We start from the raw sequence: 72,089 nt of genomic DNA, 5'->3' as shown, positions 1-72,089 counted from the left end.
TATAATTTTATAAATGAGTCTCCCTCAACATTTAAACAGTTGTTTCGAAGTTTTTAAAGGAATGGCTTGTTCAACTCGAGGCAGCTCAGCACGAATTAGTAAACATAAAAAATAAACAACCTGTTCTGTTTTTCATCCACATGCTCCAATAATTGGTGTATTTTTGCTGCACTTTAGTTCAGCTAGCATTCATGTACCACACGTATACATCCGGGTACGAGCTGCCTCACAAACATGGGCACTACCTTCGAGAGACACCTACCAGCCTCTTGAGAGCGCTGAATTTAATTTCCTATCATCACCCAAGTAAAGCACAATTTTGTTGTTGGCTCGCCAGGATAAAGTCAAGTGAATACTAAGGGGGGGGGGAGGGGGCAGACTGTAGCAGTAGCACGCACCCCAGGCATTTTGGTCGAGGCAGCCTCAGTCTCTTTGAAGCACACACTTAGAGGCTCTTTATGATGGCGGCAGGATCGCCACCGATCCTTCCGCCATCAAATGTTGATTTACCCACCGCCAAATAAAGATGGCGTTGAGTACCGCGGTGGACGGAAAGTCCGTCCGCCGCATTTCTACCAGTGGCAATCATCTTAATTGTCTGGCAGACGGAGCAGGGGCACTAATATGGTGGCAGTGCCTACCAGGCACCATCCGCCATATTAGGATGTGGGAAATTAAAGGCCTTCACATGGCGGCATTGGGGATAGGGTCTAGGGGCCCGTTGAGGGCCCCCCGTGTATCTGGGGGAGGTGGGGTGCACTTGGGGGTATCTATGGTACCCCCTTACAATTCGCTGCACCTGGTGCCAGGCACCGTGTGGTGCCTGCCATGTGGAGCAGGGAAATGTTAGACATGCGGAATGCGACCGCCATGGTGGCGGTCACATCCTAATTTGCAGTGCGGGACCGCCGCAGGTCTGGCGGCTGGTCCAAAACCGCGGGGATGGTGGGCAGACTCAGGTCAGAACACCATCATAACGACCCCCTTAGTCACAGCCTCGTGGAGCCAGTGGGCAATTATGTGGAAGATGATAGGTCAGGTGTAGTGGCATTAGTAAACAGTGTCAAGTGAGCGTACAGGCCAGAGAAATCATGTTAAATCAGCCGGCCTGAGAAAGGTGTTGTGCCGTGCATGTTGTGCGTGAGTGTCACTGACTGACTGCTATGTGCAAGTTTGTTTTTGACTGCAAGTGTGGGGGTGACTCGTGTGTGTGTAGGCCATGGAGGTCAGAAGGCAAGTCAAGCACAGATTTGCAAATTGGTTACTGGCAGCAATTGTTATTTTATGGCCCTCACTGACTCCTAGCAGGGTTAAGCAAACAAGTACTTGAAATTAATTCAGTGGTGGCCAGCTCAAGAGCAGCTGCATTTCACGTGATGCCTGCCGCCTGGCTTCCCTCTCTCAGGCAGTGGACGCAACTTCACAGTCATGGGTCCCAGTGATCTGAGACCTCGAACTAACCACTCCATCAACTGCAGTCAGTCCGAATGTTCTAAGTGACTCCGCCGCCGCCCGGGGATGTGGTGAGACGGCTGAGAGTTGGTCAGAGTTGGTCAATCGCAACGCAGCGAGCCGCCGAGTTTCATTACCAGACCAGCAGCAGAGAGCACGTGTCACAGGAGGCAGCCCATGACAAGTGAAAGTAAGCTGTGTTACTGCGCAGTGATTCAAACCTGTCTGTACATTGTAGCAAGCAGGCAGCTCAGAGCCCAGCTCCCAAGCAGTCTTCTGAATAGTGCGGGCTGCCTGCTTGGCCCACTAACACTAGTATTATTATAAGACCAGCCTCCACTCGGTCCACGGCGCTTGACTGGCACAGGCGCTTTATGCGTGACTTCACATTTCAGTGCGGTGGTGCGGACCACCACACTGAAATGCGTTAGTCTAGCGCCTGATGCATGGTACTTTGCAGGACTGAAAGGAACAGCTTATTTCTAATTTTCTGTGAATGTGGCTTATTTCTTATATTTGACACGGTTTTATATCCTTGCACAAGACTGAAATTTAGGCACTAATTAGGTTTTGAGTTTCTGATTTAAGAGCACAACTGTCTCCTAAATTATCAAGATAGCGGCCTCTTCCAGGCTTTGTTTACAGTAACCACCTCCCTCTCTCAACAAAGATTCACTGACAAACAATAAAGTAATTTATCTTTGAAACAATAAATTCCTAAGATAGAGATATCAAATATGAACCAGAAATTTCTCACACACTTTGCATTGTATCATAAAAATGAGTGGGTGTTACTGGTCTGAAGAACAGGGGAGTGGCATTTCACTACTCAAAAATATTGTGCTCCTTCACATAGACCCCTATATCACAGTACGCTCGTCATCAGTATACCGTTGATTAGTGAGTGCGTCAACTCTTTGTAGCATTGTCATGCAAGCAGCCTTAAGTGCCTCGAAAGCGACATTAGTTTGGACCTGCATACATCAGAGCCCTCAAGAATCACACATCACGAGTGACATTAACACATTTGGGGGTCGGTCTGAAGTCTCACTCAAACCTAGCCCATTCTTCAAAACTATGGGGATTAACTAGAACTTCACACGTAACTACGCAGCACAAAGCAGACCCTCTGTCCCACATTTTGTTGGTAAAACTTTTCTCATATTTCACCATGAGTAATGCACACAGTTCCCTGAATGTTACATTGAATGTCTATTTTAGTGATACTTGGTTGTCAATCTTATCACTTTGCATGTGTTCTGATCATGTCTATAAATTCAGTAATGTCTCTTCCTTTGGTATTGTCAAAGTCAAATGTAAAGGGACAGCACTCCCTGTGTATATTTTATATACCTCATTTCATTATTGATTTAAAATATACAATGAGCATATTACAGGGATGGAAGTTTATCGACTCAGCAGAGTCCAAGATACTGTGTAAACTAGAACTTGTGATACAACATTGATAACAGGAAAAACAATAAATGAAATAACTCCTCTCGATACAGTTGATGTGGCTCTGAAGATCCCACAGATGATCAGGGAAGGAGGATGAGGGGGAACACAAGGGAATGTACATGGGAACAGGAACATTTAATGTCAGGGTGCAGGGCCCCATGGTCGCCCCCAAAAACGACAACTCCCACTATGAAGGCCATAGCCAGCTAACTCTAACAAAGGTGGGTTAAATACTGGAATATTTACATTTTGGGAAGCAAGGTCAGTTGGGCCATGAATTGCGGTGCGACCCCTAGGTTGGTGATTAAGCTATCCAAAATGGTGCCCCAGTAGCACAAAGTACCGTACAGTCCGGAGGAAATGCAAAATGTCATTAGCCGTGCACCACACCTTCAGCACCTCCAGGATTGGAATCGTCTGCCGTATGTGCTTTATAGATCTACTCCGGCGTCCAGTGCCAGTGGTGTAGGGACTTGACATAACTGAATTTCAACCTGACCTCCTGGGGGAAACTGCCATGATCTTGCCAAATGTCATGCCAGTCCTGCTCAGAGAGGAGAGGCCCAGCCTCTGCTCCAACAAACAGCATAGATTGTTGGCAGTGGTGCTCAAAAAAAGGCTGTCCGCAGCTGTAACATACAATCCTACCTTAGGGCCTCATTCTGATGTGGTTAGGAAGGCCTCTTAACAGTATTTACTGCGTCCAAATCAGATCGGGAATGTGTCTTTCCAACTGGGCGCCCGATTTTGATGTGGTTAGGAAAGCATTCTCACTTGGGTCCCGATTTTGATGCGGTTAGGAACATAGGCTCCCATTGAAGTCAATGGGAGTCCAACCAAATAATATCTGGAAGCGTCCAGGTGTATCATTCTCACTCCGTTCGACTCTCCTGATCCGATTTGGTTGGAAACCATTCCCAAACCCATTTGGTGGGAAAGCTTTCCACACCGCATCAGACTTGGGTCTATAGTATACTTGAATCCTTTCCACATCAGAGTGTAACGCAACATTGGGACAGTTTCAAGATCATAAGAGGGAGCACCCAGCATGTGTCGCAGGCTCTGCATGAGCTGTCGGTACTGTCAGTGATGTGATTGTGGCATCCCATAATCATGCATGAGATTAGCAAAGGGGGCCAACTCACTGTCCCGTATTATATCGTCAACAGATTGTATCCTTCTGGTCCTCCACTGTGCAATGGGAGTTCAGATCATACTTGGCCCCAAGCAGCTCCTTGAGAAGAGCAAGGGTCAGCAGTGCATTATATGTCTGAGCCAGGTGAAGCGTGAGGTCAGTCAACCAACGCTGTTATGCCTCACAGTGGCACTTATAGGCCGCCAAATCTTTCATCGGCCTTCCTGCCCTCTCATAGCACCTGTGCAGAGGAGATGGACCCAGTGTTCTCCTCCAAGTACTGGCTCAGATATTGGCACCGTCTGTGCTTGTCTTCAGGAGCCTTATACCATGCTGTATACATACACCAACGGGCCTGAGGGGTTTTCAACAATCAAAGTTTATGGTCGAGTAGCAGAAGATCATGATCAGAGGTACTGTTTGGGAGGATCAAGGCGTAAACGTTTACAATGGACGCAGGAGGTGAAAGTGTAGTCCACGTCCCTCAGGTGCGTCCATCGCCATGGATCCATCAAGGCACGATCATCAATAATGTCAGAGAGGATGAAACGGTCTCGGGGCTGCCTGGTCGTATGGTTTCTTTACTTGTCAAGGTGCCATATTCCAGCACCTCCCGTCATGAATACCCCGGCTGTCCCAAAAAAGAGAAGGAGTTTGGTCAGCCGCCGGGGCATAGATAGAGCCCACACACAAAGACTCATTGAACATCTGAACCTTGGCAAAAATATATCTGCCCGGGGGGTCCCGCCATGTCTGCAGTGTGCAAACCCCCAGGGATTTGTGAAAACAGATGTCCAACCCCCTCTCCCTGTGTTCCAAAGGAGTAGATGGGTGTGTAAGGGTAGTCTGGATCCTGCTGGCATGTGGTACCGTACTCATCCAATCCCTTCTGAGTTTAACATGTTCAATAGGGGACAGGTGTGTTTCCAGGAGCAATGCTACATCAAGGAGGTGTATCTTCTGAAATGATAAAATAGGTCAGGCTGGCGACATTAAGGGACATATTTACAAGCAAGTGGAGGAGTACGGCATTATCCTCCTTGGCTTAAGACCGTACTCTCCACTTCTGAAATGCAGGCTGCACCGTATTTACAAGTATACAGTGCAGCCCTACATTTCTTCCTGTGCTGGTGCTAGATTTAGCTGCCTAGTGCCAATGCAGGCAGCCTTGCACCATAGTGCAAGGGTGCCTGCGTTGAGGGGAACAGGCCTGCCAAGTACCACGCATTACAGGTTAGACTAACGCATTTAAAATATACAATGAGCATATAACAGGTATGAAAGTTTATCGATTCAGCAGTATTCGAAACATCCAAAGCCTGTGTGCCTGTAGTAGAGCCGGTATCCAATCCAACTGGAGCGGAAGCTTTCTGTGGTTGCTCTAAGAATGCCGACATCAACATGGGGATATGCTGAGGACAATGCACTATGTAGGCCTTTAACGGGTCCAGCAATACATCCACGTCCCGACGGCCACGTCAGAAACGCTTATTATACGCTATCTATAATGAAATTTGGAAAATCTCTCAACAAGAAGCTGCAGAGCGATTGCGTGAAATTGACAGAGTTAACTTAGGAAAGGCTTTGGCTGTGGTTGACAATGGAATGACCACACTGACATCCAGGATTTATTCCCTGGGCAGCATTGTATCTTCTGCTATTGATATAATGGAACAGGATTTGTCCATCTTACAACACGGACAGTTACGATCCATTCTATTTTTAAGCTGGCGCTACAATCTTTGCGCTCTGGTCATGTGCCCTGGCAATATATTAACAGTACGTCTCTATTCTCTGCATATAATCTATCAGAGAGACAAATGAGAATGGCACAAAGAGATGCAAAATATACAATGCTGTACATTGAGAAATTAGACCAATTACCTTTCACTGTGGCAGAGTCACCGTCCATAGAATGGTTAACTCATGGTCATATAACATTGCCAGTAACAAATGTATGTAAAATCTTAGGAGCAGGATGTTTGGTTAATGGGGGATAAGGGTGGGGAGTAATCTAAAAATATTTATTCCATTTTTTTAATATTTTTTTAATTTTATGTAAAAAGTTAGGAGCAGGATGTTGGGTTTATAGAGGGTAAGGGTGGGGAGTAATTTAAGAATGTGGGTTAAAAATGAACTTTAATAAAACAAGTATAAAAAGACAAATATTATTTCCAAAAATAAATTTGAATTCTCACATGTTCTAAACTTTTGAAGTTTTTTTTTTGGGGTGCTAATATTTTGATGTAAATTGTATAAAGTATTTTATAAATATTTTTTTTAATTGAAAAAATATTTAAATAAAAACACAGGGGCATATTAACAAGCACTAGCGATAATTATCGCTATTGCTTGGTTAGAGACAAAAAATTACCGCTGAGCTGCGGCGATTTTTATCGCAAATAAACCTTGGTATTACCAAGGTTTATCGCAAATGCAAAAAAAATCGGCCGCAATGCATGAATATCGCTGAAAAGTCAGCGATATTCATGCATTAGCAAGCTAATGCTCTTAGCCATGTTATCCATCTCCCATTGGATAACATGGCTAAGAACTGCTCAGGGCAGGTGTTAGATTTTTGAGATATTCACGCTTAGCGCGAATATCTCCAAAAGTTGGTAATAGGAGATAGCGATGTTAGCGACTGTTTCCAGTCGCTAACATCTTGGCACGCCCACTTTGCATGTCATTAGTGATAAATATCACTGACATGCAAAGTGGGGCCCAAGATGGTCGCTATCTCCTACTAGCTGTCGCTAACTGGTGTTAGCGACAGCTAGGTAATAGGGAGATCATTCTATCTCCGCTTTCTTGGCTTTTAAAGCCAAAAAAGCGGAGATAAACCCCCTTGATAATATGCCCCAAAATGTACAAAATATGGCGGTGCCATACCAAAACAACCAGCGGAAACCAAGTTACTTGAAGGTTGGTTGGTTTCCTAGCGTCAGCTCTAACAGCAGTGGTTTAGGGAACTTGACTCTTCCCCCTTCAAGAGTTTGACACCAGCCGCTCTACTAGTGCTACGTGTACTGTCAATAAATTACTGTAAGAGGGCCAAGGGTCATAAGCACTCAACACACATGCTCTTCCAGAACAAGGGAATGCCTGTCTCCTATGCACACTAAGCATTTCTGGACAAGAACCGGTGAAGTTTCTGCCCACACATGGGATCGAACTAGCCTTTGTGAATCTGTCACTCTGGGCCTGCGATCGGGGTCAATCAGCAGCCCTAGTTTTGTTTCATTTGCCTGAAGTGTTCACCCACCCGTCTTCTCCAGGTGTTGATGAAAAGGGTTGGAATAAGTTGGAGTTGACAGAGGGAGTGTCTGTTGTTCGCTTACAAGTCTTCTACAGGTATTGCTGTAGAGAATAGAATAGGTTGGGTTTGTGAGAGAGTGCTTAGTGTTCACTCGCCAGCCGTCTGCAGATCCTGCTGGAGAGAGTTAAGAATAGATTGGGTTTGTGAGAGAGTGCTTAGTGTTCACTCGCCAGCCGTCTGCAGGTCCTGATGGAGAGAGTCTAGAATAGGTTGGGTTTGTGAAAGAGTGCTTAGTGTTCACTCGCCAGCCGTCTGCAGGTCCTGCTGGAGAGTCTAGAATAGGTTGGGTTTGTGAGAGAGTGCTTAGTGTTCACTCGCCAGCCGTCTGCAGGTCCTGCTGGAGAGAGTCTAGAATAGGTTGGGTTTGTGAGAGAGTGCTTAGTGTTCACTCGCCAGCCATCTGCAGGTCCTGCTGGAGAGAGTCTAGAATAGGTTGGGTTTGTGAGAGAGTGCTTAGTGTTCACTCGCCAGCCGTCTGCAGGTCCTGCTAGCGAGAGTCTAGAATAGGTTGGGTTTGTGAGAGAGTGCTTAGTGTTCACTCGCCAGCAGTCTGCAGGTCCTGCTGGAGAGAGCTTAGAATGGGTTGGGTTTGACAGGGAAAGAGTCAATGTATGGCTGACCTTTTCCATGGTGGGGCACTGTTAGCAGATAAATGTACACACTCTTGCCAGTAGTACTAACAGTGTTGATCACCATCACCGTTCCCTTGTAAAGTTTACATGTTTCTATTACTTTCATGTTTTACATCACAAACCTTGATTTACAAACCTGTGCTGAATATACCTAGCTGGCAGTGCATCAGGACATAGTGGGAGGGGCCTGATCCAGTCACTTATTGCGATCAGTGAGGATGATTAAGTGGTGATAAACAGATCCGACATTGAAATCCAACGGCTTTAAGTCTCTGTGCTCTCCCCTTTAAGATTTGGCTAACCAACAGTGTTACATCAGGCCCCTCACACCTCTCCGATGAGGAACACCCTAGACCAGTGGTCTTAAAACCTTTTAATACCACACCCCCCTTCCTCCCAGCAATCATAGGGCACCCCTTAGAATTTTTCACAATTATTCTATTAAATTGTCAATGTTTAACTATGTCTAGACTTATTTAAGCAATGCAGTTAAGTTCTGTTTTAAACATGCAATCAAATGCATGATTGCCCAACATACTGTTCTAGTCAGACAGGCCTTACTATAGCTTAATAGCCCGCTGCCGAGGGCCTGCGGCTCGGGCCAAAAACTCAGGTTCAGGATCTTTAACAACCGGTATACCCTGAGGCAGAAAGACTATAAGGCTATTAGAATATTCCATCCACTGAGGGTAGAATGTTCTAAATTAAAAAGGAAGAAACATGAAGACAAACATTGGAACATTGGAGGTCAGAACAGATATTGGTCTCAGGCTCACTGTGCCATGGTATTCAAGCTAGCCTGGCTGAGGAGGAGCGATACCTCAAAACTGATCCTAGGATGCTTGTTTCTAGTCCAGGGAGGACCTGCCTTGGCAGCTAGGGCTGGATTGTTTCCATGAGGAGCAGGTTCAAGACTGATTTGCATATGGCTGGCTCTAAATTGGTGTGGCATGGTGTGCAAAAGTACAATGGATTGAACCCAGATTTCTTGACTGGGAGTCAATTTTTGATTTGTTCCTCGTTCCGTCCATCATTTGTGTGTCTTTTGCTTTCTCACCCTAAGTGTGCCGGGTATACCCAGACTTGGGTCCTGGGCTAACTGTGCCACTGTTTTAAGCTTCTAACTATAATGGGGTGGCCCAGTGACCCTCAGAACCTGGGTTCCAAGATTATACAAAAACAATGGCTCTGTTGGGTGAAAAGTCAATTTCTTTGTAAACCTAAATGGTAGGCAAAACTATCAATGTATTTCACAAAGTTTTTTAGAAATACATAATCACCCTGGAACAGAATTACTTGTTGAGGGAGAAAAGGGGAAAGAAGGAAGAAACACACACCATTTTGGGATTTAATCAAAAATATTCTTAGTTTTAGAAAATCTGACATAGATATAGCATTGGTAAACATGGGAATGGGTTGTCCAAATCAAAATTAGCATAAACGTACAAATAACAGATACGTGCTTAGGTGAATAATAGTGACAAGTGATGTTGACTGTGTGTGGATACACAAATACATAAAAACAAATAAAGATCAGTCCAAAATTCAACATCAATTTGTTTCAACAAGTACATATGTTTTCTCCTATTGTCGTTGAAACTTGGTATGGACTGATTAGTAGCACCACGTTGACGTTTCGACCCTATAAGATGGTGCTGGCTTTATCGCAACTGTGTCGGGTCTTCATAAGGACTAAAAAGCAGGTGGACAACCTGTTGGTTTTGAATCTTTCAGCGCCTATTTCTATATAGGCAGGAGGGTGGGGATGTGTCAGCCGACACCATCCACGACCAAGGGTTCAATCGCAGTATCTTGTACAGTAAATGCGTAAAATTTCTCCACCAGCCGGTGGAGAAAAATGGAAGATTTAAATTAAGTGCCGCTTGTGCGATCACTTCAGGATAAGATCAAGGAACGTCTCTCTCCTTCACGATCTGGCGATCAATGCGATAAAGCCAGCACCATCTTATAGGGTCGTAACGTCGACGTTGTGTTCGAGTTGGAAAAAGGAAGTTTGGAATTGGAGTCTGGAGAAGTTTTGGAGACAGAGGAAATTTGGAGCTTATTATTTATTGTTTTTTCGCAGTCACAAAAGAGGAAGATGGCTGCTGCTCATGGGGACTTATACATGTTCTAAGTTCTGGAATGTTTTAAAGTATTCTAAGTTCTAAGATATTGTTGCTGCTGTGTTTGGGCGGTAATAAAAGGGATATGCTACTAATTTTTTCCATCTCTTCTGAAAACCTTAACACCTTTGGAACCCTTTCCTGAACTGGCACATAGATAAAATCTATCCTGTATCCAACTACAGTTTCCAAAATCCAAGGATCCTGCGTTATCTCTTGCCATCTGGAAAGAAACTGGGCTAGTCTGAAACACTAAAAATGAAATGCGAGGTTTTGTGATGTGCTTGGATTTCTATCTCACAGAATAAAAACCAAGAATGTTTCTTTACCTTTAGGCCACTTTGTGCTAGTCTCCCAATAGGTTCCTGATATTTCCTGTTTTTCCTAGCTGTAGGGAAATAAACAATAGCACAGAATAGACACTTAAGTTGATGCCGGAATGCTCGCTGATTTTTTTTAGGTTTGAAGATTGATAAAAGCTTTTTGCACGTTCACTGCCATGATATGGCTTTTCTCCTGTGTGTCTTCGTTGATGTATAGAACTATGCACAAGAAAATGGGCCGTTAGTGCAAGATTGGTTGTACTGCACTTACACCTAAGAACCCAAAATCCCTCGACCGACTAGCTATAGTGTCTCATTAGCTCCCCAGACTATCCGAAGATACCCAATGCTTAGACAAACCCAGAACACGGAACTCCCGACCTCTCAGAGTCGTCGTAGCAATGCACACCCTTTTGCTCACTTGCCTGTGCTTGTCCACACCAAACAATGCAGAGTCTATGTAAAGTTTAAAGTGTTTATTTTTTAACTAACAAACTGTGCGTAGTTCTATGATGCAGTCAATGAGCTAGCACCAGAAGAATAATACATAAGATAAAAACAATGATCAAAGTTACAATACCATAAAATAAGAAGGGAGATCATTCTGAATGACCAGTGGATATTACGGCTATAGCGCCTAGACCACCCTCCCCTGGTAGGAATATGTATATTATATAAAAGAAGATCTCTGGGCCAATTCTGGGGAACCCCTCATCTTAGAACGTAGGAGTAAGGTTACATCATAGGTTCAGCAAGGCTCTAGTCTTCCGTCTGTCTCGAGAAAGCTGCTGCGTGTTAGTAAAATGCAAGCATTTCTCAATCGTGCAAAGAAGTGCCTAATGTTATGTCTAGGTAGTGCGGATTGACCAGAAGTGGAACGCACAGTGGCTTGTTTATCGACCTTGTACGCAATGAGCAAACTATAACAATATGAGCTCATGTGGGCACAAAAGTATTTTGCACAAGAAGATACAGAGTGTTGTGCGCAAAAATAAAAAGACACGTAGATAAAATGGTTGCTACCTCAGGCTAACTTTAGCAAATAATAGCGTGACACTAGGGGCCGCACTACAGTTTTTGTCCAGTGTGTGCTCGCTGATGCTGTTTTAGGTTTGTTAATTGACAAAAGCTATTCCCACATTCACTGCAATGGTATGGTTTTTCTCCAGTGTGTGTTCGCTGATGAATCCTTAATGTTGAAGATGTAATAAAACTACGTCCACATTCACTGCAATGATATGGTTTTTCTCCTGTGTGTGTTCTCTGATGGAGTTTTAGGTGTGATAATCGACTAAAGCTCTTTCCACATTCACTGCAATGGTATGGTTTTTCTCCCGTGTGTGTTCGCTGATGTCTATGTAGGACTGATGAGAGACAAAATCTCTTCCCACATTCATTGCACTGGAATGGTTTTTCCCCAGTGTGTGTTTTCTGATGCTCCTTGAGGTACCATAATCTACAAAAGCTCTTCAGACATTCACTGCAATGATATGGTTTTTCCCCTGTGTGTGTTTGTTGATGATATATTAATCCTGAAGATGAACTAAAACTACTTCCACATTCACTGCAAGGATATGGTTTTTCGCCTGTGTGTGTTCTCTGATGCAGTTTTAGGGGTGATACATCTATAAAGCTCTTCCCACATTCATTGCACTTGAATGGTTTTTCCCCAGTGTGTGTTCGCTGATGACTCATGAGTTTTGATAATTCTATAAAACTACTTCCACATTCACTGCAATAATATGTTTTTTCCCCTGTGTGTGTTTGTTGATGATACATTAATCCTGAAGAGGAACTAAAACTACTTCCACATTCACTGCAAGGATATGGTTTTTCTCCAGTGTGTGTTCTCTGATGCTGTTTTAGGTGTGCTAATTGATTAAAGCTCTTCAGACATTCACTGCAATGATATGGTTTTTCTCCTGTGTGTGTTCTCTGATGTTGTTTTAGGCCTGACAATAGACTAAAGCTCTTCGGACATTCACTGCAAGGATATGTTTTTTCCCCTGTGTGTGTTCTCTGATGACGTTTTAGGCCTGATAAATATATAAAGCTCTTCCCACATTCATTGCACTTGAATGGTTTTTCCCCAGTGTGTGTTCGCTGATGACTCATTAGTTTTGATAATTCCATAAAACTACTTCCACGTTCAAAGCAATGATATGGGTTTTTCCCCTATGTGTGTTCGCTGATGCTTGTTTAGGCCTGATAATTGACTAAAGCACTTCAGACATTCATTGCATTTGTATGGCTTTTCTGTGTGTGTTCTCTGATGCAGTTTTAGTCTTGGTAAATATACTCTGTGTTTTATATAGCAGATCCCCCATTTCTTTTAACTTTCAGTTAACTGTGGTTTTCGCTGGTTGCTGTGGAATGGCCTGAAAGATCCATTCAATACACCTTTAGCACTGAATGGTGGCCTGATATCACTTTAGGAAGCAAAGTACTGCTGTAACCACCTCATGATCAGAGCTGGTATTGGACATGTTTACACAAAAAGTGGTTGATCAGTGTTGCCTTAATTTTCTAGGGGGTAATTTCTTCATCTTGAGGCACGGAGGTGACAGCTGAGACTCGTAGAATCACCGAATTGCCCTTGACGGTACTTCAAAGATCTGTCAGTTTATGTTCAGGTTCGGCTGCCTCTGTCGGCACTTATGTTTTCCTGAATACTGGAACTCAATGTTTCTGACTTTGCTTTTGCAGATTTACAGTATTATCTTCATTATTCCTAAACATTTTGTGCAATCAAGGATTGTTTTCTGTCGGATGTAAAAAGATTTAAATTACTTAAATGGAAAATACCAGAATGTGCATATACAATTTTTAATTGATTGTAAAAGCATCTCATTTATTACTATTGTTGAAACTTATGAAGACATATTTAAGACACATTTAACCATACGGAGATATTTGCATAACAGTTCCTTTGAATACGCCACATCTTATTTATTTCAGCAAAGGGGTCATAGAGTAACTTAGCTAAAAAAGGGCGCTATACAGCACTCATATACTAGTTACAGCTTTAGGTAGATGCATATGGTCAAGGTTTTGTTAAAACAAGAACAACTCTTAGAGTAAGAGAAGGATCAGGAAGACTCAAGACAGCAAGGTGGATATCAGAATGTTGTGCCATGCATAAAATCCTATTATTCACTGAGGTGCCTGGTTTCATTCACTACTAACTACTAACTCTTTTTTCAGGAGGATTCCCCTCACTGTTATCTCAAGGCTTGATTACGGGGGCCTTTTGTGCGCTGATTGTGTTTGGGGCCCTTGTGGCGTAAAGGGGCTCTATCTGAGCCTTGTAGAACCTGCATCATGTATCGACCCTCTCCCCATATAAAGTCCCTGCCCAATCTAAAATGTTGGCACCTCTAAGACTCTAGGAATCTAGATATTGACAAAGAACTTAGCATGTCCTTGTGGACATGAAAGAAGGACCATCATGTTCTGTTGCTTTAAAGTATTTCTAAGGTGGAGGCCATCTTAGAATGTTGTTGTTTACTAATTCTGCTTACATTTCCAGACTGGCTGGGTCTATCGAATTTCCAAGTGCATCCTAGTCCACTGTTCATCCTATCGCCCCTATCCCTCTCTTCTGGATTCTATCTTCCTAATTGCATAATCTAGTTTGACCTAATGTATTTCAACTTCCCTTTTTTAGGTCTCGCAGATGTAAAAAGCAGGCGTAAGCCTGCTGTCTGCGAGACATCTTTTGTTGGCGTGTTCCGATGAATGTGAGACAGGGGATGTGCACGAGTTTCCCATCGGCGATTTCACCTCGTGGGCGCGCACGCCCAGCCGGCGCAGTGCACATCCCCCGTTCTCAACATTCACCGCAAGTCAGCTTCTGGCCATCGCGCGCGTACACATACAGGCAAAGTCAGCTTGCGCACACACATTCTCCCCCCCCCCCCGCGCACACACATGCACCCCTCTCCCCCACCACTCACGGGGCTCACGCGCACAGACACACAAATCCCCCCCTCCACTCACCGTGCTCTTTTGTCCCGTCCCCTCGCTGAGCTCCTTTTCTCCGGCGCAACGAGCAACACCAGCCTTTTCCGGCACGTCACAGGCCCCGCCCATGTCACGGGCAAGGATGCCTGACTTCCTGGTTTCGCTCCCTTTCTTCACTCCAGCTCGCGTCGTGAGCTCGCCTCGCATCATCTACGCTTGCCGCTAAGAACGCTAAAAGCACTGCATTTGCCAATCTGTACAGCTAGGGGGCGCGCGGAAACACAGAGCGTGATTATTTTCCAGGGCCATCGCGCGAACAGACGTGATACAGAACGATAGAGGACGAAGACGCTTACTGGAAGTTAGCGTTTGAGACCCTTCGTTTCGGAATTGGTTGTGAAAGTGAACAAAACGGGCGTATTGCGGCCATTCAGCTTACTGAAGCCTCTATTTTTCTTAACTAACATATTTTTAATTATATGTATATTGATCGTTTCCCATTCCATCATGGCCGTCTTGTCAGGCTTAATTAGACTCCGTCTTTACGGTAGGCGGAATACGAAACTGAAGTCTGCGCAAGTGTGAGAGAGTGCCACCTACTGTAGCGCATGCGCTTAGATTGTATTTGTCTGAACCTGTACGCACGGGGAATGTTCCTGATAATTGGCGCTGCGAGTTGTCGTGTGTCCGGCTGACAACGAACGGGGTTACCAGGGTCTCCCTAGACAAAGATGTGAGTCTTCTGAGTCCAGGATTACTTTTTAGCAAGTGGTCTCTTTTGTGGCTCCTGAAAGTCTGTGATAGAAGAAGCTAACGTCTTTCATGTTAGTTTTTGGCACTGGGACGTTAAGAGTTGATACTTTTTGTTACGAGAGGAGTATACCTTTGTTGATTTGTCATTTTTTTCCCCTGGCAAGTAAAACTCTTTAACTGGGAATAGTCGTTTCCGATAGAGGAACGTGATCTTGGAGATGTCTTTAGCTATTCTAAGGTGGGCTAATTTATTAGACAAACGCACGTTGGAAGATTTAAGCAAGCAGTTTTTCGGGGGAATTCTGAAGGCTGTACACGGCATGCACACACGGACACCACCACTGGCATGCACACACGGACACCACCACTGCCATGCACACACGGACACCACCACTGCCATGCACACACGGACACCACCACTGGCATGCACACACAGACACCACCACTGCCATGCACACACGGACACCACCACTGCCATGCACACACGGACACCACCACTGCCATGCACACACGGACACCACCACTGCCATGCACACACGGACACCACCACTGCCATGCACACACGGACACCACCACTGCCATGCACACACTGACACCACTACTGCCATGCACACACGGACATCACCACTGCCATGCACACACGGACACCACCACTGGCATGCACACACGGACACCACCACTGGCATGCACACACAGACACCACCACTGCCATGCACACACAGACACCACCACTGCCATGCACACATGGACACCACCACTGGCATGCACACACGGACACCACCACTGGCATGCACACACGGACACCACCACTGCCATGCACACACAGACAGCACCACTGCCATGCACATACAGACAGCACCACTGCCATGCACACACAGACACCACCACTGCCATGCAGACACCACCACATCACCACTTAGCACGAGTCAGCACCATCACAACACCACTCAGCACCATCACAACACCACTCAGCACCACCACAGCATCACTCAGCAGCACCACCACAGCATCACTCAGTAGCACCACTCTTCACCACCACAGCACCACTCGTCACCACTCAGCACCACCACAGCAACACTAAGCACCACCACAGCACCAGCACAGCACCACTCAGCACCACCACAGCATCACTCAGCAGCACCACCACAGCATCACTCAGCATCACCACAGCACCACCACAGCATCACTCAGCACCACCACAGCAGCACTAAGCACCACCACAGCATCACTTAGCACCACTCAGCACCACCACAGCATCACTTAGCACCACTCATCACTACCACAGCACCACTCAGCTCAACCACAGCACCACTCAGCGCAACCACAGCATCACTCAGCACAACCACAGCATCACTCAGCGCAACCAGAGCATCACTCAGCGCAACCAGAGCATCGCTCAGCGCAACCACAGCATCGCTCAGCTCAACCACAGCATCACTCAGCGAAACCACAGCATCACTCAGCGAAACCACAGCATCACTCAGCATAACCCATCATTACTGATTCAAATATGTTCTCTCAATGTTTCAAGCTTTATTACAAATGTCACAAAAAGATGTTAATATTTCACTTCTGTTCTTGGTTTTTCGTCATAATAAAATACACTGAACATAATCTTCACAAAATTATTTACAAAAGTTTAGGCTATTGACTGTAAATTAAAAACAATTTCATTTAAGTATTAATTATTTAAAAAAATGATAAGCCATTGTTATTTGTAATATCAATACATCTAAGTCACGTTAATACAAAACATGTTACATTACAAATGCTATAGGTGTCACATTTGCGAAAGTTATAACTATTGGCATTGTAAATGACAAAGCTATTAATTTAGCTATTTTCAAAAACAAAACATAAATAAAAAAATTGTCGTTTACAAGACCAATAGCTCAAACTTTCCTAATGCGAGACCTATTGCATTGCAAATGCTTGTTATATTTGCAGCTGGGCCCTCTCTTCAGGATTTTCTGTTTTCCACCTAGTAATTGCATGCATATAACGCTGGGAAGCCCACAAAAGAAAGAGTACCTTCTTCTCTCTTGATCTTCTGTCATTATGCTGTTGTTTAATGGGCTGTCTTTGTAGAACGGAGTCATGGAACTTTCCTCCAGCCACCCCATGATTTGCTCCATCCCTTCCTTCCTTCCTTCATCTGACCATACCCCCTTCTCCTCAACTACCCTAAGCTTCCCCCCACGTGAGCATGCAGTACTCCGGTCCCTCCCCTCTTTCCACTATGGAAATTTGGTGCCTTTAGCCATGGATTCCCTTTCTCGAAGATCACTGGACTCCAAACTTGTTCCAGACGGCTGAAATTCCTACACTATCATATACCCCATAAACTAAAAGCGTGTTCAAGAACTTCAAACACAGGCTTCTCAAATTTCTCCCATGAACTCTTATTTCCACCCCCTATGTCTTCACGAATAAAGGCGCTACTATAAGTGACTTTGGGCCATATGTAGGTAGCTTAATAGCGTGTTCAAGAACTTCAAACACAGGTTTCTCAAATTTCTCCCATGAACCCTTATTTCCACCCCCTATGTCTTCACGAATGAAGGCGATACCATAAGTGACCTTGGGCCATATGTAGGTAGCTTAATACCGGTCGGCAACGGCCGAAAATCTGTAAATTTCCTGTTACCGACCGGTATTTAGCTTTTTCTAATGTAGGTAGCTGGTCTTAAGGATAGGGTAATTTACCGAATCGGTAATTTAAGGAATCAGTAAATTACCGGTAAATTACCGAATTCTTAAAATACAGAATCGGTAAATTACCGAATCCTTAAATCCTATGTAGGGACCACTCAAGTGAGTGCATTTTTGATTTAAGGATATGCTATTTACCACCAACTACAAGTTGGTGGTAAATATTGAATACCTTTAAGAAAGCAATTTTGTGCTTTTTAAAAGTCCTTAGGGCATGTATGTGCGCCACATGTGCACAAATGCACGATTCAGGGGTGCAACAGGGTGTCAATGTGACACCCTGCCACCCTTGAATATGCTCCCCCTATTACCGATTCAGTATTTACCGAATCGGAAATAGTGAATGGCTTCCCATTCATTCCTATGGGCCTCCAGGCCGATAGGAATGAATGGCAATTACCGAATCTGTAAATAACAAATCGGTAATACCGAATATTACCAATTCTGTAAAATTTACCGAATTTTTAACTACATACTATTTATTGATTCTTAAATAAAGAATCGGTAAAATTCTGTATTTAAGAATCCGTAAATAGAGATTACCTACATAAGGCCCCTTATCTTTTGCATTAAAAGACCAGCACAATGAAGGAAAGCCCTTTGCTCTCTGCTCTGGATCACTGCATCCACTAAAGCCCCACACAGTCTCAGACTCTCTGCAACTTCCTCTATTGTTGGCCGAGCAGAGGCAACCATCTCCCTTTATAATAATGGGATTATCCTCATCCAAGCATCTGAACGAAGCCTAGAATTACTTGATTCAATTTTCCTCTCATCAAACTCTCTGTGATGAATACGTTTCCTCCCTGACCCAAGCTCATCCTAGCCCTTTAGTCATCCCACGGGTACCTCGTTCAGTATCCTCCCCTCTCCCCACTACTTGTATTGTTTCACCCCTTTCCCCTCCTCCCTATCCATCTTCGTCAGATTACCCAACAGCATTCATTTACCATTACCCTTGCAGCTTGTTTCAACCAACATTTTTCATCATAATAACCTAAGCATCACAGCCCAGAGCAGCGACCACTGAAATACCCTGACTCGATACTAACACCTTCACCTCATCTCTGGCCCTTACCTCTGAACATTTATTTTATTTAGTTTTATAAAGCGCAAATAAGACCCATGAGGGTATCAGAGCGCTTTACAATATACAGTTATTAAATATTAGATGGTTGAGGTAGTAAACATACATTCGGTATTCGCCAATCAGTACAAAAGAGGTTGATAGTAGTGTATGGATAGCATAGGTGACTAGTAGTCAAAAAAGAATGATTCGCGAGGGAATCAGAACTAAGCATGGCCGAAATTTGCAAATTCGCGGATTTCCCTGAGAAATCACAAAAAAATCTGCGAATTTGTGAATTTTGCCTTGAAATAACGGATTTTTTTGTGATTTGCCCTGGAGTACTTTCTACTGGCTAATCCAGTAAGTGCTCCCTCATTGGGTAAATGTATAGTGCTTTTACTACACTGCAGCTGCGTAAAGGGCCAGAAGATGTGTCTCCAGTGACCATGTGTGCCTGTAACACAGGCACAAGCACACATGGTCACTGGAGACACATCTTCTGGCCCTTTACGTAGCTACAGTGTAGTAAAAGCACTATGGGGCAGATTTACAAGCCGCTTGCGCCTCTTTTGCGCCACAGTTGCATCACTTTTGTGACGCAGCGGCAGCACAAAAGATGCGCCATGGTGCTGGGTATTAACAACGTGACGCATCTGAGAGATGCGTCACGTTGTAAAGCCCTGCGCCATCAGGAGGCATTCCGGCGCAGGGGAGGGCGTTTCTGCGCAGGAACGCCTCCTAAAAGTGGCTGAGTGAAATCTACAAGATTTCACTCAGTCACTTTTAGGCCAATGCTGCGTCAAAACCTTGCGCCTGCTTAAAGCAGGCACAAGTCTTGACGCAGCTTTGGGGAAATAGGGCCCCCCAGAGTATTGCTGGAGCTGCGTCGCCCTTGCGACGCAGCTCCAGCAATGCTCTGCTTTTACGGCACAGATGCGTGACTCATCTGTGCCGTTTTTGCCAAATGGTGCGCCGCATTGTAAATGCGGCGCACCATGGGTGGCAGAGCTGCCGCGCACAATAACTGGTGCATCCCTGGGGATGCGCCAGTTATTGTAAATCTGCCCATATACATTTAGCCAACGAGGGAGCACTTACTGATTAGACAGTAGAAAGTACTCCAGTTGAGTAAAGGTATTGCACAAAAAGGTGGCTTCTTCGTGGACAAACACCCAGGGCAGGATTCATTCTGCCCCCTGTTAGACTCGTTTTTTGTGCCCTTCTGCCCTCTGTTAGACTCGTTTTTCCCTTGTTTTTCTGCCCTTCTGCCCCCTGTTAGACTCGTTTTTTGTGCCCTTCTGCCCTCTGTTAGACTTGTTTTTCACTTGTTTTTTTGCCCTTCTGCCCTCTGTTAGACTCGTTTTTCCCTTGTTTTTCTGCCCTTCTGCCCCCTGTTAGACTCGTTTTTTGTGCCCTTCTGCCCTCTATTAGACTCATTTTTCCCTTGTTTTTCTGCCCTTCTGCCCTCTGTTAGACTCGTTTTTTGTGCCCTTCTGCCCTCTGTTATTCCCTTGTTTTTGTGCCCTTCTGCCCTCTGTTAGACTCGTTTTTTGTGCCCTTCTGCCCTCTAATAGACTCGTTTTTGTGCCTTTCTGCCCCCTGTTAGACTCGTTTTTTGTGCCCTTCTGCCCTCTGTTAGACTCGTTTTTCCCTTGTTTTTCTGCCCTTCTGTCCTCTGTTAGACTGTTTTTTTCTGCCCTTCTGCCCTCTGTTAGACTCGTTTTTCCCTTGTTTTTCTGCCCTTCTGCCCTTGGTTAGACTGCTTTTTGTGCCTTTCTGCCCTCTGCATCACCACATCATCACTCAGCGCTACCCCAGCATCACTCAGCACCACCACATTATTACTCAGCACCACCACATTATCACTCAGCACCACCACAGCACCACCACAGCATCACTCAGCACCACCACAGCACCACTCAGTGCCACCAAAGCATCACTCAGCACCACCACAGCATCACTCAGCACCACCACAGCACCACTCAGCACCACCACAGCACCACTCAGCACCACCACAGCACCACTCAGCGCCACCACAGCATCACTCAGCGTCACCACAGCATCACTCAGCACCACCACATTATCACTCAGCATCACCACAGCATCACTCAGCACCACCACATTATCACTCAGCACCACCACAGCACCACTCAGCACCATAAAAGCCTCACTCAGCACCACCACAGCATCACTTAGCACCACCACAGCAACACTCAGCACCACCCCAGCATCACTCAGCACCATCCCAGTATTACTCAGCACCACCACACCACCACTCAGCATCAGTACAGCACCACTCAGCACCACCACAGCACCACTCAGCACCACCCCAGCATCAATCTGCACAACCATTCAACAACAACTGGTTCAAATATGTTCTCTCAATGTTTCAAGCTTTATTACAAATGTCACAAAAGATGTTAATATTTCACTTCTGTTCTTGGATTTTCGTCACAATAAAATACACCGAACATAATCTTCACAAAAGTTATTTACAAAAGTTTAAGCTATTGCCATTATAAATGAAAATCACTTTTATTTAAGTATTAATTATTTTAACAAATTAAAAGCCATTGTAATTTGTAATATCAATACATCTAAGTCACGTAAATACAAAACATGTTGCATTACAAATGCTATAAGTGTCACATTTGCGAAAGTTATAACTATTGGCATTGTAAATGACAAAGCTATTAATTTAGCAATTTCCAAAACCAACACATAAATAAAAAAAAATTGTCATTTACAAGACCAATAGCTCAAACGTTCCTAATGCGAGACCTATTGCATTGCAAATGCTTGTTTTTATATCTGTCAGTGCTTCCTGTTGAGGTTTAATTTTCATGACAGGCGCCTCATTGCCTACTTGTAACTATTCTCTGACCCTGCTTCAAAGGTAAGAGCAGGGTCAGAGAATAGTTGCAAGTAGGCAACGAGGCGCCAGGAAGCACTTACAGCAACAGGTGCCCAAGTTGAAGTTAATTTCTTTGTAACCCTTTTGTAAAAGATTACAAAAAATTAGCTTCAACTTTTGCACCTGCTGCTGTAACCCTGTAAGTGCTTGGCTGAAAATTCATGGATTCGCGGATTTTACAGCGATTTTGCGAGATTTGCGGATTGAGAAATTGCTGAAAATCCGCAAATTTCGCGAGCGGAACAAATTTTCAGCCCATGCTTAATCAGAACGCTTCACAATACACAGTTATTTACCATTAGGTGGTTGAAGTAGTAAACATACATTCGGTATTCGCCTTCAATTCAAAAGATGTAGGCAATAATATATGGCTCGCACAGGTGACTAGAGGTCAAGATAGAATTAAAGTCTTAGGATGTGAAATTGTTTATTAGAAGCATTTTTACTTCTTTTTTGAAGGAGGTAAAGGAAGAGATTCCATGTACCACTGGAGGTAGGGAGTTCCAAATCTTCAGTGCAATCCCTGGGAATGCTCTGCAGCCTGTTCTCTTTTTATGGTAGAATTGTGGTTTAAGTAGTAGTGAGCTCACACTTCGCAGTTGTCTGCATCCTCCCGATTGCACTAGCTTTAGAGCTACGTAACTGGGGGTATTGCTATGCAGGGCTTTATGGGTCAGGCAAGCTATCTTTAGGTGTATTCTTACCTCGTAGGGCAGCCAGTTCAGAACTTTCAAGGTCAGAGAGATGTAGTTATTTCTTTTAGTTCCTGATACCAGTTTGGCCGCAGCGTTAAGCGATGCCCTCAGCGGGTCGGCCAGTATTTGGGGAGAACGCATAGAGTGGTGCTTCCATAGTCTAATCTTGGTAGCACTAGGGCTTGTATTGCCATTTTTAAGTAGGTCTGTGGGAGGAAGGGTTAAAGTTTCCTTAGTATACTCATCTGGTGATTAGCTCCCTTGGTGGCATTAGTGATTTGTGCCTGCATGTTCAGGTGTTTGTCCATGGTGACTCCCAGGGACTTTGCGGAGTCAATGATGTGCGGAGCACAATCAAAGGAAGTTAGATGTTTTAACCATAAGTCTATCTTGGGTGTGTGATTGGGTGGGGAGATGAGGAGGAATTCCGTTTTTTTGGTGTTAAGCAAGAGGTGGTTGCCAGTGAGCCAACATTGAGTATTCTGTGGAATAGCGTTGAGGGAGAGGAAGTCTTCTGGTGAGGAGATTTTCATATACAGTTGGGCGTCGTCCGCATATAGGTGATATAGAATGTTCGCCGAGTTCAATGCGTTTGCCAGGGGCTCCATGAGTAGATTAAAAAGAATGGGTGAAAGTGCTGAGCCCCTGCTGTCAGCACGGATGCATCTGTGACACCCTTTCTGGACCAAACACTGACACTTGCTATCTCGGAACCCCCTAACATGACCAATAACATGGCGCCTATCGACTCATCAATCAGTTTATGAGTCCCACACCCCCACTCCTCAATCATGACTCAATCTCTATTTCCCCCTCCCCTGGTTCTCCCAACGCAGCTTCTCCCTAACACCATAAACCGGAGCAGTCTCACCTGGCCTCCTGGCCAACATCACAACCTCTTGTTCCCACATTACTAATGACGCCAAACTCACTGAGATCTCTCAAGAGCTTCAGCAACTTAAGGCTGAGGTTTAAAGCCTAATATCCCTCACCTCTGAGCTCGCTAATTGTTGGTGTGCCACCAGGCCGATGGGTAAGAATAGACCCTCCCTTTAGCAATACAAAAGTCAAGTCAAGTCAAACCAGCTTCATTCGGAGTAAAATATACAACCATAAAGCATACTAGACAGAAGGTACTATATACACATAAATAAAAACAGTTTTCAAATATTTACATCTTTAAAAAAACAGTATTTCATAACAGGCATTACATCTTTATTCAATATATAGTACTCTGATAATTATCAGTGCAAAAATCGCACATGTACAAAACAAGCATTTTTTAGCAAAATCCTAACATAAAACATAAAAGGGAAGAAAAAAAATGATTCATAAACATACTTGAGATTAGGATAATAGATCATACACACGGGCAGTTTGGTGAAATATAGGACCATTTTTCCTTACTTGAGAATGTTTTTATAAAATGTAGTGTCCCAAATCTTAGCCTTGTTAAGTAGAATTAATGCAGAGTGTTTCTTACCAGAGATAAATATGTTTGTAATCCCACCACAGAGGGGATCCAATAACAATCACGTTAGACGGATGTCACCCCGCACATCCAATGGGATCTCAGCAATCGCATCGTTTCCTCATTTGACCTGGAAGACAATTCCCTACCCCCACGCCTCCACTCGTCACATCAGGATGAAAGATACTCAATCGGACAACAATATTTACTCCCTCCTCCTTCAGTCAAATCCACATAGAGATGCTAGGCTCAATCTCAGAGCAGGTACCAATTCCTACTTCAAGCAAATTCCCATCACTCAGATTGCCTCTGCTGTCGCCATACCCCACCTGAAATGTACTTATGATCTTGACCTTATAGTCCTGACTGAAAATTGGCTAAATTACTCCTTCACACCATTGTTCGACTTTCTAGCACCGCCCAGATACAACATCATCAGATTAGATAGACGAAACAGACCTGGTGGAGGTAACCCCTGTACTCTCTGCAATAATCTCTCTATGAAGCAAGCACAAAATGTTACTCTCATCTTGTGTGAATATCTAGGCATCGATATCCTGAGTACAGATAGGCCTCGATACAAACTGCATGCGTTTTACCACCCTCCAGGAGATAACCTCCCCTCCATTGAACAAATTAGGGAAATCATCAGACACAACTCTGGTGTATACTGCACCCAAATCTTTCTTGGTGACTTCAACCTCTACTGGAATGACCCTATGACCAATCAGTGATTAGCCTAAAAACCTTCATAGCTGACCTAAACTTGATCCAAATATGCGAAAGTCCTACCCAGAACCTGGAAACGACATTGGATCTAATTATCTCTAAAGCTAATTCCATTCAACTTCAATCTATCATTCCATGTGATTGGACAGACCATCACTGCATCACTTTGCTCATGGCTGAATCGCTGTCCTAATAAAAGGTTCAAATAAAAAAAACAGACACTGGAAAAAGAACCTTTGAAACATAAACCTGAATGAACTGACATCAATCAGCAATTATATCCTTCCCCCTCCCGAAGACATGTCAGATGTCCAGGACCTTACTGATCATTACACTAATTCAATAACAAACATTCTAGACTCTATGGCACCCCTCCAGCTAAAAAGAGTACCCACCAAAGACTCCGAGCCTTGGTACAATGGTAGTCTAAACGCTGAAAGATGCAATCTAAGATTGAGTGAAGCGTCATGGAGATTCTCCTCCTCGCTTGAACACCTCCAGCAAGTGAGATCTCTAAGAATCATTTACAACAAACACATACATAGCTCAAAAGCAAACGACTTTAGGAAATAGCTAAACAATGCCAGAAATAGACCTAAAAACTGTTTGAACTTGTTAAATTGCAATCTAACAGGCAGCCCCAACCTGCTTTCTGGGTTTAATTATTGAGTCTTAGATAGTTCTCTACCATCCATGCAGCTAAGGCCTGCATGCAGCTTTCAAAATTTGCTGCTGAAGCTTCAACACTCTCAGTGATGGTAATCATGATCTGAGTGTCATCAGCATAGGATAACACTTCTAGGCCAAAAGATCTTACAACCCTGGCAAGCGGGGCTACATAAAGGTTAAAAGGGTGGGGCTCAAAGAGGATCCCTGGGGAACTCCACAAAACAGCCGTTTAGGAGCAGAAAGGAATTGACCCATCGAACTCTTTGAGCCTGTTCCGTAAGGAAAGATGTAAGCAAATTAAGGGCAGAGCACTCAATCCCTATTTCCCGGAGCCTCCCAGCCAATCTAAGGGGAGAGATGGTATCGAAGGCTGCCGTTAGGTCCAGAAGGGTCAGTAAGGTGGTGTGACCTGCGTCGACCTGTTGTCGAATGTTGTTAAAAACAACGGTTAATGCCGTCTCGGTACTGTGCTCACTTCTGAACCCTTGTTGCGAGCCATCGAGCAACTGATGGTCCTCCAGATAGGTGCTAATATGGAGGTTCAGGTGTTTCTCAAAGATTTTAGCTGGGACGGGCAACAGGAAATGAAACTGTAGTTCTTTAGTTCTGCCAGATCCAGAGAGGGATTCTTTAGCAGGCAGTGGGATACTGGCCAGAAGTAATAACGACATTAAGAACTATGGTCAAAGATGGAACAATAGCCTCCATTCTTAGTTTCAGGATCTTCAGGGGACAGGGCTCCATAGGGGAGCCAGATCTAACTCCACTTAAGATCCGCTCCTTGTCTTCTTGAAGTATAGAGGGAAAGGTGCTCAAGCGGCAATCCTTTGGAGGAGCTACCAGAGAATCCGAAGGACAATCGGCCTTTGACCCTCCAACATTGGATATCTCCAGGGAGGAATATATGTCCTTGATTTTGTCATAAAAAAGCATGTCTTTTTATCACGTAGCTCCTGGGAGACCTCGGTGTTGGCAGAGGCTGAGGGGGCTAGGAGGGAATTAATCACAGTGAAGAGTTCCCTCTGGGATTTGATGGATTCTGTCATCTTGGAACAATAGATAACTGTAAAGATCCAAGACAGCTTGATTTTTCCAGAAGGTTTATTGATCAGCACAGCATCATAACCTTGTACAGCAGTATCCAGATTGTAACTGACAGGCAGTGCAGAATGCTACATGAGCAAAGCTCTGTACAGAATGTAGAATGTATGAGGAAACATAACAAAGCACATGCAATTAAAGGGGCAGAAATACTGGTTACATATTAAATAAATATATACAGAATGTAACAATAACCTTTTCCTCATTAATAGCTAGCCTATATTTTATGCAGGTTCCTCTCGGCTGGGATACGCTCACGGCGCCATATTCTTTCCTGCTGTCGGCATACCTGCCTAAGGTTTCTCAACCTTTCGGTGAACCAGGGCGCCGAAGGGCGTTTTCTGGCCACATAATGCTCCTTAAGAGGGGCAAGAGAGTCCATAGCCGCGAAGATCCAGTTAGAAAAATCATCATAAATTGAGTTAACATCCAGGTGGGGGAGACAGAAATAATTGCTAAGCTTAATTAGAAGACCCTCCTTATTTATGTGGCTAAGTGTCTTGACAGGCTTTTTGGCTCTATTTCGGAGTGATAAAGACTTTAAGCTTGCTCACACCTATAGGCTGTATTCTTCCCTTTTAAGCCCTTTCTTCCAGACCTAGAAGAGGATAGCTGCTTTATATGATGATAGATCCCTTACTCTAATCCATCTATTGCCTATTGGCTTTGCCTTTCATTATTTTGCCTATAGTAGAGGGTGGATCCTGTGGTCCTGACTTTATATTACACATTAGTATTGTTTGTGTAGGTACTCTGACAGAGCTAAGGGTTATTTCATCCTTCTCAGGCCTACAAGGCCCAGAACTAGAGAGACTCCATTTTGCTTTCTATCCCTGCAGTGCTGAGATGCTTCAAGGGGAAAGGTAATGTTTATAGTTAAGGCTGTTGACTGCTAGGGGAAAACCAGCCAGGACTGGTTCTTATCCGAGGAATGTGTTTGTCTCATGGGCCCAGACGTAACATGCAGATGCGCACTGCGGCTGCGCAAGGGGCCCTGGGGCTGGCACAGGAATGCGGTGGGAGGCAGCCCTCTGTTGGAAATTTCCATGAGAGAAGAGCATTCTATATTAGTGAAGTGCAGAGGCGGAGTCAGTTAGTCGAGTTGAGCTGGAGTGGTGGAAGCAGTTGAGTTGAATTGGAGGAGCGGAGAGTGTTGGTAGAGTTGGAGGAGTGGAGTTGCAGGAGGAGAAGAGAAAGAAGATGCTTGGAACAGAGAGAAGACAAACAGACAGTCAGTGAGCTGGAACTGAAGGAAGCAGTCAGAAGCAGTTACTTATCAGGAGGAGTTGTGAATAGCTGGAGTCTGACGTAATGCCTTTTAGAAGAGACTGAAGTTATATCGTGGATTAATCTGTGGGAGCAGCTGGAGTTAATTGGACATTGGCACAGAGACATTTAAACAGAGTGAAAAAGCTAGTGGAATGAACGATTATCAGAGCGGCAGAAACCATTAGATTGAAGTTGGAAGGTGGAGAGAGTCCGTGGGGGAGGAGTCCAGTGCAAAGTGATCAACGCAGATGTGTGTCCAAGAGTGCAGGAGAGAATCTAAGACGAGCTAAGGCACAGACGAGAGAGGAGCCCAGATGAGAGCTAGAGCAAGACTTCATACTCCCAAGGTGACCTTGTTCCTTACTTTATAAATATTAACCTTGTCCTTATACTGTATGCCTTATCCTTTTCTTTCAGCGGTGTGTTAAAGTTCCTGTTAGTTATAGAGACCCCGCAGATCTGTGTATGTATCTATTCCCCTCGTACTTTTCAGGCTATGTGTTATAGTGCAGTATTATATTGTTGATATTGTTATAATAAAGATACCCCAGTTCTTAGTGAACCAGTGTGCATGTGTTGTTCTTAAGATAGAGCTAACCTTTCTTCTAACCAGATGCTGTGTAGCAACTGATGGATCAAAAGGGAGTAGGAGCGCTTAAATCAGGGAATAACTCTTGCATACAGTGTGTATATCTCTTGTCCCTACACAGTGAAGGTAACCTTGTCTCCTAGTCAGGTATTACTGTTTGAACAGATGCTACCCCTGATCAGGTAAGTGATAACTGAATAATTAGGGAGAGAGAGGAGCCCTTGAACTAAAAGATAATTGATATACTAAGTAATTCGGCCATCCCATAATATTATTGTAGTAGCGAACCCCTAGTGAATAGTGAGAGAGACTTCCCAACATAGAGAGAAGGCTGAAGGTATTCATAGGAAAGTGGTCGTCATTGGTAAGTGGCGTTAGTGAGAGCACTGATTGTGGTCAGTGTGTAGATCTGCCGGATTGCAGATCGGATTGTAAGTGAGTGAGCACCGGGGGGATACGGTGTTTAGGTCCGCCGGATTGTGGACCGGATAAACAGAGAGCACTGGGGCTGCAGCCCAGTGTAAATGGCACGCCGGATTGCGTGTTGAGTGAGCACTGAGGGTGAACAGTGTGTATGGCACGCCAGATTGTGTGTCGAGTGAGCACTGATGGTAATCAGTGTGTAATGGTAAATAATCAGAACTGCCCCAGGGTAGATTAGTCTGGACCCATGTGGTCGCGAGACTATGAGGTATGAGTGTGGTGTAGGGCATGGATGTCCTTAGTAATCAGTGAGTATTCTTAGTATCCCTATAGATTTAGTGGTGTTTCTGATGATATGAGCTTGTGTATTGCGAGTTCCCCATCCTCAGGTAGGTACCCAGGTGCCTGGATAGATGGGTCCTGAGGAGGGAGGTGGTTACGTTCCGGCTGGGTTGGAGGGGCTCTCAGGAGCTGATCCCATCTGGTCTAGAACCCGGTCGTTACACTAAGGTTTCTCTTCATCTCCACCCTGTTCTTAAAATTAAGATCTGGGTGGGATTCTGCAATTCGCAGAAAAAATGGAATGGGATTATTCACCTCTATCCTAGGATCATTCGAAAAGATCCCGTCTAGAATGTGTCCTGCCGTATGAGAGGGGCTCCTCACCAGTTGAGTAAGGCCGCAGGAGTCCATAGTTTCCAGAGCACAGTGTTTTTTCCAAATGGAAGTTAAAATCACCCAAAAGAGTGACATTGGATCTAGCCAAATAAGGCTCAATTCAATTGCTAAAGTTCTGCTTAAACATTCCTCTGGGTAGGGGAACAAAACTACCAATGGGTAGGATCTTCAAGGAGAAGAATAGGGCCTGATAGGGATCTGATGAAGAGGTGAGGACCTCAGTGAAGCACGAGAAGGTGTCTTTATAAAGTAGTCCCAACCCCCCTCCGCCCCCCCCCCATCCTTCCTTCCCTATCAAGTCTGGACAGAGCATACCCTGAGGGGATGGTGTAGTGGGCTGAATAACCTGAAGGACACCGGTCACAGCTGAAATAAAATAGGCGTTTATTGTCACAAGCAGTGTAGAAAAGATAATGGCCACAGCTGACTGCATGCTCTTCAAACTCGTCTTCTCGCCTAGGTGCTCACCCTGGAACATTCACAGCTGTGACATTCTAAATGACGTCACTAGCGGTGTGTTCCAAGGTGATTGCAGGGGCGAAGGTGCAAAGGTGTGGCAAGACTTCCCCCCGGGGAGGAAGATACCACACATCCCCCTCCTCTACACAATGCAAGAATACAACAGGTAATAGAAAACAGGTGAATATAGTTGCAAACTACTAGGTAACATATTGCTCCAGGTACTTCGGGAGATTAACCACCCTGTGGCTAGCTCTGAGGAAAGGGTAGGATTCCCCAGTACACCCCCTCTCGGGGAGGTCACCCCTCATCAGGGAATTGTCCTCTCTCTCAGCACTATTGTCCTCGTCCTCTTGAGAGGTATGATAACTTACAACTCTTCCTAGATTCCAAATTTTCCCCTCCTGTGTTTTAACAGCATTTTTTAACAATTTCACAATTGTTGTGGGCCTAGTGAATTCGGACCAGTTTGCCCTGCCTGTCGGTGCTTTGATTTTAACCACATCTCCTACCTTGAACCCTGCCTCTTTGACGGAGTGTAGTTTGTCAAACCTGATCTTCCTGTCCAACATAGCTTTACGTTCCCTGTCCTGCCTTAATGTCTCTCTGGAGGGTCCCGTCCACCCTTTGTGCCACTCTATCCACCCCGGTGCTAACTTCGTGTTGGGTCTTCTCGCCCGGAATAGTTCAAAGGGCGTGGCACCAGTTGTTTGATGGGGGGTCAGCCGGTCGGACTTTAAGCATTGCCCTACCTCCTCCTTCCAATTTAACCCACTGGCCCTAGCTAACTGGATGCTCTCCTTGAGGGTTTTGTTGAACCGCTCGACCATCCCATTGGTCTCAGGGTGGTACAGTGCGCAGCGCTTGTGTTTGATCCCATTTTTCTCGAGGAATTCTTTCATCTCCTTGAGCAGAGTTGCACTCCATTGTCAGTCAACAGGCTGCTAGGTAGACCTTCCCTGAGGAATAGTTCTTGCAGAAATTCAATGGTCACCTTGGTAGTGATCTCGGACACCATCTTCACCTCTGGCCACCTTGAATAGAGATCCATAAGCACCAAAATGTAAGGGGTGCGAAGCTCACCCGACAGAGGGCCTACAATGTCCAGTGCCACCTCTACCCAAGGACCCACCGGGGGTGGCCTACACTGAATGGGAGGTGTGTGCTGCTTCAACACTTTGTCCCTGGTTGAACACGGTATGCAGTCTCTTATTTTCCTCTCGATTTCATTACCCATGTTGGACCACCAGTAGTCTGCCCTCATCCTCTGTTTAGTCTTTGTGATCCCCAGGTGTCCTTCATGGGCCAAATCGACTAGGCACTCTCTCAGTGTTCCAGGTGGAATTAATCTTGTGCCCCGGAACAGACCCTAATCTGTGATTGACAATTCGATCCTGACCATCCAGAACGGACGTAGCGTCTCACTCTGTTTGTCTTTGTCTTTCCCCGTTTCTTTGACCCTTTCACACACCTCCTTCAAAAGCTCATCAATTCTCAGGGCCTCCTTCCAGCTTTCCTCTCCAACGGCCCCCTGGGTGATTACACACACTTTTTCCGCTTGCATCTCGTCTTTGTCGTCATTATCTACCTCGCCTACATCCACTTCCTCTTTCGTTTCTCCTTTGAGGCGTGAGAGACAGTTGGCTGCAAGATTCCTTGTTCCCGGCACATATTCGACATTGCAGGTGTACTCCTGCAGGTTTACGACCCAGCGCCTGATTCTACTCGAAATCGCGTCAAGCCCTTTCCTGTTGAACATTTGACTAACGGCTTGTGGTCTGTTCTCAGATTGAACTTGGCTCCCCAGAGAAAGTCTCGGAATTTGTTCATTGCCCAGTGTAATGCTGGTGCCTCCTTCTCTATCACCGAGTAGTTTACCTCAGCCTTACGAAGGGATCTTGACGCGAAAGCTATAGTTTTTTCTCCACGCTCTCCCACCTGCATGAGAACTGCTCCCAGGCCTTTTGAGCTCGCGTCCGTGGTCAATACCGTCTTCCTCTTCGGTATGAATGATTTGAGGCTTGGAGCTTCAGCTAGTGCTTTTTTACGTCTTCAAATTCTTTCTGGCACTCTTCGCTCCAACTGAACCTTACGCCCTTCTTTGGCAAAAGTCGTATAGAATAGGTTCTGTACAAACTTGCTGTAGAACTCCAGCAGTCCCATAAATGATTTTATCTCTTCTTTGATCTTGGGACGAACTAAGCTGGTTATGGTGTTTTGGAGTTCAGCCGAATTCCCTCTGCTGTCACTTTGTGCCCTAAGAAGTCTATCTCTCCACAGCCAATTCTGCCCTTTTCTTTCTTCACTGTGAGACCCTGCTCTCTGAATCTCTCCAGTACTTGCCTCAATCTGGTCTCATGTTGCTTGTTGTTTACGCCAAAGATAAGCACGTCGTCCTGATAGCACAAGACCCCTGGGATGCCCCTATGGATACTGCTCATGATTCTCTGAAATACTGCTGCATCAGAGACTAGGCCGAACGGCATTCGTTTGAATTTGTGGCTCCCATCAGTGTGACAAACGCTGTTAGTTCTTGCGAGTCTACATGAAGCTTAACGTGAAAGTAGGCCGAGGTCAAGTCAAGCGTCGAAAATACTTTTGCTCCCGCCAACATGCTCATCATTTGCAAGATATTTGGGAGTGGGAACTTGTCAACAATGACCTCTTTGTTTAGAGCCCAGAGGTCGATGCATAGTCGGACTGATCCATCTTTTTTTCTTGCTGAGGCGATGGGCGCCAGCCATTCTGTAGCCTCCACTGGTCCAATGACCCCTATGTTGCACAGTTTCTTCAATTCTTCCCTCACGACCTCCTGAATAGCTATGGGAAGGTTTCTGACTCTTGCTACCACTGGTGCTGCATTCTCCTTCAATTTTATCCTGTGGGAATAGTTTTTTAGGCATCCTAGTTCCCCACTGAACACTTCTTTAAAGTCTTCTTATATCTTCCCCAACATCTCACCTACTTCCTGCACTAATATCTGCGGAGTTCTGTTAGGGTCGAGATATATGCCTAATTCTTTTTGGGCTTGCCACCCCAGTATGTTGTCACCCTCTTTGGAAACGTAAATCTTTACGACTGTCAGTCTGTCCTTGTAGCCTACAGTGCCCCAAAAGTATCCTTTCATGTGGATGGGTTGTCCCCCGTAGCCTCCCGGCCTTACATCCATTTTCATTAATGTAAGCTTCCCTCTAGCCACCTTCTCAAATTCTTTTGCGTTTATTATCGTTATCTTGGAACATGAGTTAAACATCGCCTCTACTCCTGTCTCTTCCACCCATATTGTGTCTTTGAGATTGCTAACCTGTTCGCTTTGTACTTGCAGGACAATTTCATCACACACCCGTGTGGTGTTGTCTTTACCTCGCCTCCTGTAAATAGGACTGCTCCTGCAGCATTGCCTGAAGTGACCTTTTTTACCGCACTTGCTACATGTAGATTTCAAAGCAGGACAATCTTTGTCACTTGCCATATTCCCTTGCTTACCAAACCTGTAGCAGTTTTCTCTAAAACTCCAACCCCCTTTTGTCTCCCTCTGCTCTGTCTTCTGATCCTTTACTGCCAACACACAGTCACTTCCCGCTGTCACTTCACTCACTTTGACCTTACTTTCGCTGTCTTGCTTAAATTCACTAACACATTACATCATGTGCTCTACTTGTTTAGCCACAATGAGTACCTCACCTAGAGGCGGGTCATCTTTTAACCACAACTCTTCTCACACCCGCTCAATCCTGCACGTCAACACAAACTGGTCCCTGATCCTCTCCCCACATGCTCCCCCAAACTTGCATGTAGCTGCCAGCTTGCGTAAATCTGAGACAAAAATTCTCTATGGTTTCCCCCTCTTTTTGCCCTCTTTTGCCAAAATGGTATTGCTCCATGATGGTGCTCGGTTTGGGAAGGTAATGTAAGTCTAACTTTTTTAGACTTATTTCAAATTCATTTAATCCCTTCGCTTCATTAGCACTTAATTCCGGAAGGTGTTCTAACACTTCCTGCCCTTCTGCTCCCTGTAGTGCATTAACAAGGTTACCTTCCTTTCTAGGCCTAAGTTTGGTCCACACACAACAGCATAGTTCTGGAAGAACTTCTTCCATTTGCTCCACTTAAGTGTGGGTTCCCCTGGACTGTTTAAAAAGAAAGGGGGGGCGTGACATTTTGCATGGTTTATACTTGGCTGGCAGGGTACTCCTTGTGCGACTACAATTACTATAGGTTGGATTCTACCTGGGTAGTGTATTGGTACGGTGTACGGAATCACAATGCTAGTATACAAACAAAACAAAAAAACACTAGGGTGTAACCCTGAATCCTCCTTCTCCGTAAACCAGTTCTTTACACAAGGTGACAGAATTAACTACATTCTTCCTGGAGCCCACTAGATGGCGCTGTCCCACACTCAACACTTTGTCTGAAAGGGTCTTTCTCACAATAATTCTGTGTTCCTCTTCTCTACCGCAGTTCTAGTACCCCTCAGACAACAGGACTTGCTGGGGACCAGTGAAGCGACCTCCCCAGCCACCACAGGCTACATTCACTGAATGTGAGGTGTACTGTTTTTAGATTCGCCTCCAGCTGCCTCACAACCGCACCACCATTCTAATGCGCTTGCTTCTAGGGCGAAGTCCCACACAGGCTCTTGCCAGGCACACTGCCCTGCCGCGACGTCCTGGAGGTGTTTCACGGAATCCACACAGTCTCTGCGAACCTTTACGACTCCTAAGATGTCGGTCCCCGCTGTCAGCTCTTCACTCTCATCAGTCACTGTCCTCACACCTCGCTGCTGCAAAGGGCTGCCTCACCAGATGGGTCTCCCGCCGTCTGCTCACCAAATGCCATTGCCTCAATTAGCTTCCCGCTGCGTACTGCCTCACGAGTGGAGCGCTGACGTCCGCTACTCCTTCACCCAACGCTGGAAGGAAACAAGCCCTCTGTGGCCTGCGGTGGCACTCACCGGGGCACGCAGGAGATGGCTGTGCTTTGACCAGGTCTTTACCCACAGTGCACCACCGGTCACTCGTTTGGATATTGTCTCCGCACTTCGCGCCAGACTGCAGCTCCACGGACCCAGCAAAGGTAGTCAGGACCTCCGACACTCGACAGCGACGTCCCAGGGCACCAGCACTAACGTTTCATCTCCCGGTAAGTTTACAAAACCGGTATACTTATTGAGAGTGCCAGGTGCTGCTTAGTTTTTCCTGCCGATGGTTCAGCCTCGTGTTTTACTTCTTTGCGTGTTGGGGTCGCGCCTTTCTTTCCATTTTCGCCCGTATCCCGTCATCGTCGCCAGTGTAGTGGGCTGAATAATCTGAAGGACACCGGTCACAGTTGAAATAAAATAGGCGTTTATTGTCACAAGCAGTGTAGAAAAGACAATGACCCCAGCCACATCTGACTGCACGCTCTTCAAACTCGTCTTCTCGCCTCGGTGCTCACCCTGGAACCTTCACAGCTGTGACATTCTAAATGACATCACTAGCGGTGCGTTCCAAGGTGATTGCAGGGGCGAAGGTGCAATGGTGTGGCAAGACTTCCCCCCAGGGAGGAAGATACCACAGATGGCTTCCGCCAGGTCAGGACCTGAACACTCTCTGGCACAGGTTTCAGTAATAAATACCCAATCAGACCTTCAGAAGGAGACACAATCATTAAATTTTGCCGTAAATTTAATCTTAGATCTGGCGTTCAGTCACTTTCTAAACGCAGTAGCAGCGCAACAGCATGGCACCTCTAATCAGGGTGAACCACTATCCGCTGCATGTCCTGCCCGGCATGCAGATTAAATAGCTGGACCGGTCAGGAACAACTAGAGCGCTGCACATCGATCTGGGACAGGAAGAGGAGTAGAGCAGCAAGAGTGAAACACTCACTTCCCTCCGCACAATTGGCGAGCCGTGGTGGACCGGGAAAGGAGCACCACAGGACCCCCTTCTCCCCCGAAATGAAGAAAAAAAGCAGAAGAGGGCCTGGACAGAATGCAGTAATCCCACAAAAGTAAGCAATTAAAATAGTTTTCAAAGATATTCCCCCATTAGAACGCACACAATGATTCAATACAATTTTAAAATCACAGTCACTTTCTAAACTCAGTAGCAGTGCAACAGCGTGGCACCTCTAATCAGGGTGAACCATTATCACGTGGTGTAGAGGAGGAGACAAATGTTATAATAGTTAAGGAACTGCTGGGTAAAACTGACCTACAAAGGAACCAGACCTGCACTACACCCCCCAACATGTACCAGGAAGAATGTGGCTCCATCAGGTGATTATTAGAAGTTTGAAAACAACAAGAATAGTGCACAGAGGGAGCCAAATGTTGAAGTGAAGAGACAAAAAACAGAGATCAAGAAAGGGCATAGAGAAAGAAGAAACAGGGGAAAAGGAAACGTAGAGTTATAGGAATCCCTACCTGAAAATTCTTTTATTTTTTGTTCCCCCAAGGTTAGCAGACACGCTGCACTGCCTGGTCATCCCAGAAAACCTTGAAAGGAAGTAAAGAAATAATTTAGCATCAGACGACAATCACACTTCATCACATTTTACAAATAACCGTCCTGAACTTCCAAAACAAAAGAATCTCTTGTTCTCTGGAGGCCATTGTGAAGCAACTATGGTTAATGAATAAATAGTTTTTTGGTTCAGCAAGAACCATGATCCCTTAATGGAAAAGGTCTCTGTGAATATGGAGTGCACCCACAGTCTCAGAGAACAGACCCTAACAACCCAGTCCATGTCTTCATAACCCCCATCTTTCCATTTACAGCTCATGAAACTTGCAAATCAAAACAATCTTATTTGCAAAGGTATGTTAAAGTCCTTGTACATAATTCTGCCCACTCTTCATAAATCAGTCAACCACACTCTTAGATTCATTGAAAAAATGCTCTCGGAGAAACTGCAATTCAAGTTCAAGCTGATGCAGAGTTTGAATGCTGAGCAATGGAAGCAGCAAGGCATCAATGTGTTGGCGCTTTTTATCAATAAATAATCTAAAGGGATGATGTGGAGGGTCAGTGTCTTATGAGCCATATAGGATGGTGACCCAAGGACTAGGAGTTGGAATAAATCCTTTACGAGACAAAGCTTAGAACATCGGAATGTTGAGATCCACTGAAGACAACGGAGCAGCAGCAGCCTATACAACCTGATATAGGCCCGCTGCTCTCAACATTACAATGTCCTTATACACTGCCTCTTCCTTGCTATTTCCTCAGCCTCTCCTAAATATATGGATTGGGCAGGAGAAGGTAGAAGATAGAGCCTGCAGCAGGGCACACAGGAGCCTCCACCCTTCCTCCTCCCGAAGCTCGCAGTGTCACTGTCGTCCCAGAGGGAAGAGGGAGGGTTCTGCTCATCTCCGGCATCTCTCGACTCACCTGAATGATGAAAAGCAGTTTAGCCGAGCCCAGGGAGAACAAGCGGCCGACTTCAGCCTCCTTTCACAGCTATTGTTGTGAATGTTCAACAATTAACCACTGTGGTCCTGCTTGCGGCTGTTAACTGCACTTCCAATCAATCCAGATTCTTTCCTGCAAAATCCCAAGCCTCTTGATTTGTCGTGCAATGTAAATCTGGAGTTAAATACTCTTATGTAAAGCCTGGAAACAAATTAACTCTCGAGCCGCCGAATGTAATATAGAGTCTACTCATTGTGTTTGAATACCAACACCATCCGGTGTATAGTAAACTACACAAGTCATTTTACAAGGTAATTCCCTAGCATAATAACTGGCTCTTAATCACAGTTTAAGTTTGTGGCCATTCATCATTGACCCAATTTGTACGGGAAAATTTGCTGGCAGCTTATTAGTTGTTCATTAGAAATGCCTACAACTTGGACTCCTTTCATAAGAGGGGTGGGTTGGGAGCTCCCGTCAGTCTGACTGTGGAACGGGTAGCACATTTATTGATTAAAAGAGATGCTGGATTCCCATTTAGTTCTTCTACAAAAGGGCCGTTCTGGGTGACCTCTAGGACTGCACCAAGCATGCAATCCTTCTCCCGTCTCAAGCACCGTCATTGTGTCTGATTCAGTCCAGTAGAAACTCCAAGTGTAGATGCAAGTTGTGGAAAATCCTTATTAATCACTAAAGGATTTTGTTGAAATCCTAAATTTGGTAAGAATTTGACATTCTATTCTGCACTGGGCTGTGGGACTATCGGGACTGAAGGCATGCTCCAATATATCTGCCTTTGATTCTGCATGCTCGGCACAGAGACCAGTTGGGCTGGGACCATTTACTGTGACATCCCATTCTGTGCCATCTGAATCATATTCCTGTTTCCCAGTTTGCTGCAAGCATGGCAAGGGGCGTGTCTTATTCTGCACATTATTACTATTTTAGGTATTTATATTGTCATGGTTAGTAATACCAATAACTTGAGAAAAAACATTTCTGGATACAACGCTAAAAGGAAGGCAGACACTAAACCACTTTCGTCCGGTCTTCGACTTTACTATATTGTGTAAATCTGCACTAACTTGTGCCGCTCTCATTATTTTTGATCAATAGACTTGCTTAAACCTTTGTCTTTAAATTAAATGATTAACTCTTTATACTTTTGCAAAGAATCTAGGTTTATTTTGGGGCGCTTCACTCTGTGGCTCTTCAACTGGCCAGTTTCCAACCAAATTCAACTCATTACAGAAATCTCTTCGGACAATAGTTTTAAAGACCAGATTCAAACCCATCCACAGCACCTTCAAACCAGTTCCAATCTTCTTCACCTCCCAGCACCACTCTTCTGGTTCATTCTAAGCTTGTGGAAATTTGTGGTGAATGTAAAAAGATCAGCTCTCGACCACGGCACATACACATACGCTCCTCCACGCACTTCTAAAAGGAAATTGTTTTTCAAACAACTGTTTCCATCTCTGAACCACATTCGTCAGCAACCCCTATTTCTATATTTTTCCTTTTTGATTTTCTCCCCTTCGTTGTCCATTTCTTTTTTATTTCTTCACATCATCCCAATCTCTTATTGTATTTATTAGTTCTCTCAGATGTGTTCTTAATGGTATAATTGTCACACTTCATATTGCTGAATTCACATTATGCTCTTTTGATAAATCCTCAAGTTTCTCATAAGCGTCACATGCACATTTTGATGTTTCCAAATTCAAATATTTCAATTCTTATCATACCACATTGTCATCTCTGAGACAATCGTAACATTTATAATATCTTCTAATTAAATTTTTAATCTTAAAATATCAATCTCTTTAGTTTGCTGAACTGGGGTAACTGAGCTAAGTCCTGCTTCAACTATCCTTATGTTTCTCTCTCCTGCACCTTTCTCCACCGTTTGCATTTCCATACGAGCCTCATTATGTAGTGGCGGTCTCTCTCAACCAACAAATCATTTAGAAGGTTTTCTTCTTCATAACCCCGCTCCTTCTCTCCCATCTCTTTTTTTTTGTCATCCTTGTTGTTGTACATTTCTTATCAGCATTTATTTTCCTTTTGTCTAAGTCATCAGTAATCAAAGTAAAATCACCCGCTGCTTCTGTAACCTCCCCCCTCCATGTTTTTTCTCGTAAACTCAACCTTGTATCCAGCCAATGGTTAATGGTCTTTTTAACCTGACCTTTCAACATTTTGTTATGTTGCTTCTCATTCGCTACATAATCCCACTGTTAGAATTTGAGGTTTTGGTTGACTGTGGTGTGAGCCCTGTTCAAGCAGCAACCGCAATCCTAGTCAGAGTGAGGGGCGCTTTCCCTTGCCAGTTATGTTGCAAGTGGATTCACTTTGTAGAGATTTGGAGAATGTAATGTCCTCCCCTTGTTGTCACCCTTATGTGCATCAATACAGCGTAGTGAACCCGATTACAAAACCTCACATTGAGTAAAGTCTAGGAAGGATACATCACCGTTTGTATCTATAAGGCACAGTGCACAGTAAGGACTCGAGGGAACTGCTTGGGTGACTCCTGCAGGTCTGTAGTACGGGGTACGGAATCACTCATAATACTGGTTCTTACATGCGTTGTGCCCAGGATCAATGAGCCTTGAGCTTTAGAAGCACGCGGTCCCTTTTGTGAGTAATTGTAGGTGGCGGTACTCGTTAGTGGCCGTTATCTGGATCTACCTTGTATCTGGGCCAGGAAGCCGCATGGGGTCTGTGGAAGAAGGCGGTCTGTTGCTACATGTGCTATGCCACTGGTATCAGACATGTTTAAAATTTGACTTAACATTTCTACGAAATGCACGGGGCAATTTGTTGATAAAAGGGTATGTATCTCTGCTGATGTCCTTGCAACTTGCAGATCATATGTTTCTTTGGACGAGGTCAAAGGCACAGTAGTCTGTAAAAGAATAGACTTCATTCTGCTTAAAGTATCAATTCGAATAGAAGAGATATTCACATAAGGCCATATTGCCGCCTCCATGTCTGGATTGCTGTTTGGATACAATACTTGCATACAGCAAATGACCCTGGAAGTAACAGTTACGAGATAGGATTCTCCTTGAACCATTCCACAACAGCTGTGGTCATTTATTAGAATGTAGCTGCCGTTGGATAGCTGTCTGAAAAATGGCTCTATCTGTGTTGCAGGAATGCCTTGTAGGTGACATGAAAGGTTATTTTAAGACCCTTCGCAGGCTCATGCAAGTTAATACCTTGACACAGAAGTGTACCGCTTAGTGATTTTTTACAATTATTACCACTAAGGAATACCTCCTTTTTCCCTTCACTATAACATTTGTGTGTGTAAGGTAAATCCCAGGTTGATTTGATGTATCCTTTACCCAACCTTTTATACTGGCCTGCTGGTATATATTCTTGGCAATATTTAAACTGTAAAGTTGTTATCGGAATTGTAATTGTTCCGTGTATAATCCATTCAATGACAGGTCTCTCTGACATTGTCAATGGTAATCTCTCAAGTTTTTCAGTGCTCAGAATCGAACAGTCTGCTCCTTTTTGTGCCAAACTGATTTGTTTATCAGTAAGGTTAAAGATAGAAAATAATGACGTTATGTTGATTAGACGCCATGGCACGTGGCCTGAACGTAGGTTTTGCAACGTCCAGCCTAGCTGTACAATAGAACGCAATTAGGACTGACCATGTTGTAACATTAGCAAGTCTTGCTCTATTATATCAAAGGCAGATGATACAATGCTGTCCAGTGAATATATTCTGGAGGACAGAGTCGTTAACCCATAGTCCACTACAGAAAGTGATTTTTCCAAATGTATACGATCAATTTCTCGTATTTTTTCTGCTGTTTCAATTTGCATTACTTTCCAAGCTTCGTTGTATGCAGCGTATATACCGGCCGCTATGAAACGTTTTTGACGCTGTTTGCGAGGTCCCATTATGAAATCTCGCAAGTCAGCACCTTCTTTAAGTAACGTCAAGTGTTGCTTAATTTCAGCCAGTGTGGATTTCTGTAGCCAATCAAGTCATAATTTCCCTACACTGTATGTTGTAACTATCCCTGGATGTTGTCTCAGGGAATATCTTGGGACTGGCCTAGTCAGTTTGAACCCCTGTCTTTTGTTCAGGAATCTATCTTGACAGTTATTTATGTCTGTGGGCCAGATCAACCATTTTTTCCAATCAGGATTTGTTCTGTTTTGGTGAAAAATATGGGATACGTCTATTTCCACATCCATAGTACTATTGCTATCAGGTATGGGCTTCGGAATAGACGGTTTATTTAAGTCTTTTATCTTAGCTAAACCAAGACAAGTAGTTTGTTGAATGGTATCATTCAGGAATATTATTTGTTCTGGGATCATACAGGCTCTAAATTATGATTCTAGACCTTGTACCTGCCAGTCTTTTGTTCCCCAGATGGTTTTTGTCTCAATGTTGTTTTTCCAAAATTCAAAACCAAATGTTGACATTTTGTCATAACATTTTTCAGAATAAATCAATTTAGTATTTGTCAACATTGTTTTCATTGCTGTCTTATTTAACATTTTAAAATAAAACGTTTCTAGATCACTGTTGTTAAACCCTGAGAAGTATGGAAATTTTCCATTAAATGTCTTCGAACTTCCTTTTGGTGGAGTTGGACAATGTTCCCATTGATTATAAGTAAAAACATTTCTAGGTTTAGCAGATTTATGCAAATAGTGATGACCATAGTGATTGTAACAGTATAATTCTTCATAATTTGATGAACCCTGCAAATAATCATGTTCTGTGAATTTAGCTGACATTACTAAATCTGACATCATATTATTAATATTTTCAAAATCCCAATCATCAGAGAAAGAACTTAGTATCACAAAGTCACTTAAGGAAACCTTAAACTGGTGTGGATACTTCAAGAGCTCAATCGGGCCATAGATTTTATAGTCCGTTCTGTCCATGCTTTACCACCAGGTATATGATTGGCTGTGATGTTCACTGATGATAGTTCTCTTTTCTCGATGTGAGAGGATCTGTGAGACTTTAGGACCAAGTTGATGATCTCTCTTGCTGTGTCCATTGTACTATATTTTACATCAATGAATTTAACCAAGCATAAAACCATGATGAGCCAAAGCAGGAGGAAAAGTACACCTACCATAGTCCAAAATTCAATCCATGGTGAAATCAGATATGTTTCCTTTAGTTGGTGAAAAAGCTCGGTTATTTTTTCTTTGAAAGTTTTTGTTGCTGGCCTGTCTCCATGTTCACTTGGATCATCGGAAAAGTCATCAAAGTTGATAAAGTAGCCAGATGCAGTTCTGTCAATTGGTGGGATTGCTTCCGGATTTCCATTGATCTTTGCATTTTCTTTTGTTACATTTGTATAGTCTGAGGCTACATCGTTGTAGATTGGTGTATCATCATGAATTGTAGCAATTTGGGTTTCAAGAGGCACAAGTTCCATGGCTTTCTTGCATAGTCCTTTTTTATTTACTGCGGGTTTTTCAAATGTGATTAGTCTCTCAGTTTGAACCTATTGGATTGTAGCAAAGTTTGGTCTTCTGCTATTTCTTGGGAGTCCACTGGGCCTGCTATTTATTATCGGGCACATGTTTGTGGTTTCACCAGGTCGATGGAAACAATTCTGTTTTCCTTTTTACCAGCAAGTGGCGGTAGTACTACTGATCTTGTTCTGCTGACAGCTAAGACAGGTACTGCTTTTCTGTATGAAGGTCAAAATTCCTTCTTCACCGCGATTTTTTCTCTGACAAGATCCCCAATCTTTGGAATCCAGACAGGTCTTGCTGGGACAGGTGGTTCTTCAGTGGTTGTTGGCTTAACTTTATGTTACTTAGACTCTTTCTTGTTTCATTCAAGTCCTGTAAAACAGCCAAACGATCTTTGATATCAAAGGTTTTTTCTTCTACCACTGAAGTGTGACGATCCAAATCCTGTATAATCATTCTAGCACCAAACAAAAGTTCATACGGACTGATACCTCCTAGAGAATTTCTTGGCATGTTATTAAGACTACGTTGGACACTTATTAGATGTTTGACCCACCCATCACCCGAACCTAATACCCTCGCCGTTATAGATTGCTTTATGTCACGGTTTTTTCTTTCCACAACCGCATTTCCCTCAGGATGGAAGGGAGAAGAGTACCGCAATGCAATGCCCATGCTGTTCACGGCCTCTTTGTAAGCTCGAGAGCTAAACGCAGGACCCTGATCTGAATGTAGCATGCCATTTGCGTATGTGCCGATAAAGACTCGCAAATCTTTTATAACAGTTCTGAGTCAGCCGAGTGCTGGGGCCACATTTTTAAGTGAATCTAGTCTTAATAATTATGGGGACGCATTTCTCCGGCTGGATTTCTGCGTATAGATCGCCTGATGCTTTCTAATAAAAGGTGTCCTGGCAATAGTCTGGTCCAGTTCACAACTGCGATCTCTGTTGCAGTCTGGACAATCCATTGCAAATTTGTAAATTTGCAAGCTCATCCCCGGCCACCAGTATTCTGATTGTAATTCTATTAGAGATTTCAAGATCTCTTGGTGCCTTAGACCCAAACCCATGTGCGCGTCTTCAATCAAGAAAACTCTCCGGTTCGTGTTTGGAATCACTCTATCCCCCACTCCAGGGATTTGAGCAAAAGGAACGGAGTTTGCATCAATTATGTATGTATTACTGAGTGGATAGTTGAGAGATAATGCTGCATAATCGCCTTTTAATGACACTTTTACCGCCAGCATGGTTTCTCCATCTATGTGTTTTTTAGAGCGCTTTTTTGTGGCTATGGAAGCCGGTTGAACCGCTGCCGCTGAGGCTCTGTTAGCCAATGAATTCCCTACAACGTGAACGCCATCACGTTGAAGACTCAGTGTATGTATCACGTGAGTCTTTTGTAGTTCTTTCTGCAAAAGAACTACTTGTTCCCAAAGCGTTTCATGCTTTATTGTGGCACCTGTGTCATCTTTGTAACAGTTTTTGCTCCATGTCTGCATATCACTATTGTATGACTTGGCGCAGTAATTCGAATCGCACACTATCAGTGTGGGGAATTCGCGATCAGCATTTTCAAGTGCCATCTTTAAAGATCTTATTTCATCTCGCTGAGCTGAACAGTTTCTGAGTGATTCAGTTTTGGTAATCATCGGTCTGAATTTACCAGAGCGCCAGCGACCTTTAACAATCACGCACGCTGCATTGTAGGATTTTTTCTCTACACCGTGATGGTGTGCAAATCTGTCCATATAGATTACACAGGTATATTGTTCGAGAGGCAGAATTTTGATTGGCAGAGGATATTCTTGATATTCTAGATCGTTTTGTTTTTTCATTTTCGGGTCAAAATAGTATTTCACATCTTCTGCAGCAAGAGAATTTTCCCATTGTATCCATTTTGGATCTAATGCCACTGTATTCAGATTGTGTGGACTTGTTAATGCCTCAAGGGCTGATTCTACTGTAAAAACAGATATTCTTTTGCCTTGGGCTAGGGCTCTTTCTTTTGCTACAGCAGTTTGAACCGCTATTAGAATTTTTTCAGTTGAACTGAATTTCATTTCAGCTTGTGTGTACAAGTGTGATTTGTAAGCTATTGGCACCGTTTCCCCCTCATTAGAGGTCAGGTATGTGAATCCGCATCTTCCTGGGATGAATCGGATTACAAGTTTGCGTACGTTTTCGCGAGTTTGCAATTTTGTTTTAGCTAACATGTCTGTTTGTAATGATTTTAAAATTTCTGTGTGTTTCTGAGTCCAATTTATTGGTTTGAAATCAGGTTTTATTAATTCACAGAGAGGTTTAACCCTCTCTGCATAATTCAGAATGTATGTTCTACCGAAATTCAGGAAACCTAGTATTGATTGTAAATTTTTCAGCGTTTTTGGTGCTTGGAGTACTGCACACTTCTCTAGGAAGTTGTCTGCCAGACTTTTGCCTTCACTTGATAATTCATATCCTAAAAATAGGACTGTTAGATGGGCAATTCTTGACTTTTTAAAGTTGAATTTGTAACCCTCTAATGCGAACCCAAGTATTATGGTGTTCACTCTTTTTTAAGTGAGTCTCCAGGTCATCGTCTGTAAGATAGATGTCATCGACATAGGATAATGCCTCATCATCATATATTTGTAGTAACTCTGTTACTCCTGCTGAGAATAATCCTGGGCTATTCTTGAATCCCTGTGGGAGTCGCCAACATTGTTTTTGCGACCCCAATATTGAGAAAGCAGTCAAATACCTGCTTTCAGGTGCAATGTTTTGACAGAAGAATCCATTAGAGATATCTAATGTCGTTTTATATTTTTTGCGCACGATGTTGTTCATTAGTACTGCACTATGTGAGTTTTGTACTGCAAAAGTTTTGCAGCAGGAGTTTAAATGTCTGTAGTCCAAAACTAGACGATATGAATCGTCTGGCTTCGAGAAAGGAAACAAAGGATTGTTCATTTGTGCGGTGCATGTTTCAATCACCCCTTGATATTCAAGTTGATCTAAGATCTCCCTGACTTGCTTTTCAGCTTCTTGTTTAACTGGGTACTGCCTTTGTGCAGTGGGTTGATTTTTTAACTGCATTTTTGTGGGGAGGAGAGTCCTCATCCCATCCTACATGATTTTTGTATAAAGCAGTGGGAATGTGTATTTTTTATGAATTGGAATGTGATTCGAGAAGGCAGGCATAATCATTTCTTCGCCATGAGGGCACTCCCTGACAAACTCTGGTGGCCAGTCTTTTTCAGCTAACAGGATGTCATAGCCTTTAGATAGATTCTCCCAAAAGAGACCTTTTATTTTCCTAGTTTTATCTCCCTCTATACGTAAAGTTATTTCATATAGTTTATGTGGCACGCTAACTCGCGTGTCTGCAGTTTCCACCTGAATGTATTCATTCGTGTCCACTGTCTCCAGAAGATTCATCAGGATCTTGGAAGCTATGGTCACTTCTGCTGCGCTGTCTGGCATTGTCTGGGCCCACTCTCCGTTTTCAGTTGTGTCCTCAGAATCCTCGGCATGTTTAATTTTAATACTGGCTACCTTCTTCTTTGGATGATGTAATTTTTTACTTTGATGAGAAGTTTCCTGGTCTTTGGACTTCTTTGTGTTCTGACCGTCCTCTTCTTTCCGATTTCTGTGAGGAAGTCTGAAAAGATCGAGAGAGACGTGTATCAATATCTTGATATCTATCAGGTTTTCTCAATTTATCCCTATCTCCAAGGTTGTATCTTTTCTCAGAGGGTTCCCTTTGGGGAGACTTGCCTTCTCGGCCAGGAGATCTTTCTCTCCGTTGAGGAGACCTTCCTCTGGACTGGAATCGTTTTTCCTTGGGAGTGGATTGTTTATTACCATCCCAACTCTTTTTTGGAGTGTTTAGATTATTTTTAATAAATGTTTTTTCAGGATTTTCAGTTTGTTGGGGTTTTATTGGATTCCCACCCAAACTATCTCTTCCTAGTTCTTCATAGGATTTTTCTATGATTCTGGCAAGTACAAATGGTTGGTCTGTTATATCTGTCTCCTTCAATTTCTGCAGGTACGTTATATCGTCCCTTGCCAATTGAACTAATTCTCTATATGCCTTTGTTAATTCTTTTAGTTTAACTAGGAGTTCTTCGCTTGACATTGTTTCAATGTCGGGATGTGGTGTGTAGCTGGCTAGAACCGGACACGTGGCTCCTGGTCTACCTAGTGGACCGTGCCTGGTGATGTGATTTTGATGTTTTAGGGCGCCATTAAACCAGAGCAGTTGCTCTTTGTAAGTTAGTGGGATTTCAACGTCCTCGAAAGGAGTGAATATATCCGGAGGTTCCTCTATTTTGTAATAGTGGAAATCTTTTGTCACAGCGTGTGCTGCTGGAAAATGTATCCATGAATAGAATACCTCTGTCTGCCGATACTCATGTGCCTCTATCACGAATATGACCGTACCACCTCTTGGTGATAGTCCATTTTCTATAAGTTTAAGAGTTATAGTTTTTCTTATATTGACCGGAATGATTATAGCATTCGGGTCTTCTTGTCGGAGACTTGTGTCTTCCGCTATGAGTTGAGTTGCTAAAGCTTCTCTATCTCTTTCTTCTTCACTTTCCGTCATTTTATTGACCAAAAATGTTTATGTTGCAGAGCAAGTTTCAAGGAAACAAAGATTAGGTGCACAATATTTTGGAACACTCTATCCTTCAACGTTGACTATACCAAAAACGAATACATAGGATTCTCGTCCTACTAAGTTCAGGCGGATATTAACCTTTTTACCAACTCCAGACGTCTTTTGGAGTTTTTACGGAAAAAGGGGTCTGTGTGAAAAGCACGACTGAGTTACTCTAGTGTCTTGCGTTACATTATCGCCTTTACCAAACGTTGGGCGCCATGTAGAGAAGTTCCTATATTCCCAATAGGCTCTGCGCATTGGAATAACATAAACAGCAGTGTAGACGTAGGACTGAGGTCATCTAGGTCTCTACTGACTATGTTAGACTTAATTAGTTTTGCCAGTTAGCTCAGAGGTCACTAAAAACGTTCTTGAATGTTCAGGAAAGGGTTAACCGTCCTGATTTAGACAAGAAGGGATTCGTTTCTGACAACCGCATAAACATGACAACTTTGCTCCCTCAGAATAAAGAGTATATCTCTAGAGTCGTGTGAAAACAATAGACAACTATTTCACTCAGTCAATCGTGCATGCTTAATTTCACAGAGTGCAGAGAAATAGAGAGACGGGCGTTTTCAATAAAAGGGGTTATTTTATTGAGCAGTCTTCTTTCTCATGCAAGAGAAATGAATTGCCACAATTGCAATACTTATTATAAAGTAAAGTGCGTACAGTAAAAGTAGTATTATGAAATAACACTGTAAAAGCATTGATATGGTTTCTTAGCCATATGATACTTTAAAATGGATAAAATATATACATACATAAAAACATTGACTAAGGAACTCAACTGGTGCTTCTAAGATACGCCTACCCCAGTGTACCTGACCTAAGCCTAATACGTGGGAAGGAGTAAGTAAGTTGCAGTTTTAAGTTAAGTTAGGTTTTTGCCAAGAATCGGAATCAAGAATTCTCTCTAAGGTTTTAATCAGCTCTGTACCTTGGTTATAGAATGAAGGAGGTCTTCTATCTCGCTTCTCAGGACTCGATCTCCCAGCAACCCGCAAGGGTGACTTAGGAACACCGGAGCTGGATTTTCTCGGCTGGAGAAAAAGACAGCGTCTCTCTCAGTGCGTCGAAGGGAGGGGCGGTTTCCTTTGGCTCTAGCAACAGCTGGGCTCCAGGGCAAGTAAAACGTCGCTCTGTTCCCAACCACCGTGTGTTTGCTTAAGGCAACGTTGGTATATTTATACCTGAAAGGTGCCGGGTTTGACGTAAGGTTGGACATAAGACGTCACTAACAACTAACAGTTCTTTCTGGACTCCAGGAGTTCTTGTGCAAATCAAAAGCAGGGGGAATTCCCGGGCTGCTGGAGGTTGTGGTTTGTTTAAAGAACGCGTTGTGCTTTCTAGGAGTCTATGGGAGTAGCCTTGCTGTGTTTGGACTGCATGGGCTATTACTAAATATGGATATGATTCCTATGCCTTTATAAAGATATTATTTGTTATAACCATATAAGGGCATGAATCGGGAATATGGAATTAGGGTCCTAGATAGAAATACAACAACATACTCACATTTTTTGCAAATGCCCAAAAGAACCTGAATGGCTAACATAGTTGGAATCAAATCAGGATGACATAAACCATTTCAAGTTTCTGACACATGTCCAAAAGAACCAAAATTGAAATCTTTTTAACAAATGTCCAGAAGCACAAAAATGGCTAATATAATTAGAATCGGTTAAGTCAATGACATCTAGTTGATGGATGATGAATTATTACCGCATCTTGTGCACGTAGATCGTATCATACTGAGTATTTCCAACTTGGGTAACAAATTCAACTTTGCAAAATTCCATATCGCCTGCTTGTCGGTGCTTTTCCTGGGATACCAACTGAATAATGAAGGTAGGGGGTTGGCCCTCCACTTTCTGGAGAACTATGCACAATTGCAACCTCCATCTACTTTGAAAAAACTGCAATCCTTGCTGGGATTTTTAAACTTTGGGAGGACATACAGTCCTGATTATGCCCAGCATATAAAACTGCTTTACACATTGATACAACCCACTTTCTCGTCTTCCAGCTGGCATCCGAAACACACTGAAATACTTTGGTCTTTGCAGTCTGATCTGCTTGCGACTAACTTCTTGTTAACATGTGAAATTCTACAAACTTGGTCATAAGAATTGTGCCATGGACTGTAGGTTTTACTTATTGGTACTGTGTCACACTCACGTTCAGTGAGTGTGACACAGTACCAATAGTTTGCAAATCTACACATCAGCAGAAATGCGCTTTTCCAGGGTTAAAAAATCTTTGACGGCTGTGCAGATGGCGATTCTGAAAGAACGTTCTCTGGCGTAGGGAAAACACATTCTTATGGTCTCGCCAGTACCTGCTTTGGAAGCAGTGACAAAGGCGAGTGTTCCAAATTCTAAAGCTTTACATCCCCTATTGTATACAATGGGCAAGTTCCTTGACATCGGCTGATGTCACGTTTATCTTTGATCCCTCTTTGCAGACACAGGAGTTTTTACAATATGAACATGCTCATCCTCCTCCATTGTCTTTGCTTCCTCTTGATCAGTACATATGTATCATCCATACTGACGGTTCTGCTCAGCCAGCCATTTGGTCTGAGCATGCTTATTCAGCCGCCTGCGCTATAGTGGCAGGCTCAATTGTTGATGGTGAGTTTAAATCTTCCATTGTGAACACACAGTCACTACCTCTAGAATTCACTGATCCTGATGTACCCACTCTTGTTGTGTGCGATTCCTTCTACTGTATGCAGGCTTCCAATGAAAATGTATTCTTTTGGTCTCAGAATGAGTATTGACACTCTAAAGGTAGCGCAATAAAGCATTTAACGCTTTGGGTTTGAGTGGCCAAACTTAAGGAACGTTTGTCACTTACACTTGGCCATCAGCGTGTGGGAGCACATGCTGTTGGTAATTCTTTGGCTGATGAGGCAACCAAATCGGCAGTTAGCACATGTTCAGTAGCAGCAGTTACGAGGTCCATGTCTATAATGGATAGTGATATTCTTGCGGCTATTGCTGCGACGAAGAACGGAACGGAGTTCCCACAAGGTTTTCCTTCACAATATTCATATCACTTATCTCCTGATCAAGTTCCATTTGCAACTATTCCATACGTTTGGGATGGTACTATTAACTCCTCAGACAGTAATCAATTTGGCTAGTGGATGTGGCCAATAAGTACCAATGCGTGTCAGTTACGCTTTTCTAATGCTTCCACCGGGTTTACGCTCAGTATACCTGACCCTCGAGAAATTGTGGGAATGCGCGTACACAGAGGCGGCATGTGGGCAGCAGCTAAAGAGGTGCACTGGTCATGGAGAGCCGTGCCGTCATGGAGAGCCGCTGCCAAGATCGCTTACAGGGGGCTCACAAGCGGCTGGGAAAATTACATTTTGTTTTATATGAAGGCCTTCACCCACCAACCTAGTTGGTGGCATGCTTCATCATTGGGCCACACCAAGGGCACCGAATGTGCCTTGGGTGTGCTGGGATGTGTCTACAGCGGAGCGGACTGTGGTAGGTGAGTGTGCAGTGATGGTGTTGGGAGTGTGGAATAAAAAACTGTCCAAATGGTCCCACGGTCCACAGGGTTTTTTTATTTGTGGGCTCTTCGCAGTATTTAAAAGATATGCTATGGATGTGATTTGGAGGTAATCATGGGCTCTCACATGCAGTGTGGTCAACTACTTTCAGACAGGCCTTGTGGTAAAACTGGCTTTCATCAGGACCATTATTTGAGTTTGTGAATTAAAACAGGAGTCTACAGAGTGTGTACAGGCTGCTATGTGACGCACATGCTAAGGTGCGAGAAGTGTAAGAGGATGGTTTCCTCTAGAGTTTTACCTGCAAAGGTACAAAATGGACAAACATAGAAAGACACACATACATCAAGAGTAAGAAATACGATAAGGCACTGTAAATTTCAACGTGACTTAGTATCGTCGTGCCTTTAGTCGGAATAATGCGGTACGTCTCGGCATGTGATACTTAGTTGCCGTTTTGGAATTATGGGGTACCGTGCTATCACTTTGAAAATGTCAATGCGGTCAATTGGTGACTTTAGTGCTCATGAAACATGGAAAACAAAAAGGCCTTCTCTTATGTTCAAATAGTCTGACTCCATGAGCCCCTGGGGTGGGTCCGGCTTACAGTCTCACTCTAGTTATGATTAAAAGGTAATGATTAAAGGGGGGGTGGAGAGAGGGATGTGACCGTGTGGTAGTCACCAGTGCAAGTCCCGCAGGTTTGGGATTGGCAGCGGTGTCCCCCGTTTCCCTACTTACTTTGTCACAGCTCAGGACCTGCAGCTCCACCAACTTGGCCACTACAGGAACTATATAGGTGTTTGTAATGGTTTTGTCCAGGTTTAAATGTCTTCGTGGCGCCGCAGCTGAAGTCGATTTCCGGGATTAATGCGGTTTATGTTGTGCTATCATTTGGCTGATGGTGGTTTTAAGTGGCATGCAGTGGCAAGGTTCCAAGCAGGCGGATTTGCTGCATGGAAAACAACTTTTCAAAATAGAACAAAAAGGATGGCCTCTTGCGCTGCCGCCTTTTAAGCCACTGTGTTTGGGCTAATGCCTCCTGAGAAGAAAAAGTGAAAGCGTGCCGAGCCCGCAAAGCAAACATGAGACAAAGAGGAGTCCAGGCGCGTGCACATGCCCTGTCCGGGCGCTTGCAGGCACGGCAAAGAGGAGACGGCAAAGAGGAGTCCAGGCGCATGCACATGCCCTGTCCAGTCACGTGCAGGCAGGGCAAAGAAGAGACAGCAAAGAGGAGTCCAGGCGCGTGCACATGCCATGTCTGGGCAGGCATGCCGAAAAAGACGCGTCGGAAGCGCTGCTCCAGGGCTTCGGCAGCAGACCTGTTGCACTGCCGGAGGACTTGGCTGCACATGTGGGACACAGCGGTGAACGTGGAGAAGTGTGGCTCACTGGTTAGAGCAGGCAGACCCTGAAGCAGAGGTCAGACCCGGGACCAGGGTTCAAGTCCCGACGCAGCAGGGTCTTGAGCTCAAATGTCCACGGACTCGATAATTCTCGCTTCGGTGCCTGACCTAATCATGGGTTCACACTCTGCAACTCTGGGCATTAAGCTTGCTTAATCTCCACAACGGCCCCCTGTGGCGGGATGCCTGGCTTTCACCTTGGGGATGCCTGTTAGGGGCTATCTCACAGGGAAAAGCCAGGATGGGTTCCCAAGGCAAGCGCCGAGATGCCTCCGGGTGATTCGAGCGCTATATAAGAACATACAAAAAAAAAAAAAAAAAATGGGTAGGCTGCGGGCGTGAGGGCGGACTGTGTTAGGAGACTGCCTGAAGGTCCTGTGTTGCATTGATGCCGTGCGTGAGCAGAATCTCCAGTCAGGGTGGGCAGGGCCTAAAGGAGACAGGGTGGACACAAACCCAGCTTCCAAAGAACACAGACAGAAAAACAACAACTATAGCTCTCGCCAAGGCGAGCAGCGCATGCACGACCTAAAGAGTAAGGTCATGCATCGAGGATTGACTTTTTCCTAATAGATAAAATCTTAAATAATAATGTTAAAAAGGTTGAACATATACCCTTACATTTATCTGACCACTCCCTAGTCTACATGGCAATAAAAACAGGGAAATCCCAGGTAACATCCAGATGGACCGTAGATGCACCGTTTTTCTAGATCAGCAGATCATAGGCAAGCTGAAATCAATAACCGAAGAATACTTTAAAATCAATATTAACAGCCAAACCCCTAAACAAAAGTCTGGGATGCCTATAAAGCAGTGATTAGGGAGGCTTTAATTGGTTTGGCTGCTTTAAGGAATAAGATGGCTAGACACAAAATTTGCCAACTAAAAGCCAGAATTCTAGACCAACAAAGAAAACTTGAGGTAGCGCTGTCTATACAAGATCAGGAAAAAATAGAAGATTTACATGAGAAAAAAAAAATGATTTGACTAATATACTAGATGAAACAATCAGCAAACAATGGTAAGCTATTGACCTACGAATATGCGGAAGGCAGTGGGAAACTCCTAGCATGTAAAATACAAAGAGATAATCTGGGTAAACAGGAAGTAGATGACTCAGGGATCGAGAAGGTGTGCACTGATTTTTTTCTATCTCTATATAATGAGGTTCTGGAGGAGTCTAACAAACAAGTTGACTCCTACCTGAGCAAGTCAGGTGTCCCTACTTTAGAAGCAGAAGATAGGGAAACACTCAACTCAAAAATAACCACAGAAGAAGTGATTGAGGTGTTGAAAAAACTAAAAAGAGGGAATGCAGCGGGCCCAGATCCACTACCAAACGAGTTACATATGGTCTAAACCCCTTCCCTGCTTATGATGGAACCACACCATCATGAGCCACGGGCGGCGTGTGCTCATGACGGCGTGGTTCTTCCATGCTGCGGCCGCTTCGCCCATATGTCACTGAATCCCCACCTGTACGGGTGAATTAGTAAGTGGGCGGAGTCGTGATGGAACCACGCCGTCATGAGCATAGCTCGCCCGTGACTCATGCCGGCCTGGTTCCGTCACGAGCATGGCATCGTGCTCTCACCCTCCAACCCTCCAGCACCGCCGTGGAATTAGCGCTGCGCGCCAAGGGGTTAAAAGAAATACTGGGCCCCATATTGGTTATTCTGATAAACAAGATCTTTCTCAAAGGGTTTACTCTTTCAAATTCCTTGAATGATGCCACTATTACTCTAATCCCAAAGCCAGGAAAAGACCCTTTGAAGACCCTTTGAAGTGTGAATCAAACAGACCTATATCCCTCATAAACAAGGATTATAAAATTTGCACGCAGATCTTGGCAACAATATTAGGTCTTACTACAAGCAATTTGAGCCATGGAGACCAGAAAGGATTCATTAAGGGGAGACAGCTGCATGGCAATACACAAAAATTGATTGACACTATTGACATTGCCACTCAAGAGAACATTCCTCTCACAATTCTTACTTTTGACGCCGCGAAGGCCTTTGCCCGAGTAAACTGGATGTTTCTTCGCAAAGTAATAACACAATTTGGCTTAGGAGAGAATTTTTTTAAAGCAGTAATAAACATATACACATCCCCAGTGGCAAAAATTCTGATAAATGGCAGCCTTACTAAAGAAATAAAAATCAGACGAGGCACTAATCAAAGTTGTCCACTTTCGCCTTTTTTAATCAACCTATATAAGATCTTCACAAGGAATAACCCTGTTTAACTTTCAAGGATGGGAAAAGAAAGTGGCATTATATGAAGATGACTTAATGGTGTTTACTTGTAACCTGAAGGTATCCTTACCTAATATTACAAAACTGCAAAATGAATTTGGAGAGGTTTCGGGGTACCAAGTCAACCACCAAAAAACGGAAATCATGGACTGGAATAACCCAATACCATCTCCCTTAGTAAAGAATAGAATTAAGTATCTGGGAATAGAGATACTAAAAAACATTGACAAAATTGCGCAAGTAAACTTCGAGATTAAAGTGAAAGAGACAAGTAAGCTGCTAAGAACCTGGAGTGGTTTACCATTGTCTTTCATGGGGAGATCCAACACAATTAAGATGGCTATCCTACCCAAATTCTCTTTTATTTTTAATACTATTCCTCTAGAATTTAAACTGCAGTGGATCAAAAAGATACAAGGTGAACTAAACGTTTCATATGAACCTAGAAAAGAGTAAGAATCGCCTGAAAAAACTACGTAGGAGAGAAGATCAAGGAGGTATCGCTAGCCTGACCTTCTATATTACTACAGGGTTTTCCAGTTCAAGAATATCAGGGTACTACTCAAGGAACAATCTCTCTATGCCCCGTATTACAAAGTGATAGTGGAAGGGGACTTCTGTCTATACAAATTTGGCCACCCAAAGTACTTAAAAAATAATCAAGCTGGAAGTTTTAGGTGCAGCCTTTAACTCTGGTACCAGGTTAAGCAAGTACTAGAAATTCCATACTATAGTACCTTTGCACCTATCTGGGAATCCCCAGGTAGCCCAGAATGTCTGAAAGACGTTCTGGCAGTCCCCATAAAGAACGCAGGTATAGCAAAGTGGGGACAGCTGATACAAGCAGGAGCTTTGACAAGCTGGGACTCTCTACTAGCGAGTACGGGTGGGAACTTCAAAGATTCAAGTATTACCAACTGACAAGCTGGGCAAAAGGCATGGAGAAATATCAGGATGAGAATATGGAGCTAGAGGAAGAACTACAAAGTGATCCAGTGCGAAAGGAAGTATCAAAATGGTATCGACTTATGATCCAAGCAGGAGATCTTACTCTACCACTAGAGTTATGGAAGAAAGACCTGCCATCACAGGACTTACAACATCTATGCAAGTATCCTTTCCTACATTATGGCGTGAAATAAAATCTGCACCTCTTAGGAAAAAACATATTTTTACACTATAGAGGGCATACTGGTCACCAGAAAGGCTGACAAAGATGAACAAGTAAGTGGTGAAAAGATGTCCAAAGTGTGGAGAAATAAATGCAAACGACATCCATATGTTTCGGCAGTGCCCTCCACTCCATCTATTCTGGTCCAACGTGGGTAATGTTATAAGTGAAGTCTTGGGACAAGACATTGAGGTAAGCACAGATATAACTATTTTTGGAACTATGAGTGAAAGCGGGCTGTACCTTGTTTAAACGAAAAGCAAAATAAACTATTGTTTGTACTAATTCTTCTCGCCAGACGGGAGATATGTATAAAGTAGATACTTGCAACCACCCCCCCCCCCTCGACATTACAGGACTGGCTGACCTCAGTGTGTAAGATTAAGAAATAGTACTTTAGCAGAGAAGGAAGTAACCGAACGAAATTCTGGGAGATATGGGAACAAACTCCAAGACGGAGAGTAGAGGTAGGGTAGGAAGGGATGTCCAAGGATTACACATAATGCAATAAACAAATTTTGGGATTGATACCATGGTGGACTTTACCGGTAAATTTGTAGATCGTAAGACACAAACTTACCTCAAGATGAGAAGCTCTTCCATCTACCAGATGTGGCGAGAAAATTCCCTAGCTGGTAAAGTTCCGAAAAGAGGGATAGCTGTCTTCCTCCATCTCACCTTTTGCACCGAGGACAAAAAAAAAAAGAAAAAAATGTGATCAGGATAATTTAAGCAAATTTCTTGATGTGTTTGATTATAGCATTAACACTTTGTCTTCTTGGATTTATACACTGGATAAAATTGTTTCATCTGTGATTGACATCGTTCAAAATGATGTATCTGTGCTCTACCATGGTCAAAATCAATTACAGTCTGTAATGCAGTTTGGTTGGACATTGCAAATGTTGAAGAATGGAAAAGTTCCATGGGAATATTTGAATGATTCTGCCTTATTTTTTACCATTTAATCTGACAGATAAACAGAAACTTGTGTCTATGACAAACGCAACATACACTATGCTACACATTGAAAAGTTGGATCAGTTACCTTTCACTATAGCTGAGACCGAATCTTCGGTCTGGTTAATACAAGGGGTTATATCATTACCTTACAGTGGAGGACTGTGATTCTACCGTAGGAAATTCCTAAGTATGTAAACAAGTTAAATTGCATTGCGCTTGCAACGTGTCAGCTCCTAATTTGGCATGTTTTTTAGAAGGGACTCCAGTCTCTACGATAATTCCCACGCTGACTTTACTTTCTAATGGTAGTTATCTTATCCTGAATAACCATAATTGTTGCGGCTTACGGGCAGCCATCCTATATATAGTAACCATTTCCCAATGTGTTACATGTTGCAGCAATGTTCTCTTTCCACCTACACAGGGAAGTTTTGATACCTCGCTGTGGCCCTCAATTCCAACTTTGAAGACAGACTTCAACAAGTTAAGCAGACTCAAAGCACTATTGTTTCAACAAGAAGTCGCTAGAGACCTTCAAATTGCAGGTGGCTAGAAACTAGAACTTCAAGTAAGATTAAGTCACTGCTGAATACAAATCTCCTGCTCCATTTTGGGGAGTTAATACACCAAATATTTAATGCGTCTGACACCGAAGGACTGGCTCATTTTTTCAAACTTGTGGGAACCGGCCTGGTGTCATCATTTAAGACTACATTTGGTGTTATACCTGCTTTTATTCATTCTATTTTTTCCAGTGACTTTGGTGGGTTTTCCCATGTGCTCTTGCTCGTTGGTGGTACATTGCTTCTTTTCTGCCTGCTACTTAACCCCTTGGATGCTCATGACGGAATGGTTCCGTCATGAGCATCGGTGTCCCTGTGCTCATGACGGAACCATTTCGTCATGAGGCTAGGGGCACAAAATCCCTCTGCTGCAGACAGCAGAGGGATTTCTATTATTCCCCTGTGAGCTTGGGAGCTGGGGTAGAGCTTCCCCAGCTCCTGAGGCCCCCTCCCTGGTTTCTGTGCTATGACGATCAGCATGCATGTTGTGCTGTCGTTATTGCACAGAAACTGAAACTGAAATGTGCCTTTAGGCTCATTTCAGTTTCACTTTCTATTGGCTCAGGGGGCTATCTCAGCCCCCTGGGCACGTAGAAAGACGGGAAATGTATCATTGGAAAGGGATCCACCCACTAGACACCAGGGAGGGGCCCCTTGGGCAAGGGCTTTTGCTCCCCCCAAATTTTTCGGGTGTCATTTAGTCTTTTTACCCCCCCTGGGGGGGCAAAAAGCCCACAAGACGCCAGGGATTTTTTTAGGGCAAATTTGAATTAGGGTGAGGGCTTCCAAAACGGGCATGCCCATGCCCCCACTCCCTCCCCCGCAAAAAATACAGTCTTCCTGACCCCCCAGGGGGGGCAGATGGTGCAGTAGCCCCCAATCTGCCCCCCTGGGGGGCAAAAAGCCCAGTAGACGCCAGGGATTTTTTGGGCAAATTTTAATTAGGGTGGGGGCATTGGCAAACCCAGTAGGAAGGCTCTGAAGCGCATGGGTGCGACCAGCAGACGGGCTGACCCAGGCTCAGCAACCTTAGGCTCACTATACAGGAAACCTTTCTCCCAGTAGATCCAATGTGATCCAGACTGATAACCTGCTGCCTGGTATGCAGCCTGTTGCCGCAAACCCGCAAGAGAAGGGCACTTTTTCTGCTCCTCACAGAACTCTTCCCTGGAGGATCCCCCTTCCTGCTGCCAATGGGTCAGCTCAAGCAGGTCCCCTGACACCAGCCGACAACTGACAGCTGTCACACTGGCTCCGGTGTCTCTAAGAGCCTCCACTCTATGGCCATTGATGGTCACTCACTGCCTGAACTGGGCAACTGAGTCTTGGGGACCACCTCTAAGTCTCCTAAAGAGACTGGGGACATCTCTGCGGCACCCCACCCACCTTGGGCTCCCATCTCCTCACCCAGGGCTACACTAGCCATCTGCAGGGGCGGTGCACCAGTGGGCGCTGTCTTACATCTCTGTGGGCACTGGGGATCATAGAAACGGTGGCCCTCTTCAACACACAAAAAACATTTCAGGGGTCCCCTATGAACATGTTTACCTGTCATGGCCCCTGACTTCTTCTCAGGGGAGGCTGAGCACCCATCCCTTGGTTCTCTTGGGTATTACTTTGGGGCCCTTTCTGGAACTTCCTCTGTTTACCCTTGTCCCCCACACTCTTCTGACACCATCTGCCACTGCACACTACACGAACGCCTCCACGCCGCAGGGATCCGAGACAAGGCTCTGGATTGGACCACCTCCTTCCTCTCCGGCAGAACCCAGAGCGTCCGCCTCACCCCATTCTGTTCCAAAGCCTCCGAGATCATCTGCGGTGTACCCCTGGGATCCTCCCTCAGCCCGACGCTGTTCAACGTTTACATAGCCTGACCACAACATAATCTCCTACACCGATGACACTCAGCTGATCCTCTCCCTCACCAAGGACCCCGCTACCGCCAAAGACAACCTCCAAGAAGGAATGATGGCCATCGCCGAGTGGACAAGACGGAGGTCCTCTTCCTCGTCTCCAACCCTTCAGCGCGGGACGACTCCTGGTGGCCGACGGCACTGGGGGCTGCCCTGACACCCACCGACCACGCACGCAACCTGGGGATCACCCTCGACTCAAGCTCTCAATGACTAAGCAAGTCAACGCCATCTCCTCCTCCTGCTTCAACACCCTCAGCATGCTCCGCAAGATCAATTGACGGATCCCGACGGATGCAACAAAGACACCCAGGCCCTCGTCAGCAGCAGACTCGACTACAGAAACGTCCTCTACGTGGGAGCTCAGACCAAGCTCATCAAACGACTACAACGCATCCAAAATGCCTCGGCAGGACTGATCCTCGACGTACCATGCCACGGCCACATCACCCCCCCACCTGAGAAACCTGCACTGACTCCCTGTCAACAAGAGGATATCCTTCAAGCTCCTTACCCACGCACATAAGGCACTCCACAAGACCGGCCCAGCCTACCTCAACAGACGGCTCTCCTTCTACATCCCCAACCGCCAGCTACGCTCCGCCGACCTCTCACTCGCCAATGTCCCGCGCATCCGAATAACAACCACCGGTGGGAGATCCTTCTCCTACCTCGCTGCCAAGACATGGAACACCCTCCCTCTGAGCCTACGACAGACCCAAGACCTGCTGACCTTCAGCAGGATACTCAAGACCTGGCTGTTCGATCAGTAGCAGCCCCCCCAGCGCCTTGAGACGCGGGTATGTTGTGCGCTTTACAAATGATTGATTGATTTATTAGTTGATTCTGCTGGGGACCCTGCCCACCTTTGGCGAAGTCTCCCACATGACCCGGGTACTCAACCAGCAGCCCGCTTCATTAGCAAGCTTCCGAGGGTTAGTCAGCTTGCTATCAATAAGGTGCTGGCGTAGCTCTGGAAAACAATTATTGGACACGTGCTCCCATGCAATCAAATTATAGAGTGCTTCAAAATCATTCACTTTGCTACCCTTCACCAAACAATCCAATGCTCTGCCAAAGAAAGAAACATATTCTACCCAAGTGCTATACTCCAGTTTCTTACAATTCCTAAACCTTTGTCTATGAAGCTCTGGGGTCAAACCATACCTGGATATTAAGGCTTCTTTTATGTTCACATAGGAAGTCTGATCTTCAGAAGGCAAATCCAATAAGGTATCCCGCCCATCACTGAGAAACCGCACCCACAATCCTCCCCAATCCTTCTCAGGATGTCATAGCTACCTCATAGGCCTTAAACCATTGCCCAATATATTCATTCTTATGAAACTCCTTAATGACGTCCTTAGGAATAAACACTCAATTCTACAGGCATGGACGGTGCGCTGCCACCAAAGGGAGAAATTTCTAAAGTCTTAGCTTTCAATTCCAATTCCCACAACATTCTCGCATGCTCCAAATGAATTCTTTGTTCCTCCGCCAAGGCCAATTTCTTATTCTCCAACTCCATCTGCCCGTCTATTTTGAGCTTGGCCACCTCCATCTTATGCACTCTATCTCTCTCCTTGTCCTCCAACTCTCTTGGGGACAGGTCCTTTGAAGAAACACTGCTGCCTGCTCTGGAAGGCACTTTCCTCCCATCCAGGCCCACTGGGCCCTCTAGCTGCCCATCTAAATTCTCTACCTCCTCCCTAGGCTCTTCAGGACGCTCAATGGCATTCCTACATTTTACCCAGGCCTTCAGCACCTTCTGGTATACCTCTTTCTTGGTGAGGCTTTCATAGAGACTTTAAATTTCCAGCAAGCAGCTTTGAGGTAAGACACGTCTTCAAAATCAATGTCAACAGATGCAATGGATGCTGCTTTGATCATGGTGAAAAACAGTTGGTAGTTCTCAAAAAGAAGTTCCAAGGAAAATTCTACCAAAAAGTATGGGGTTGTGTTATGGTCTGCACTCACTAGTAGAGTACATCAATCACTGTGTATGAGTCACAAATGCAAGTCCAAATCCTCAGCGCTGACCACCAATGTTAGAAATGGGGATCTCTAGTTGGAAGAGGTAGGTACCTTTGACCAAATAGGGACCCTTGTTTCTAGTCAGGGTAAGGGGCTACACTTCTAAGATTACCCCTGCTCACCCCCTTGGTAGCTTGGCACGAGCAGACAGGTTTATCTCAGAGGCAGTGTGTAAAGCATGTGTAAACACATACAGGATATTCAGTGAAAACACAACAAATGGACACCACACCAGTAAGGAAAAATAAGTAACCTTTAATAGACTTAATAGATTTAAAGACCAAACAACAAAAATCCACAATACTGTAATCAAAAATAGACTTTAAAATGGTAGAAATAGCTTAATTCAATGTAGATGGTAACTGCGACACTTTGCTCTCAAAGTACCTTAGATGCGTCACGCAAAACAAGCAAAAGGATCGCAGGGAAGATGATGCACCATTCCTTACACTCAGGAGGTTCCTTACTACTGAGCAGGGGAGTTCGCTTCCTTACTATGTGGGGAGTTGATGCGTCGTTTCTTACTGCAGCCCGGTGACGACGCGACGCGACAATCCGGTGCAATAAAATTGCGTCCTTCATGTGATGCGACAACGTTGGATGCGATGCGTGCACGCCCGACGGCGAACTCAGTAACTTCTGACCAGCGACAGGCCCTGCAACACGCTTCTCCGGTGATTTGACGGTCACAAAACGCTTCTCCGGTGATGCGACAACCTTCGTCTGTGATGTGACGGCGAACAGCTGCGGTGGCGGCATGCTTCTTCGGCGACTGCTGTGGGGGCGACACGATTCTCCTTGTTGCGTCGCGCTTCCAGCTCCAAGTGACACGCAGTCTTCTCAGAGGGCCCAAACAACAGTAGGTACCTCTCGGCAAGTAGAATTCCCAGCAAGAAAATTCAAGGGGAGCTGGTGGTGAAGTCTTTGTGTCCCTGAGACTTCAGAACAGGAGGCAAGCTCAGCTTCAAGCATCAAGCCCTTGGAGATCTTCTTCAAGATAGTAAAAGTACACACAAAGTTCCTTTTCTCCTCTCCTTGGCAATAAAGCAACCACTGCAGGCCAACCCCAACAACACTTCTCCTTCAGCTTCCTTGGTTCTTCTCCTTGGCAAAGGTTTGTCTTGATTCCCAGAAGTGATCCAAAGTTCTGGGGTCTGGGCCCTAATATTTATACTGCAAAATCCTGTGTCCTCTGAAGGCAGAGGGTGCCTGTGTCCAGCCCAAACCAGTTCTGGGTAGCACTCGGCCAGTGCACAACTTCTTCCTTTGTCAGTGCGGGCCAGGGTCATCAGACGCCACACAGGAGGTGGAGCCAGCATTGTGGAAGGCAGGCACAGCCCTATTCAGGCCCAGGTGCTACTCTTCCCACCACTCCAAATGCAGATAGGTCTATTCAGCCTAGTGCTGACTCACCCTGCCTCCTGGAGCCACCCCAGTCCCTGTCACTCACAAACCAGACATGGAATATGTAGGAGAGAAGGGTCTGCTTCCTATGGTTACCCCCACTTTTTGCTGTGGTTCACTGGTTTTTCGACTCTAGGCTGCCTGTGGCCCTGCTAATCAGGACCACAGCCTAGCTGCACTCTCTCTATATTGTTACCATGTACTTTAGGTACATACCAGATTGGGTATTGGGTCACTTTTGTGAGCCCCTGTATAGTGTACCATAGGTACCCAGGGCATAGGTGCATCCAAGGCCTACTAGGGGCTGCAGCATGTATTGTGCCACCCCTGGCCGGCCCTCCAAACTGACACCACAGGTCTGTTTACTCAGCCTGGGTAAGGTGGTGTAATCACCCCTTACTGGGATATAGTATACCTATACCCACCTTCACATATAGACACATATGCACCTATAAGTCACTCCTATGGCAGGCCTTGACAATTCTGGAGGCAGAGTGCTTGGTTTTATGTGAGAGGGTGCTCTAGCATGAGCTGAGCCCCTCTGCAGCTTTCGGAACCATCTCCTTATAGCTGTTCTATGATATAGCCATACCATATACTCTTAAGTGCATTATAATCCTCGCGGTTAATGCTAACTTTGGTTTTACTTTATCAAAACATGTTGTGTAAGGTGCACCCCCCCCCCCCACTCCTGGCGGCGGGGGTAGCATTCCACCCTTCTAGAGGGAGAAGACATGTAGTTACTGGTTTACCTGGTTAAAGTTAAACAGAGCCCTGGCATCACAAAATGGATTCTGCTGCCACAGACACAAGTCTGCCCTCCTGCTGCTGGACGAAACTCCGGCAGGGGAGGCCTGGACAATAGGTTTACTGTCAGGGGAGGTGCCAGCACCTCTCCAGACAGCCTGTAGTGTATCGGGGCAGGTAGGGTTGCATTCAGACACTGCCTGGGGCACACAAGGTGCTCGATGCATAGTCCAGTTCAAACCGGTTGCTGGGGCGTACAGCCCCAGCTCTGGCGCGAAACTGGACAAAGGGAAGGGGGTGTAACCACCTCCTCCCCATTTCCACCCATAGGAGGGACCTAGCAGGTAGTCCAGCCCCTAACTCAGTATAAGTATAGGAGCTGTGTCCCTAGGACTTTAGATTCACCTGGACGACACTTTGATGCTGAAATCCTGGAACTTCGACATTCCATTCTAACTGGAAGACTGAGGACATCTCCCTTGTGGTTAAGGAGTGACCACCCTGTTCAAACAGGCACCACAAGCAACTTTGCCGGTCTGCAGTTTCGAGGCTCCCGACGGATCCTAAAGAGACTGTGACACAGGACACAGACTTCCAGACTTCTCTGACCCCGACCTTCGATCCCAGCAAAGCTGAGACCCGTGATGGACACGAGAGACGTGGGACCGGAACTCCTAGACATCCTGCATTTTGCTCACTGCATCGACTCCTGAGGTAACTCGAGGTTGTGCATTGGGGTACTTGAAGCCCCAGCCCCGAGTGCCATTTGCACCGAAGCCCAAACCCGCACACTCCACGAGTGTCCCGTGGGCCCCGCTTTGGATTTCTGCTCGATGCGTCCTTCCGGTTTCTAGTCCGTTGGCTAGGGAGTCCCTGGAAGACTTCCTTTAACAACTAACTTGCTTTCCTGGTTGCTCCAGGCTTGCTCCTGTTTCCCTACTAAGGAGAAGCGCCCCAGACATTGCTGGTCTGCAAAAGAGCTCATCTCACCTTCCTGCGTGGGTTGCGGTTACCAAGGCTTGTTGGGTCCAATCCGGATACCGACACCGCAGTCAACTAGATCCTTCGTGGGACAGCTCGATTCCAGCACCTGGTCATCGTCGATGCCTCCTGGAACATGTGGCTGAAGAAACAAGCTCACCTTCTTCACTTCGAAAGCACCCGACATCACCTGGTTCCTTCCTGGTACCTTCCTGGTCACTGGCTAGTGACCCAGACTCTGTCCCCTCTGCTTTCAGGTTCTACAGATCTTCGATCCACCCTTGGATCCACCCGGACACTTTTCCTTTAGTCGCCTGCAGCACTTCTTTACAGGTCTCCATAGAAAACGACGACGAAACCCGACACGAAGCGGTACCTATGCACCCGACTTCCCTGGGTGAGGTAACATGAGTACTCCGGTGCTCCCGTGGGTCTTGACTCTCGAAGAGTCCTAGTTTAAAAGGGTTCCATCCAAGTGCATCCGGAAGTGTCCTTACATTTTATATTTGAAACTTCTTTGTTTCCCATAGAAAGTCAATGGTAACCCGCGGCTGTGTTTAGACACTGCACGCGTCTCCCGTGGGCCTCCTACTTCCTAACCTTTGGTTGTTTAGAGTAGACCCAGCGATTCCACAGGCCCCAGGCCTGCTTTCTAATCCTCACGTGATTCTTATACCACTATTTTAGTATATGGTTAGTGAGGTCCATAGGGCATAACTGTATTTGTGCAACTTATCGTATGCTGATTGAGATTCTTGTAATGTACTTTGACCTCTGACCTCATAAAGAGTGCAGAGGGGTTGTGTTTAGAATAAATACATATATATTTGATATATACCTTGTGTGGTGTGTTTTCATTTGGTACTCAAGAGATTATAAATGGTAAAACAACTCGTTTAACTCGCCTACAGAAGTCTTAGGCTGATGACTGCTGGTCCATGCTACCACTAGGATAGCTTTCTATAAGGTTGACTTTACAACCATTATCAATAAGTGTTGATTAGACTGATGCAAGGTGCCCGCTAGAACTAGTGGACATCATATGCCAGGCTTACTTCTCACAGAATACACAAACTAGCAGAGGCAGGCTGGATGGTTAGGCAAGAAATTACCTACTTTCTAAAAGTGGTACTTTCAAACAAAGAATGTTAAAACCACTTTCACTAAAAGATGTATTTTATCATTCTGAGTTCAGGCATAGTAAACACGAATTTCTAGTTCCCTGGGTCAGTTAGGATTATAAAATGTCATAACAAAACTACCCATTCTGGCCTATGGGAGCAGGTAGCCTTGCAACATGAAAAACGAAATTGGCTGTAATTCACTATCAGGACATGCCACACCTATTAGGGCATGTCCTTCCTTTTACATACAATCCACCCTGCCCATGGGGGTACCTTGGACCTACCTTAGGGGTGACTAATATGAGGAAAGGGAAGGTTTAGAGACTGGCAAGTGGGTTCACTTGCCAAGTCAACATGGCAGCCCCAGACTGCACACAGGCTCTGCAATGGCAGGCCTGAGCCACATTTTACAAGCTGCTTCTGTGGGTGGCACAACCAGTGCTGCAAGCCCACCAGCAGCATTTGATTTACAGACCCTGGGCACACATGGTGCACTGTACTAGGGTCTGACAAGTAAATCAAGGAAGCCAATCATGGAGTCACTAATCCATTGCAACAATTTACAAGAGGGAGCACTTGCACTTTGGCACTGAACAGCAGTGGCAAAGTGCCCAAAGCATCTAGACCAACAAAAACATAGCAAAAATACAGGAGGCAACAGTGAAAAATGGAAGGGAGACCCATGCCAATGGCGCCAGGTCTAACAGAGCACTTGTGTATGAGGTTGAATGAACTGCACCTGTACTATATTCATGCCTCTAGGGAGGAGAGGGATAGCCATGAGGGAGCGCAGCACCTGCCAACTTAGAGGCTAGAGGTATTGACTTGTTTTTGATTATGTAGTAAGTAGTATTGGGTGCAATTGAGAGAGTAAAGTACTTTTTTTTGCAAGATAAGCAGTGTGCCGGTCATTCATTTTTATTAAGACTCTTGATGTATTGCTTAGCGCTGAGTTCAAGCAGCCGACATTACCAAGCTGGGAAATCTGTAACTGCTCGCCTTCGCTACCTTGAGAGTCAAGTACAAAAAGGATGTACTCAGCCCAGTTTGCACAGTCATTCTGGAATAGGTCTCGGGACATCAAAGGAAAATGGCCTCAACCCAGTAGCCCCTGCCTACACCGTGCCACCTGAACTGGACTGAACATAGAGGCTGGAAAGAAAATCCCTTGCTTGGGTTTGTCAAGCTGTGGCAAGAGACACAGCAGTGTCTTGTCATTTACTTATTCGTATACAGTAAATCACATACAGACAGCTTTCTTATTATCTTTTTCTTTTCTCTACTCTTCTATTTGCCAGGGATCAATACTCTGGACCTGATTTTAGGTCCAACGGGCCGCCTGTCTTGTGTAGAGATTTCCGCTGGCCCTGGGGGGCACTCCGTCCATTCAGAGGAGCCACTGTGGTTTCTCTGAAGGCATGGAAAGATTGGTGAGCGGCTGCCATGTTTCAGGTGGCCACTCACCAATGCTGGCATTTTTTTTACTGTGGAAAAGAAACAGGAGTAAAAACCCATCAACCTTGTTGGGATTGGGGTGAACAATTGTGTACAATGGACAATATCCCAACTGGTATTATTTGCAGACAAATATAAAGGATATCTATACAGTATTATCCATGAAGGAACAAGGAGACTCAGTTTGATTTTCATATGTGCTCAAGGCATCATTTTTATCAGCATTTCACGGAATGTAGGGCAAAGATAATTACAGTTAGTATCAGCACTGCAATTTATAAATAACAAGTGACAGCCCAAAGTTGTACAAGGTGAACGAGTGCAAAAAGTGAGTGGCACTACGGCGACACAAGTGACAGTGAGAGCAGCGTGGACGGCGCAAAGTGTATTGGTGAATAATTATATACAGTGAGTAAAAGCAGAGTGGTTGACAATTCAATTTATGTTTTCCATTTTTTCGAACACCACTGAGAGAAGGGCGCCTAAGATCTTGCAGGGAAGTCTTGAAATGCTGATGAAAATGATGCCTTGAGCACATATGAAAATCAAACTGAGTCTCCTTGTTCCTTCCTTGTCCATTGTACACAGGTATTTTTTTAGGTCGAGTTTACTCGAACCTATTGCTGTCCATCCAAAAGCTGACTTTTTATGAGGAGGATTCTCAACAGTTCACGTGAAATCAAGTGACCACAAGCTCCTTCGTGCACGAGCTTGCATTTCCCCCTGCCAGCAGTATTTGCCACATCAAAGGCTTCAGCTGCCCCGCCCCCCGCCGTCACTTATTCACGGCCGCAGGCCGTCCTAATTGCTTTTTTTTTTTTGCCTGGCTACTTCAAAGGGTTCGTCAGGTTTTCTGGTTGCACAGCTGCCAGTTTAGCCTGACACAAATGTAATCTAGGCCCAGGTGTAATTTTCGTTATGCAGATAGACTCGTATAATTTTCACAATTTTGCTTTACACTTGCTATTCTAAATTCCTGACATTTCACCTTTCATACCTTGTCGCATAATTAAAGCCCATTCCGGCAAAAATCCTTTTGATGAAGCATTTGGAACATGAAGGACCAGCACGCGGGTACCTGTTGCTTGCAGCTCTTGTGCTTTTGGGGAACTATGTCATCGCATCCAGGATGGACACCCCAACGCATTTTGCGCTAAAATACAGCGTTAAATACTGGACTTCCAGCTCGCGTAATTTCACGTAATTCAATTATTTAGCGTATTGAGCTGAAGGGAATTACGAAATTTGTGCACACCCTAAGTAATCCTTATGAGTTCTCGAACACAAAAAGGTCCTCATATTCTGTAGGGGAGAGGAGTGTGCATCTCATATTCTTCAAGACAGATGGTCAGGTCATTTTACAGACTGCGTGGCACTGGCAATGCGTGATGAGAGAAGGCCGGCGTGTCAGCAACATAGGTCTTAGTATGGAAGGAGATGCAGTGGCACCATGGCTCAGAAGAGTGAGGGCCCACTACTACCCCCCTCCCCCGCCCCAGGGTGTCTGTGTTTTTCTACAGTCAAACTAAGGGATTAGCGACTCCGACTCCTTACTTGCACGAGGACCCATGGCGCTCTAGCTAGCTACGGCCGCATGCCTTCCCGCGCCTACATATTTTACAGCGTCCTAGCATTCCAACACAGGCGCTATCCTGTGGCAAGCTAACAGTGGGGTGGCATGGCGGGCGACAGACGCGGTGCCAGGATTCACTGGCAGACAGCCAGTAGGCTGGCATGCTGGGAATGCGGCGCGTATACTATATAGCTATGCACGGGCTCACGTGGATACCAAAATGCAGCTGTTGCACTATTTTTTTATATTTAAAACTATCCCAATACATCTGGACTGAGGGTTGGTGAGACAATGCAGATGCCCTGCGAGATTGTATACAGTTACCAGAGCCTGGCACAGCTCTCCGAGTAGCGGAGACAGACACTGTACAGGCTTAGCCGCGGTGCCAGGGGGAAGGCAGGATAACATACAGAGGGCACTCACGGGTTAAGAAGGTAGGTCACGCTGGCAGCGTACAGGTCCAAGCACAGTAAAAGGACTGGCATAGTACGAGACATTACCTAGTCCCAGGAGCAATGTTAAGGGGTGGCGCTCCGGTACACGAACAGTGTGATTCAAGGCACACCGACAGGCTGCCATAGTAACATATGCCACAGGTGCAATGCTTAAGGACGATTCCCTAATATACAGTGTGCGACCCCAGGTACAGTGACAGGCCGAAGCATAAAGACACCATGCAACTCCGTGGAGCCTCGTGGGGCTGGCACTGTTATATACAATGTTGTGTGGCCGATATCACGCACATAGATACACAGGCACGTGCAACGGAAACGTGTTCTTTGCAAGGATACTATGCTGTCTTTAAACATCACGCTTGCTTGCGTATTCTAACTGTTCTAGTGTGCACTCACACAGTGCCTAGAAGGCAGCTGCTTATACAGTGAGCTAGGGATGCCAGGCACGTCTGGCGAGTCGGTCTAGGCTGGCATTTCAAGAGGCAGACAAACAGGCTAACCAAAAACAATGTTTATGATCAATATAACGAAAATAACAAGAGGATTGTCGACAAAGCGTTATGTCGCAGATTTCCAGTCTCTCTGCGTTGCTAATAACAGGCTTTACGCATTCAACTAAATTGGTATTACTCAATTTAATGACCTCAGAAGAAAATAAGGGAGAGTTGTCTGGAGCAAACCCATGACCCTAAGATCACAGAAGATGTCTGACACTCGTTTAACTAACCAAGCCACGTTGTCAGCATACAACTAAAAATAAGATCGATGGAAAAAGGCTTCCCCCTGCCAGCAGCATTTGCCACATCGAAGGCTTCAGCTGCCCCGCCCCCCGCCGTCACTTATTCACGGCCGCAGGCCGTCCTAATTGCTTTTTTTCTTAGCCTGGCTACTTCAAAGGGTTCGTCAGGTTTTCTGGCTGCACAGCTGCCAGTTTAGCCAGACACAAATGTAATCTAGGCCCAGGTGTAATTTTCGTTATGCAGACAGACTCGTATAATTTTCACAATTTTGCTTTACACTTGCTATTCTAAATTCCTGACATTTCACCTTTCATACCTTTTCGCATAATTAAAGCCCATTCGTGCAAAAATCCTTTTGATGAAGCATTTGGAACAAGAAGGACCAGCACGCGGGTACCTGTTGCTTGCAGCACTTGTGCTTTTGGGGAACTACGTCATAGCATCCAGGATGGACACCCTAACGCATTTTGCGCTAAAATACAGCGTTAAATACTGGACTTCCAGCTCGTGTAATTTCACGTAATTCAATTATTTTGCGTATTGAGCTGAAGGGAATTACGCAATTTGTGCACACCCTAAGTAATCCTTATGAGTTCTCAAGCACTAGGGCAAAAAGGTCCTCATATTCTGTAGGGGAGAGGAGTGTGCATCCCATATTCTTCAAGACGGATGGTCAGGTCATTTTGCAGACTGCATGGCACTGGCAATGCGTGAGAAGAGAAGACCGGCGTGTCAACAACATAGGTCTTAGTATGGAAGGAGGTGCAGTGGCACCAAGGCTCAGAAGAGTGAGGGCCCACTACTACCCCCCCCCCCTCCCCCGCCCCAGGGTGTCTGTGTTTTTCTACAGTCAAACTAAGGGATTAGCGGCTCAGACTCCTTACTTGCACTAGGACCCATGGCGCTCTAGCTAGCTACGGCCGCATGCCTTCCCGCGCCTACATATTTTACAGCGTCGTGGCAATTCCAACACAGGCGCTACCCTGTGGCGAGCTAACAGTGGGGTGGCATGGCGGGCGACAGACGGGGTGCCAGGATTCACTGGCAGACAGCCAGTAGGCTGGCATGCTGGGACTGCGGCGCGTATACTATATAGCTATGCACGTGCTCACGTGGATACCAAAATGCAGCTGTTGCACTATTTTATATTTAAAACGATCCCAATACATTTGGACTGAGTGTTGGTGAGACAATGCAGACGCCCTGCGAGATTGTATACAGTTACCAGAGCCTGGCACAGCTCTCCGAGTAGGGGAAACAGACACTGTACAGGCTTAGCCGCGGTGCCAGGGGGAAGCCAGGATAACATACAGAGGGCACTCATGGGTTAAGAAGGTAGGTCACACTGGCAGCGTACAGGTCCAAGCACAGTAAAAGGACTGGCATAGTATGAGACATTACCTAGTCCCAGGAACAATGTTAAGGGGTGGCGCTCCGGTACACGAACAGTGTGATTCCAGGCACACCGACAGGCTGCCATAGTAACAGATGCCGCAGGGCCACAGGTGCAATGCTTAAGGGCGATTCCGTAATATACAGTGTACGACCCCAGGTACAGTGACAGGCCGAAGCATAAAGACACCATGCAACTCCGTGGAGCCTCGCGGGTCTGGCACTGTTATATATAATGTCGTGTGGCCGATATCACGCACATAGATACACAGGCACGTGCAACGGAAACGTGTTCTTTGCAAGGATACTATGCTGTCTTTAAACATTGCGCTTGCTTGCGTATTCTAACTGTTCTAGTGTGCACTCACACAGTGCCTAGAAGGCAGCTGCTTATACAGTGAGCTAGGGATGCCAGGCACGTCTGGCGAGTCGGTCTAGGCTGGCATTTCAAGAGGCAGACAAACAGGCTAACCAAAAACAATGTTTATGATCAATATAACGAAAATAACAAGAGGATTGTCGATAAAGCGTTATGTCGCAGATTTCCAGTCTCTCTGCGTTGCTAATCACAGGCTTTACGCATTCAACTAAATTGGTATTACTCAATTTAATGACCTCAGAAGAATATAAGGGAGAGTTGTCTGGAGCAAACCCATGACCCTAAGATCACAGAAGAGGTCTGACACTCGTTTAACTAACCAAGCCACGTTGTCAGCATACAACTAAAAATAAGATCGATGGAAAAATATTTTGGGGTGGAAAAACCAGCAAATTTTAAAGTAAAAAAAGATAATTAAGTACTAGTGGCAGGTATTTTTCTGTAAAGGTTGGAAAAGAAATCAACAGCAAAAGCCTGTACAAACTATTTCCCTTTGAAACGTAAAATTAAATAGCGTATTAAAC

General features: G+C 44.9%; 1 long non-coding RNA gene across 1 annotated transcript; it reads right to left on the bottom strand.

Moving 5' to 3' along the window:
• Positions 1-12,616: 12,616 nt before the first annotated feature.
• On the bottom strand, positions 12,617-56,526 carry LOC147737684 (uncharacterized). The gene is made up of 3 exons (XR_015300734.1): positions 56,420-56,526; positions 36,352-36,423; positions 12,617-13,207 (listed from the first exon to the last, which is right to left on the bottom strand). It is a non-coding gene; the product is annotated as an uncharacterized LOC147737684 (long non-coding RNA).
• Positions 56,527-72,089: the final 15,563 nt, after the last annotated feature.

Source organism: Lissotriton vulgaris, chromosome 1_1 (genome assembly GCF_964263255.1).
Source record: "Lissotriton vulgaris chromosome 1_1, aLisVul1.2, whole genome shotgun sequence".
Lineage (NCBI taxonomy): Eukaryota > Metazoa > Chordata > Amphibia > Caudata > Salamandridae > Lissotriton > Lissotriton vulgaris.
This window is presented reverse-complemented; position numbering and strand designations above follow the sequence as displayed.